General features: G+C 39.2%; 1 pseudogene; it reads left to right on the forward strand.

The window, feature by feature from the left end:
* Positions 1-36,191: 36,191 nt before the first annotated feature.
* Positions 36,192-47,096, forward strand: LOC138441617 (eukaryotic translation initiation factor 3 subunit E-like; annotated as a pseudogene).
* Positions 47,097-72,089: the final 24,993 nt, after the last annotated feature.

Here is a 72,089-nt window from a genome sequence, read left to right on the forward strand (position 1 = left end):
GCTGCTTGTATATCTTGGGAATTAATTCTTTGTCACTTGTTTTGTTTGCTACTACTTTCTCCTATTCTGAGGGCTGTCTTTACACTTTGCTTATAGCTTCCTTATTGTGTAAAAACTTTCAAGTTTAATTGGGTCCCATTTGTTTATTTTTGTTTTTATTTCCATTACTCTGGGAGGTGGGTCATAGAATATCTTGTTGTGATTTATGTCAGAGAGTGTTCTGCCTATGTTTTCCTCTAAGAGTTTTATAGTTTCTGGTGTTACATTTATGTCTTTAATCCATTTTGAATTTATTTTTTGTGTGTGGTGTTAGAAAGTGTTCTAGTTTCATTCTTTTACATGTAGTTGATCAGTTTTCCCAGCACCACTTGTTGAAGAGACTGTCTTCTCCATTGTACATTTTTGCCTCTTTTGTCAAAGATGTGGTGTCCATAGGTGCATAGATTTATCTCTGGACTTTCTATTTTGTTCCATTGATCAGTATTTCTGGTTTTTATGCCAGTACCAGACTGTCTTGATGATTGTACCTTTGTAGTATAGTCTGAAGTTGGGAAGGTTGATTCCTCCAGTTCCATTCTTCTTTCTCAAGATTACTTTGGCTATTCAGGATCATATAAATTGTGATGTTATTTTTTCCTGGTTCTGTGAAAAAATACCATTGGTAGTTTGATAGGGATTGCATTGAATCTATAGATTGCTTTGGGTAGCATACTCATTTTCACTATATTGATTCTTCCAATCCAAGAATATGGTATATTTCTCTATCTGTCATCTTTGATTTCTTTCATCAGTGTTTTATATTTTTCTGTATACAGGTCTTCTGTTTCTTTAGGTAAATTTATTCCTAAGTATTTTTGTTGTTGTTGTTGCAATGGTGAATGGGATTGTTTCCCTAATTTCTCTCTCTGACTTTTATTGTTAGTGTGTGGGAATGCAAGGGATTTCTGTATTAATTTTATATCCTGCAATTTTACCATATTTATTGATTCAGTTCAGTTCAGTTGCTCAGTCACGTCCGACTCTTTGCGACCCCATGAACCGCAGCACACCAGGCCTCCCTGTCCATCACCAACTCCTGGAGAGCACCCAAACTCATGTCCATTGAGTCAGTGATGCCATCCAACCATCTCATCCTCTGTCATCCCCTTCTCCTCCTGCCCTCAATCTTTCCCAGCATCAGGGTCATTTCAAATGAGTCAGCTCTTTGCATCACGTGGCCAAAGTATTGGAGTTTCAGCTTCAGCATCAGTCCTTCCAATGAATACTCCAGACTGATTTCCTTTAGGATTGACTGGTTTGATCTCCTTGCAGTCCAAGGGACTCTCAGAGTCTTCTCCAACACCACAATTCAAAAGCATCGATTCTTCTGTGCTCAGCTTTCTTTGTAGTCTGACTCTCACATCCATACATGACCACTGGAAAAACTATAGCCTCGACTAGACACACCTTTGTTGACAAGTTGTCTAGGTTTGTCATAACTTGCCTTCCAAGGAGTAAGAGTCTTTTAATTTCATGACTGCAATCACCATCTGCAGTGATTTTGGAGCTCAAAATATAAAGTCAGCCACTGTTTCTACTGTTTCCCCATCTATTTCCCATGAAGTGATGGGACCAGATGCCATGATCTCCGTTTTCTGAATGTTGAGCTTTAAGCCAACTTTTTCACTCTCCTCTTTCACTTTCATCAAGAGGCTCTTTAGTTCTTCTTCACTGTCTGCCATAAGGGTGGTGTCATCTGCATATCTGAGGTTTTGATATTTCTCCCGGCAATCTTGATTCCAGCTTGTGCTTCCTCCAGCTCAGCATTTCTCATGATGTACTCTGCATATAAGTTAAATAAGCAGGGTGACAATATACAGCCTTGATGTACTCTTTTTCTAGTAATTTTCTGATGGCATCTTTAGGGTTTTCTATGTAGAGAATCAAGTCATATGCAAACAGTGAGAGTTTTACTTCTTCCTTTTCAGTCTGGATTCTTGTTACTTCGTTTTCTTCTCTGATCACTGTGGCTAGGACCTCCAGTCTTGTTCCTGATTTTAGAGAAATACTTTCAATTTTTCTCCATTGAGGACACTGTTTTCTGTGGGCTTTTTATGTATGGCTTTTATTATGTTCAGGTATGTTCCTTCTATGCCTACTTTCTGGAGAGTTTTTATTATAAATGTGTGTTGAATTTTGTCAAAAGCTTTTTCTGCATCTATTGAAATAATCATATGGTTTTTATCTTTTAATTTGTTAATGTAGTGGATCACATTGATTTGTGAATATTGAATCCTTGCATCCCTGGAATAAAGCCCACTTGATCATGATGTATAATTTTTAATATGTTGTTGGATTCTATTTGCTAGACTTTTGTTAAGGATTTTTGCATCTATGTTCATCAATGATATTAGCCCATAGTTTTCTTCTTTTGTGGCATCTTTGTCTGGTTTTGGTATCAGGGTGATTGTGGCCTTGTAGAACGAGTTTGGGAGTTTTCCTCCATCATCATAGTTTTTAAAAGCATCCTTTGATCTAGCAACTCAGTTTTTGGAAATCTTTTACAAAGAAATGAAAACATCAGTGCATATGTATAAGGATGGTTATTGCAACATTCTATAAGAGCTGAAAAAATAAAATATGAATGCCCATCAAAAGAGATATTATAATGTCTTAAATTCTGAGCTATCAGGTGGCTTTTAAAAGGTTTTTATCTATGTCTCTAAAGTAAATACAATGACATATTGTTAAATGAGAAGGGCAAGCTGCAGGGTACTGGACACACACCCTTCTCCCTCTATGTTTGTATGTATATTTGGATGGCCAGGAGAATGGAGTCAACTATTGGTTGTTGGAAGAGCTGATTGGGGATAATGGTGTTTGAGTGGGAGATGGTTACCTTTTTTTTAAAATTTTTTAATATACTGAATGTCATTTAGGCTTAATGGTTATTTGTTCTTTGACAAATCTGTTCAGAAAGCAGTATAAAGAGCACTACATTTTTGCTGGAATTCAAGAGGTGAGAAAAGCAAAGTCCTTGGCTTCTCCATGAATACAGCCTAGTGGAGGAAAATGGATAATTTAATAAAATAATCACAGTGACATGTAATTGCAAACTACAAGAGTTTCAAAAGTAGAGGAGAGGAAACTATAGACCGGATTGTGGGTGATGGAGCTTAGGGAATCTCTGAGGAAGCAGTGCTTGAACTGGAATTATGAAAAGTGATAGTTTAGTAGGTGAAGTGCGATGAAGTTGAGAAGGATTTCCACTCTGAAACAACAGTATTAAAATATCCCTAGGGCAGAAAGGACCATAGCATGTTGGAAGAACAGATAAAGGGCTGGTAGGACTAAAGTGTGGGGAACAGGGAGGATGGTATTTTTTGGATAATAGCTAGGCAAAGGCTAGATTATGCATTACCTTCAGGGTGCCAATAGTAATCTTGATTTATTACTAAGAAATAGTGTCTAATAGCTTTGGGAATCCATTAGAAGGTTTTCATCAAAACTCAGATGTTCAGCATTTGGTTTCAAAAATGTCACTTCACATGCCCCAATGTGGAAAATCAACTGGGTTGAGGAGAGATAGAGTGGGAACATGCTCGTTAGGAGGCTACTTAGTATTAATAATGATCAGGCAAGTGATGATTGAGACTAAGGTGGCTGCATCAGATCAGTTAGGCAGCTATTTTAATAACTTAGGCAGAAGATGGGGGTGGTTTGGACTCAGAGCAGTGGTAGAGAAGATGGAGAGGGACACATGCATTCTCCATAGCTGTTGCGTTTCTTCAGTGTCGCATGGACCTCTATAAGCTATCCATGTAATTGATGCAATGAATTAATTGACAAATGCCAGCTGATATGAAATCTGCGGTATAACTATACGTTTAATGGATCCCCTTTTGGAGGTTTTGTTTTTGTTTTTTTTTGGTTGATACATTTTAAAATTAATTAACTGTTATTGCATTTCAGTAACTTTATTGAAAGGTATATCCCTTAGTACCAAAACATAATGGGGGTTGGTTAGGTTGTCTCTGGCAACTCAAAATTAACACTGATGTATTAAAAATATTGAAATTTATCAGTATTTTGGAAAAAACTGTGAAGTTACCCATAAACATAGTTTAGAAAAGTATAAGACACACTGTGTTTCTTTGGTTTATTTTCTAATGCGTGTATACACATAACATGTCAAAATTGGGTACAGCCATTCCTGGATGGATTCAGGCTACACATTGCCCTGAGTAAATCTCTGCAACACTTTAATCCATAGATCTCCAAACACTACACCTCAGCAACCTTGTAATTATGAAGTTGCCTAATCACCTTTCTTAATACTTCCTTTTGGCACAGTAGGGGCAATTAATGTCAGTATATGCTCTGCCTTTTAAGCAAAATTCTAAGTTAGAACGAACAAGTTTTATAAAAACAATCCTCAGTAAAAACTTATAGAGTGTTATATCAAAAAGTTTTCAGAGTGGTGCTAATTTGAGTTATTGTTAAGTAACTTCAGTTGTGTCCGACTCTGTGCGACCCCATAGATGGCAGCCCACCAGGCTCCCATCCCTGGGATTCTCCAGGCAAGAACACTGGAGTGGGTTGCCATTTCCTTCTCCAATGCATGAAAGTGGAAAGTGAAAGTGAAGTCGCTCAGTCGTATCCGACTCTTAGTGACCCCATGGACTGCAGCCTACCAGGCTCCTCCGTCCATAGGATTTTCCAGGCAAGAGTACTGGAGTGGGGTGCCATTGCCTTCTCCAATTTGAGTTACTAGTACAGTAAAAAATAATTTTCTTGATGGGACTAGACAGAGGCAGTAAATTTTATGTAAAACTTTTAAAATCATAGATATAAACATCACCTGGTTTCTAGAAAAATATTAAAGATAACTTCAGTTCACTTCATTTCAGTCACTCAGTCGTGTCTGACTCTTTGTGACCCAATGAACTGCAGTAAGCCAGGCCTCCCTGTCCATCACCAACTCCAGGAGTTTGCCCAAACTCATGTCCATTGAGTCGGTGATGCCATCCAACCATCTCATCCTCTGTCGTCCTCTTCTCCTCCTGCCCTCAATCTTTCCCAGCATCAGGGGCTTTTCCAGTGAGTCAGCTCTTCACATCACATGGCCAAAGTATTGGAGTTTCAGCTTCAACATCAGTCCTTCCAATGAACACTCAGGACTGATCTCCTTTAGGATGGACTGGTTGGATCTCCTTACTGTCCAAGGGACATTCAAGAGTCTTCTCCAACACCACAGTTCAAGAGCATCAATTCTTTGGTGCTCACCTTTCTTTATAGCCCAACTCTCACATCCATACATGACTACTGGAAAAAACATAGCCTTGACTAGATGGACCTTTGTTGACAAAGTAATGTCTCTGCTTTTTAATATGCTGTCTAGGTTGGTCATAACTTTTCTTCCAAGGAATAAGCATCTTTTAATTTCATGGCTACAGTCACCATCTGCAGTGAGTTTGGAGCCCCCCAAAATAAAGTCACCCACTGTTTCCATTGTTTCCCCATCTATTTGCCATGAAGTGATGGGTCCAGATGCCATGATCTTCATTTTCTGAATGTTGAACTTTAAGCCAACTTTTTCACTGTCCTCTTTCACTTTCATCAAGAGGCTCTTAAGCTCTTCTTCACTTTCTGCCATAAGGGTGGTGTCATCTGCATATCTGAGATTATTGATACTTCTGCTGGCAATCTTGATTCCAGCTTGTGCTTCATCCAGCCCAGTGTTTCTCATGATGTACTCTGCATATAAGTTAAATAAGCAGGATGACAATACACATGTCATAGCTATTGTAAACAATGCTGCAATGAATGTTGGTGGTACATGTGGCTTTTTCAATTTTGTTTTCCTCAGGGTATATACCTAGGAGTGGGATTGCTTGTTTTTTTCCTAGTTTTTAAAGGAATCTCCATACTGACTTCCACTAGTGGCTATATCAATTTACATTCCCACCAGTAGTGCAAGAGGGTTCCATTTCTCTACACCCTCTCCAGAATTTATTGCTCTTGGATTTTTTTGATGATGGCCATTCTGACTGGTGTGAGGTGGTATCTCATTGTAGTTTTGATTTGCATTTCTCTAATAATGAGTGATGTTGAGAATCTTTTCGTGTATTGACTAGATATTTTGCCCACTTTTGACTGGGTTGTTTGTTTTTCTGGTATTGGTTTTTATGAGTTGCTTGTATATTTTGGAAGTTAACCCTTAGTCAGTTGTTACATTTGCTATTATTTTCTCCCATTCGGAGGGTTGTCTTTTCACCTTGTTTGTAACTATAAACAAGGTGTGTGTGTCCTTTGCTGTGTGAAAGCTTTTATGTTTAATTAGGTCCTACTTGTTTATTTTTGTTTTTATTTCCATTACTCTAGGAGGTGGGTCATAGAGGATCTTGCTGTGATGTATCTCATCGAATTTCTGCCTGTTTTCCTCTAAGAGTTTTACAGTTTCTGGTCTTATATTTAGGTCTGTAATCCATTTGGAGTTTCTTTGCTGTATTGTGTTAGGAATTGTTCTAATTTCATTCTTTTACATGTAGTGGTCTGGTTTTCCCACCAGTGCTTACTGAAGAGACTGCCTTTGTCCCATTGCATATTCTTGACTCCTTTGTCAAAACTAAGGTACCCATAGGTGTGTGGGTTTATCTCTGGGCTTTCTATCTTGTTCCATTGGTCTCTATTTCCGTTTTTGTGCCAGTACCATACTGTCTTGATGACTGTAGCTTTCAAAGATCTCCATCTATGTTTGTATGTACATTTGGATGGACAGGAGAATGGAACCAACTATTGGTTCCTGGTAGGGTTATTTGGGGATAATCGTGTTTGAGTGGGAGATGGTTAACTTTTAAAATGTATACATTTTCCCCACTTTCCCCCTCATTTTTCCCTTTAGAGTGAGTGTATGCCACTTTAATCATTTTTGAAAAGGAAGTTTGAATAAAACATCTTCAAGTATCATATCCTTCAGAAAAATATCTTGGTCATATCCTTGAGCTAATCCATGGCAGAATTCACCATTTCTGCTATGGGCCCACACTGTACACAGTTGTATTGTAGTATGTATTATTTTGAATCAGGGATTATTGTTTTATTTCTGACACCTTAATTAATCTACAGTTTCCTCAAGTGTGGGCCATGCCTTATTTATCCTTGAATACCATTTGCCTACAACATAACTAGCAAACAGACAGTGATGAATAAATGTAATAAATGTTCAGTGAATACTCATTAGATGTGTAAATGGAAAATTAGAGCCAATGGCAGAGTGATTCGGGAACTCCAATAGAATGAGAACTAGAGCCCAAATGAAGAGTCCAAGTATAAACAAGGAAAGTTAGTTAAGAGTCTAGAGGCTTTGACTCTTCTAGCAGTTAGAGCTATGGTTGAGGATAGAGGCAACATTCCAAAAGAGGTACTTGATCATGCCTTTGCCATATGGGATGGAATGAAGGGGAGTTAACAAAAAATTAAGCATAAGGTAATCCCATGGAAATAATGAATTTCCCCCAAATTATGAAGGCTCTAGCTCTGAATTCACAGTATAAAATTTTCTATACCAGTCATATATAATTTGGGCTTCCTTGGTGGCTTGGCAGTTAAGAATCCACCTGCCAATGCAGGAGACACAGGTTTGATCCTGGGGTTAGGGAGATCCCTGGAGAAGGAAATGGCAACCGATTCCAGTATTTTTGCCTGGGAAATCCCATGGACAGGGCCTAGTAGGCTATAGTCCATGGGGTCACAAAACGTCGGACATGACTTGGCAACTAGACAACAACAACAATATATTTATTAAAGTATGAAACCCAAACTGTAAAAGTTTCCAATAGAAGAAACTCCAGGATAACTTCACTAGTAAATTCTATCAGGAAATAAATGATAGTGGATCTATAGAAGACTTATTCAGAATGCAGAAAACAGGACTTCTTGGTGGTCCTGTGGTTAAGACTCCATGCTCCCTATGCAGGGGTCCAGGTTTAATCACTGGTCAGGGAACAAAATCCCACATCACAATTAAGAGTTTGCATGCTGCAGCTAAAATCCCTTGCACCTCAATGAAGATTGAAGATCCTGCATGATGCAATTAAGACTCAGTGAAGCCAAATAGATAAATAAATAAATATAAATATTTTTAATGTAGAAGAGGAAACAGTTCTCCACTAATTGTTTCAAGAGCTTTATTGAGATCTAATTCACATACTATACACTTCAACCTTATAAAGTATGTGGTTCAATATCTTCTTAATGCATTCATAGAGCTGTCATAATCAGTTTTACCATTTTTTCATTTCCCTGCAAAGACACCTATACCCAGTAGTAGTCATTCCTCATTTCTCCCTAATCCGTCCCCCTCCAGCCATAGGCAATCATTAATCTGCTCTTGTTCTCTATAGATTTGCCTGTAGGAACACTTTATATAAATGTAATCATACAGTATGTGGCCTTTTGTACCTGGCTTCTTTCACTTAGCATAATGTGTTCAAGGTTCAATCAGTTTGTAGTATGTATTACACTTCATTAAGTTTTATTACCAAATAATGTTCTTCTATATGGATGTACTGACTTTTATTTATTCATTCATCAGTTGATAGAAATATGAGTTATTTCCACTATTTCCCTATTATGCATAATGCTGCTATGGATATTCTTATACAAGTGCTTAAATGGATGTATGCTTTTATTTCTCTTAAGTATACACATAGGTAGGAATAGAATTGCTGGGTTATATGGTAAAGAGTCAGAACGACTGAGTGACTGAACTGAACTGAACTGAACTGATGCTAACTCTGAGTTTAATCTTTTGAGGAACTGCCAGATACTTCCAAAACAGCTACACTATTTTACATTCTCATTAGCAGGGTATGAGGGCTTCAGTTTCTCCATGTCATAACCAACCCTTGTTGTTATGTCTCTTTTTATTCTAGCCATTCTAGTAGGTGTGAGTTCAGTTCAGATCAGTTCAGTTGCTCAGTCGTGTCCGACTGTTTGCAACCCCATGAATCGCAGCACGCCAGGCCTCTCTGTCCATCACCAACACGCAGAGTTCACCCAAACTCATGTCCATCAAGTCAGTGATGCCATCCAGCCATCTCATCCTCTGTCATCCCCTTCTCCTCCTGCCCCTAGTCCCTCCCAGCATCAGAGTCTTTTCAAATGAGTCAGCTCTTCGCATGAAGTGGCCAAAGTACTGGAGTTTCAGCTTCAGCATCATTCTAAGAACACCCAGACCTGACCTCCTTCAGAATGGACTGGTTGGATCTCCTTGCAGTCCAAGGGACTCTCAAGAGTCTTCTCTAACACCACAGTTCAAAAGGATCAATTCTTCATCACTCAGCCTTCTTCACAGTCCAACTCTCACATCCATACATGACCACTGGAAAACCCATAGCCTTGACTAGACAGACCTTTGTTGGCAAAGTAATGTCTCTGCTTTTTAATATGCTGTCTAGGTTGGTCATAACTTTCCTTCCAAGGAGTAAGCATCTTTGAATTTCATGGCTGTAGTCACCATCTGCAGTGATTTTGGAGCCCCCCAAAAAAAGTCTGACTCTGTTTCCACTGTTTCCCCATCTACTTGCCATGAAGTGATGGGACCAGATGCCATGATCTTCGTTTTCTGAATGTTGAGCTTTAAGCCAACTTTTTCACTCTCCTCTTTCACTTTCATCAAAGGCTTTTTAGTTCCTCTTCACTTTCTGTTAGGTGGTGTCATCTGCATATCTGAGGTTTTGATATTTCTTCTGGCAATCTTGATCCCAGCTTGTGTTTCTTCCAGTCCAGCATTTCTCATGATGTACTCTGCATAGAAGTTAAATAAGCAGGGTGACAATATACAGCCTTGACGAACTCTTTTTCCTATTTGTAATGAGTCTGTTGTCCCATGTCCAGTTCTAACTGTTGCTTCCTGACCTGCATATAGGTTTCTCAAGAGGAAGATCAGGTGCTCTGGTATGCCCATCTCTCTCAGGATTTTCCACAGTTTATTGTGATCCACACAGTCACAGGCTTTGGCATAGTCAATAAAGCAGAAATAGATGTTTTTCTGGAACTCTCTTGCTTTTTCCATGATCCATCAGATGTTGGCAATTTGATCTCTTGTTCCTCTGCCTTTTCTATGACCAGCTTGAACATCTGGTAGATCATGGTTCACGTATTGCTGAAGCCTGGCTTGGAGAATTTTGAGCATTACTTTACTAACATGTGAGATGAGTGCAATTGTGTGGTAGTTTGAGCATTCTTTGGCATTGCCTTTCTTTGGGATTGGAATGAAAACTGACCTTTTCCAGTCCTGTGGCCACTGCTGAGTTTTCCAAACTTGTTGGCATATTGAGTGCAGCATTTTCACAGCATCATCTTTCAGGATTTGAAATAGCTCCACTGGAATTCCATCACCTCCACTAGCTTTGTTTGTAGTGATGCTTTCTATGGCTCACTTGACTTCACATTCCAGGATGTCTGGCTCTAGGTGAGTGATCACATCATTGGGATTATCTGGGTTGTGAAGATCTTTTTTGTATAGTTCTTCTGTGTATTCTTGCCACCTCTTCTTAATATCTTCTGCTTCTGTTAGGTCCATACCATTTCTGTCCTTTATCAAGCCTATTTTTGCATGAAGTGTTCCCTTGGTATCTCTAATTTTCTTGAAGAGATCTCTAGTCTTTCCCATTCTGTTCTTTTCCTCTATTTCTTTGCACTGATCACTGAGGAAGGCTTTCTTATCTCTTCTTGCTACTCTTTGAAACTCTGCATTCAGATGCTTATATCTTCCCTTTTCTCCTTTGCTTTTTCCTTCTCTTCTTTTCACAGCTATTTGTAAGGCCTCCCCAGACAGCCATTTTGCTTTTTTGCATTTCTTTTTCATGGGGATGGTCTTGATCCCTGTCTCCTGTACAATGTCACAAACCTCTGTCCATAGTTCATCAGGCACTCTATCAGATCTAGGCCCTTAAATCTATTTCTCACTTCCACTGTATAATCATAAGAGATTTGATTTAGGTCATACCTAAATGGTTTAGTGGTTTTCCCTACTTTCTTCAATTTAAGTCTGAATTTGGTAATAAGGAATTCATGATCTGAGCCACAGTCAGCTCCTGGTCTTGTTTTTGTTGACTGTATAGCGCTTCTCCATCTTTGGCTGCAAAGAATATAATCAATCTGATTTTGGTGTTGACCATCTGGTGAAATCTATGTGTAGAGTCTTCTTGTGTTGTTGGAAGAGGGTGTTTGCTATGACCAGTGCATTTTCTTGGCAAAACTCTATTAGTTTTTGCCCTGCTTCATTTCGTATTCCTAGGCCAGATTTGCCTGTTACTCCAGGTGTTTCTTGACTTCCTACTTTTACATTCCAGTCCCCTATAATGAAAAGGACATCTTTTTTGGGTGTTAGTTCTAAAAGGTCTTGTAGGTCTTCATAGAACCATTCAACTTCAGCTTCTTCAGCATTACTGGTTGGGGCATAGACTTGGATTACTGTGATATTGAATGGTTTGCCTTGGAAACGAACAGAGATCATTCTGTCATTTTTGAGATTGCATCCAAGTACTGCATTTCGGACTCTCTTGTTGACCATGATGGCTATTCCATTTCTTCTGAGGGATTCCTGCCCGCAGTAGTAGATATAATGGTCATCTGAGTTAAATTCACCCATTCCAGTCCATTTTAGTTTGCTGATTCCTAGAATGTCAACGTTCATTCTTGCCATCTCCTGTTTGACCACTTCCAATTTGCCTTGTTTCATGGACCTGACATTCCAGGTTACTATGCAATATTGTTCTTTTCAGCATTGGACCTTGCTTCTATCACCAGTCACATCCACAGCTGGGTATTGTTTTTGCTTTGGCTCCATCCCTTTATTCTTTCTGGAGTTATTTCTCCACTGATCTCCAGTAGCATATTGGGCACCTACTGACCTGGGGAGTTCCCCTTTCAGTATCCTATCATTTTGACTTTTCATACTGTTCATGAGGTTCTCAAGGCAAGAATACTGAAGTGGTTTGCCATTCCCTTCTCCAGTGTACCACATTCTTTCAGACCTCTCCACCATGACCCGCCCACCTTGGGTGGCCCCACAGGGCATGGCTTAGTTTCATTGAGTTAGACAAGGCTGTGGTCATAGTGTGATTAGATTGACTAGTTTTCTGTTATTATGGTTTCAGTGTGTTTGCCCTCTGATGCCCTCTTGCAACACCTACCATCTTACTTGGGTTTCTCTTACCTTGGATGTGGGTTATCTCTTCATGGCTGCTCCAGCAAAGTGCAGCCACTGCTCCTTACCTTTAATGAGGGGTATCTCTTCCCTGCTGCCCCTCCTAATTTTGATTTTGAATTTCCTTTATAACTAATAATAATGAACTAATGAGCATTTTTTGTTGTGCTTGTCGGCCCTCTCATTTTACGAGGCCAACATTACCCTGCTACCAAAATCAGAAAAAGAAATTACAGGATGTAGAAAATTTTCTCATCCTGTAGTTTTTTTTTTCTGATCCAAAGAGTTGACTCATTGGAAAAGACTTTGATGCTGGGAGGGACTTAGGGCAGGAGGAGAAGGGGATGACAGAGGATGAGATGGCTGGATGGCATCACCAAGTCATTGGACATGAGTTTGAGTGAACTCTGGGAGTTAGTGATGGACAGGGAGGCCTGGCGTGCTGTGACTCATGGGGTCACAAAGAGTCAGACATGACTGAGCAACTGAACTGAACTGATCCCTCATAAGCATGAACACAACATCCCTCCCCAAGAAAGTACTATGAGATCAAGTAAATAAGGCTTATAACTAGAATGAAACTAAAAATCAATAAATGAAATTTATCATATGACTGAGGAAAAATCATGTAATCATATTAATTGATACAGATATAATCTAACAAAATTCCATATTTATTCATTATTTATTTATTTTTGGCCATTTAGCATGCAGGATCTTAGTTCCCTGACCAGGAATCCAACTCGTACCCCATGCAGTGGAAGCACAGTGTTCTAACCACTGGACTGCCAGGAAAGTCCCTCCATACTTATATGTATATACCTCAGCAAACCAGGAATAGAAGGGAAATTCCTCAATTGATAAAAGGTATCTATAAAATATCCACAGCTAACTTCTTGCTTAATGTTGAAAGACGAATGGTTTCCCTCTTAGATCAGAAACAAAATACAGATATCCTCTGCAATTACATTTTTTTGATATTGCGCTGGAGGTCCTTACCAGTGTAGTACAGCAAGCAAAAGAATTAAAAGGCATACTGATGGAAAAGAAGATATACAACTGTTTCTATTCATAGAAGACATGACTGTCTATGTAGAAAATCCTAAACAATCTACCAAAGTGCTGTTAGAACTGATAAGTGCATTTAACAAGGTTGCAGAATGCAAACTAAGACAAAAATCAATTGCATGTGTCTGTGCTTGCAAAGAACAAGTAGAAATTGAGTTAAATATATATCATTTGTAATAGCACCAGCAAAAAATAAAATATATGCATCTAATGGACGTAGGTTTCGGTGAACTCTGGGAGTTGGTGATGGACAGGGAGGCCTGGCATGCTGCAATTCATGGGGTCACAAAGAATTGGACATGACTGAGCGACTGAACTAAACTGAACTTACTGAACAAAGCATATGTATATTATGCATGCTGGTAACTATACAATTTGGTTAAAAGACATTTTTAAATGACCAAAATAAATTAAGACACTTACTATGTTCTTATATTGGAATACTGAATTTTTATTGCTAAAATGTCAATTCTTCCTAAAGTGATTTTGTATAGAAACTGACAAAGTGATTTTCAAATTTATATGTTAGGGCAAAGAACTGAATAACCAAAAGAATTTTGGGGAAAAAAAAATGAGCAAAATCTGTGGAGTCACTGCTCCATAAGTAATTAGAGAGAATATTTTATTGGAGTAATTAGCAGAATATTTTATTGGAGAAAGGATAGGCATATCAATTGAACAGAATAGTGTTGAGAAATACGCGCACACTTGTATGGTCAACTGATTTCAACTAAGATGCAAAGATCATCCAGTATAGAAATGATAGTATTTTCAATGTTTGATGCTAAAACAATTGAACATCAGTATAGAAAAAAATAGGAAGAGAAATAATAAATTTTCACCAAAACTGTACAATATGAAAATTAATTAAAAATGTGTCCTAGACCTACATGTAAAAAACTTAAACTCCAAAATTTCTAGAAAAAAATATAGAGGAAAATACTTTTGTCCTTTGGTGAGAGAAAGATTCCTTAGATATAGCACTAAAAACCTGATCCATACGCACACAAAGACACTATTAAGAAAAAAACAAAATGTGCTTCTGGTGGGAATGTAAAATGAGAAAGCAATTCTTATAAAACAATATAGGTACTTAACCATATGACCCAACAATCCGACTCCTAGGTATATGCAAGTGAAATAAATACTTGTGTCCACACAAAAAATATACATGGATATTTATAGTGGTTTTATTGATAAAAGTCCCAAACTGGACAGAATGATCTGCTGATACGCGCAACAGTATACTGTATAATTCTAGCTTCATTTATATAATGTTTTCTAAGTGGCAAAACTGTAAAAACAAGAAACAGAACTCTGATTGCCAAGCGTTGATCAGGGAGAGAAGGGCTTATTATAAGTGGATATAAGGGAATTTTCAGGGTGATGGAAATTTTCTGTTATGAGTATGGTTGTAGTTAGAAAGATTTTTCTTTGGTACAACAGAACATCATGTTAAAAAGATCAATTTCAACTGTGCAACTTAAAACTTAATATTTTACTGTAGGTAAATTATATCCAAATAAAGGAAAAGAAAACATTATTAGCCTTGTTTATGGTGGTGGTAGACAATTGGGCACAACTGAGCGACTAAGCCCCGCACTGCATGGTGGTGGTAGTCACGGTGATTAGGATATATAGTGGGGTGATAGCTTACATCTGTATTCCAGCTATGCACCTTACTTTTCCCCTTTCTGGACTCGTTTCCCATTTTTCCCAGTGGAAAAGATTGAATCGATAGTATAATAGATAGAATAAAATGTCTTCTAGTTGTGGCATTCTATGACACCTGAAAAGCCGATTCCTCTGTGTGTGTTAGTCACTTAATCGTGTCCTACTCTTTGTGGCCCCATAGACTGTAGCCTGCCACGCTCCTCTGTCCATGGGATTTCCCAGGAAAGAATACTGGAGTGGGTTGCCATTTCCTTCTCCAGGGGATCTTCCCAACCCACGGATCGAACCTGAGTCTCCTGCATTTCAGGCAGATTCCTTACCATCTAAGCCACAAGGGAAGCCCTTGATTTCTCTAGTTGCTTTGTATTACTTCAGTCTTTGAGACCAGTCACTTTGGTTGAGGTTTGGGCTGGGCTCACTGTTCAGAGTCATTACCATACATTACAGGTAAGTATGTGTTGTGGATGTCTAGTGCTGCATTTAATCTGGCCTCCACCCTTTATCCTTTGTATGCGTCCTTTACCGCGCTGTTTATGCCTGAGCTGTGAACAGCTACCATCAATAGTTACCCAGAGCTTTGGGATAAACAAAACAAAGCAAAACATCTGTTTTGCACCCTGCTTGGCATCCTGTTTTCTGTCTCTCTTGATACAGTAGTTCAGTATAGTTTAGTAAGACTAATTCCTATTCCTAAGGCCCTCTTCCTTGTGAGAACTCATGCATTCCTCACAATTACCCTACCTGAAATCTAGGTCAAGATGGGTATAATTATCCTCATTTTGTAAATTATTAAAAAAAGCAACAATGACAGTGTAACACAAACTAAGGTGTAGGCCTTCTAATTCACTAATCTCACGTCATGCTACTTATATATAAAGGGAGAGCTTAGATGTGAACTCAGTTCTATCTGATAAAAAACCAGTGAAAAGAATGTGTTTTACTTGTTTCTAGTCTGAAATATGGGAACCTGGTTACTTCTCATAAACTTATGTATTGATTCCTGCATTTGCTCACTTATCAACCAGTCCTCTCTGACCTTACTCATGAGGTAGGAATTCACATAAGATACAGATTTTGGAGTTATCACTAAAAAATAAAGCCATGGGAATAGCTGAGTTTCTTCAAGGATTGTGGATAGAATTAGAAGTGTACTTACACAGACACTTGAGAAATATTATCATGTAAGGACCCCACAAAGCAAGAAGGCTCTGAAGGAGAAATTTAGAAAAAAGATCTCAGAAAGAAAGAAGTAGAAAAGAGGCTATTTAGATGCTACAGAAACTAAGGGAAGAGAGCCTTAATGGAAGGAGACACTGTTCTGTTCTGTTGGATGTGGCTCCAGGATTCAGGGAGGTAAGTATTATGATATGTTATAAATCCAGCAGCAAGGAAGCCTTTGATCATTTGCAGGAGTGCCAGTCGAGTGGTGGTGATAATTCTCAGTACATGCTGTGAGAGAATCCAGGAAATAAATAGATTCCATGAGAACAAGCATCGCTAAGAGCTGGTTTCCTTCTCCATGAAACACAGGTGTCAGCAGCCCCACTCCTTTTCAGAAGTATGTGAAATGTAAAGAACATTAATATAAAACAGAATATGATGAAGTCATAATCTTGGCATAGAAGAGAGAAAAGTCATATTCTGCTCTTGCTAATTCTGCTTTCATCTTAAATGTCCTGTTGAACTCATCATTGCATATTATACAACTGTTTAAAATTATAAGTTTCATGTGATTGGGAAGGCTAAAATCAGAATTGGGGTTACTCTCAAAGGCCATATGCAGCTCATCAGCTGTTTAGAGCCTCATTCTGTTGTTCCCCCAGGAGTGCATCTAGACTCTGCTTGTACACGTCTAGAGACGAGCCGTTCACTGCTTCTTCAGACAACATAGTGGCTGCTCCATGGCATAGGCTTGTCTCTCAACTCAGGTCCGGCTGCTAGAAGCTCAAAAATCAATACTTGAGTGGCAAATATTAGCAGAAATGGAAAATGTTGCTTTTAATTAGAAAGCCAGAAAATCTAGGTTGAAGGCAGACTCATTGTATCCAAAAACCAACTTCCAAGAGTCTGCTCAAACATGAAAGGTTTTAAAGGGAAAGAGAGAAGTAATCTCAGTTAATTATTGAGATAGGGAATCAGAACTGTCGCCAATCTCCCATCCCGCTCTGCATGCACGCTCATCATCTTCTCGTGGTCCTTCTTTAGATGCTATCTCAGTCCCATGGTTTGTTCTTGAGATTACTGAAGGGAAAGCTAGGGAGGAGATCTGGTCAACTGTTAATTACTTTTTCTTCATTTCTATTTCTTGGATCTGTAAAAGAACCAACAGGTTAGGCAAGGTATTGTGTGATCAAAAGATTTGGAAGGTGTGCTGGGGCCAGAGATGAGTAGAGGATGAGGGTACCTGGCTTACGGTTAGTTACAATATAGTTCTGCTAAAGTGACAAGAGAAAAGGGGCCTCCTGCAGAGAATCCCTTCCTGCCAGAAGCTGCTTACAAATCCCGACTGTTATAACATTATTTCATGTTTGTGAGGTTAGGAACAAAGGTCCATTTTCTGTAACTTCTTCATGCTAACACACGGGGCCAAATTCTGAGCATGAAAGACATTGACAGGGTCTGTCACATCTGTTTGCTGACAGTTGTAGGTGCCCGCTTACATATACAGGCAAAGCAACCTAGTTTTTTGGGTGCCACAAAGATACAGATTGTGAGCAATAGTGTCAATCCCATTTTCTTGAGGCCAATTGGAATTGTGCTAGCTCTGAAAATGGAGGAGCTTATGTCATAGCTACAGTCTAGTCATCATGCAGTTAGCTTTTTTGCTCTGGTGGCAGCTGTCGTATCGGTGAAATGACCCAGAAATGTGCATCAGATACTGCATCTATGAGTCTAATCATTAACTGCTTGAGCTTGCTCTTTTGTGACTTAGGGAGGCCTGGGAGAGTTCAGTTTTTCTATAAACAAGAGGCAGAGGACATGGAGAAACCTTGGAACTTGGGGGTTGGGGAGGCTGCAGAGTTCTGCTCTAATCCAGGCTCTGAGGTCAGACAGGAATAGGTTTGCATGCTGCTCTACCAGTGATATCTTGGGCAAGTTATTTAAGCTCTCTAAACCTCAGTTGTCCTATCTGTAAAGTGGAAATTATAATATTGATACTTAACTCTCAGACTTCTTAAGAGACTCAAGCGTGTTTACGCTTGGAAAGCAAACGGCACAGCTGCTGGCACAAAAATATATTAAAGAAATGATAGGTTTTATTCCATTGTTTTATTTTTGACAACTTTGACTTGTGGGATATTTCTTAATTGTTTAGGCCTACAATGTTTTCATCTAGCTTCTGAACGTTGGCTCTAATTTTTGCTCTTGGGTCTGAGCAGCTGCAGAGTTTAATCTACTTTCTTACAATAGTCCTTCATCATTAAATATTTTCTCCTTTGTGGTAAGCATCCTGATTTATTCAACTTTCCCTCAAAAGCCATGTGTTTTAAAGCCCCTCTCCATCTTTGTTGCTGTTTTTCTCAGTTTACTCCAAAGTGTTCCTATTCCTTCAGAGTGGAGATAGTGGCATTTGACCTGAGACTTGGAAGATTATTAATAGTAAAAGGCATCATTTAGACGTGTGGTTGGGAGAAGGGGGAGCAGGTGAGAAAGGGGCATTGCTGGCTGAGGAACCAGCAAGCAGAGTACCAGTTGGAAAGTTCCGGGGTATGTTCAGAGATGGTGAAGAATTAAGGTGCAGTGAAGCTCTGGGATGAGAAGTATTTGAAATTAAGCTTGAGGATATAGGTTAGGGGGTCAGGTCAGGGAGAGGCTAAATGCCATTCTAAGGAGTTAATTCTATTCAATTGATGACAGAGATCCTTCAGTGTTTCCTCAGTGAGTGGGGTCACACCGTCATTTTGGCTCATTACTTTGAACCTGGTATGAGATGCAGCACAAGTGGTCCTGAGAGTTTATAGTGATAGACACATATGTTTAAAAAGAGAGAGATCTGAATAAACACCCTAACTTTAACCTCGAGGAACCAGGAAAAAAAGAACAAATTAAGACCAAAGTTAGCAAAAAGAAAAAATAAAGCAAGGGCTTCCCTGGTGGCTCACTGGTTAAGAATCCACTTGCCAATGCAGGAGATGAGGATTCAACCCCTGGTTCAGGAAGATCTCACATGTCACAGAGCAACTAAGCCTGTGCATCACAACTGCTGAGCCTGGGCTCTGGAGCCCAGGAGCCGCAACTATGGAGCCCATGTGCCACAATTGTTGGAGCTGGAATGCTCTAGAGCTCATGCTCTGCAACAAGAGGAAGCCAAGGCAAAGAGAAGCCCTCACACCACAATTAAAGAGTAGCCCCCACTCGTCATAGTTAGAGAAAAGCCTGCATAGCAATGAAGACCCAGCACAGCCAAAAATAAATAAATAACAATTAAAAATATGAAAAAAAGAAAAAAATGTAGAAATATAAAATAAAAATCAGCAAACTAAGAATTCTTTTTTTTTTTAAGAAAAAAAAATGGACAAAACTTAACCTAGACTAAAAAAAAAGAGAAGACTCAGGTAAGTAAAATCAAGAATGAAAGAAGAGACATTATAACGGATGGTTCAGAAATAAAAAGGATCATAAGAGACTATAAGACAACAGGCTGGATAACCTAGAAGAAGTGGATAAATTCCTAGAAACATTCAATGTATCAAATTCAATCAAGAAGAAATAGAAAGATCAAACAGACCAACAGCATGATTTTATCAGTAATCTAAAACATTCCAACAACAACAACAACAAAAAAGCCCAGGACAAAATGGCTTCATGGGTGAATTCTACCAAACATTCAAAGAGAATTAATATCAATCCTTCTTAAGTTCCTTTTAAGAAATTTAAGAAGAGGGACTACTTCCAAACTAATTGTATGAGACCATCATCACCCTTATACCAAAACCAGACAATGACATTTGAAGGAAAAAATATCCTTAATGAACATAGGCAGAGAATAAAATGGCAATTGCCAGGGGCTATTGGTAAGGGGAAATGGAGAGACACTGGCCCAAGTATACAAAGGTTCATCTGTGCAAGATAAGTCCTGGAGCTCTGATGTACAACACTGTGCCCATAGTTAATAATACTTTATTGTACACTTGACATTTGCTGACAGGACTGGTCTAAAATGTTCTCACCACACACAAAGACAGTGGCAATTATGTGACATGATGGAGATGTTATTTAGGTTGATTGTGTTGATTACTTCACAATGTGTCTGGTTATCAAATCATTAAGTTGTACACCTTATATATACATGACCTTGAATTGTCAATTATACCTCAATAAAGACCATGCTTGCACTAAAAGCAATAACTTCAAAGTTTCAAGGAGAGATTGATGAGGAATTTAACATCACACACACACACACACACACACACACACCCACACACACACACACCCTCTCATGTCTGTGTATTTATATGTTTAGTTGCTAAGTCATGTCTGACTCTTTTGCAACCCCATGGACTGTAGCCCACGAGGCTTCTTTGTCCATGGGAATTTTCAGGCAAGAATACTGGAGTGGGTTGCCATTTCCTTCTCCAGGAGATCTTCCTGATCCAGGGATCGAACCTGTGTCTCTTGCATTGCAGGTAGATTCTTTACTGCTGAGCCACTGGGGCTTCTTCCCATGTCTGTATATATGTGTGTGTATATATATATACATATATATATGTCCATGTATGTGTATATATATTGTCATACAAAGAATGTGAAATCCATGTGCTATGTTGCTGAATAGAATTTTTATTTTTTACTTCTACTTTCCAAATGTACTCATGTGACAAAACAATTAAACACTGGTAAACAAAAAAACAACAACTCTTCCCCCCAAAAGCAAACAAAAGCCTAACAGCTTTCAATCTAGAGATCTCTGGGTCAATTTTTAAAATAATCAACTTTCTATTCAAAAGAAAAATCTGATGCGTTTTCATGTTACAGTAAATTTTGTTATTAAAGAAATGTTTAAAACATTATGAAAAATGTACCATATTAAACTGTGTAAAATAAGCCATGTTTTAGCTGATGGCTAGTAACGACTATCAGCTTCCCAGTTGGCTCAGATGGTAAAGTATCTGCTTGCAATGCAGGAGACTTGGGTTCAATCCCTGGGTCAGGAAGATCCCCTGGAGAAGGGAATGGCTACCCACTCCAGTATTCTTGCCTGGAGAATCCCGTAGATGGAGGATCCTGGTAAGCTACAGTCCATGGGGTTGTCCATGGAGTCAGACACAACTGAGCAACTTCACTCACTCAATGACTAACAAGTAAAAGATAATGAGAAAAATTAAGATTCTGAATAAATTTTCAGGGAATTTGACAAGGAGATCAGTGAAAAACTTTCTCCACACATAACAGCAGATTAATAAAACTTTTTTTATTTAAAAAACTTTATTGGAGGGTAGCTGATTTACAATGTATTAGTTTCTACTCTAAAGCAAAGTGAATCAATTATATCCACCATTTTTTGGATTCTTTTCCCATATAGGCCATCACAGAGAATTGAGTAGAGTTCCCTACACAGTAGGTTCTCATTAGTTACCTATTTTATACATGTCAGTATATAGGCCATCACAGAGTATTGAGTAGAGTTCCCTACACAGTAGGTTCTCATTAGTTACCTATTTTATACATGTGAGTATATAGGCCATCACAGAGTATTGAGAAGAGTTCCCTATATAGTAGTTCCTCGTTAGTTATCCATTTTATACACAGTAGTGTAGGTATAGCTGTCAGTTCCAATCTCCTAACGCGTCCCACCCCACCATCCTCCCTTGGTAACCACGTTTGTTCTCTGTGACTCTATTTCTGTTCTGCACATAATTTTATTAGAACCACTTTCTGGATTCCACATATAAGCAATATTCTACAGTGTTTGTTTTCCTCTTTCCGACTTACTTCACTTGTATGACAGTCTCTAGATCCATCCACATCTCTGCAAATGACACCATTTCATTCCGTGTTGTGATTGAGGAATATTCCGCTGTATATATGCACCACGTCTTCTTTATCTGCTCCTCTGCTGATGGACGTTTTGGTTGCTTCCTTGTCTTGGTGATTGTAAATAGTGCTGTAGTGAACGTTGGGGTGCATGTATCCTTTCAAACTTGGTTTTCTCTGGATATATGCCCAGGAGAGAGATCGCTGGATCATCAGTTCAATTCAGTTCAGTTCAGTCGCTCAGCCATGTCTGACTCTTTGAGACCCCCATGAATTGCAGCACACCAGGCCTCCCTGTCCATCACCAACTCCTGGAGTTCACTCAAACTCATGTCCATCGAGTTGGTGATGCTATCCAGCCATCTCATCCTCTGTCGTCCCTATCTCCTCCTGCCCCCAATCCCTCCCATCATCAGAATCTTTTCCAATGAGTCAGCTCTTCACATGAGGTGGCCAAAGTACTGGAGTTTCAGCTTTAGCATCATTCCTTCCAAAGAACATCCAGGACTGATCTTCTTTAGAACAGTCTGGTTGCTGGATCATACGGTAGCTCTATTTTTAGTTTTTTAAGGAACCTCCATACTGTTCTCCATAGTGGCTGCACTAGTTTACATTCCCACCAACAATGTGGGAGGTTTTCCTTTCCTGCACTCCCTCTCCAGCATTTATTGTTTGTAGATTTTTTAATGATGGCCCTTCTGACCTATGTGAGGTGATACCTGTTTGTAGTTTTGATTTGTATTTCTCCAATAATTAGTGATGTTGAGTATGCTTTCATATGTTTTTCAAAGCATCTGTATGTCTTTTTGAAGAAATGTTTGTTTAGATTTTTCACTCATTTTTTATTGGATTTTTTAAATATTGAGTTGTACAAGCAGTTTGCATATTTTAGAGATGAATCTTTTGTTGGTTGCTTTGTTTGCAAATATTTTCTCTCACTCTGTGTGTTGTCTTTTTGTTGATGGCTTCCTTTGCTGTACAAAAGCTTTTAAGTTTAATTAGGTCCCATTTGTTTGTTCTTGTTTTTATTTTCATTATTCTAGGAGGTAGAGCGAAAAAGAACTTGCTGCTCTTTATGTTAGAGTGTTCTGCCTATGTTTTCCTCTAAGAGTTTTATAGTATCTGATCTTAACATTTATGTCTTTAATCCATTTTGAGTTTATTTTTGTGTATGGTGTTAGAGTTTATTCTGATGTAATTCTTTTACATAAAGCTATCCAGTTTCCCAGCATCACTTACTGAAGAGACTTTTTCCCATTGTATATTCTTGTCTCCTTTGTCATAGATTAAGTGACCATAAGTGTATGGGTTTATTTCTAGACTTTCTGTCCTGCTTCATTGATCTGTATTTCTGTTTTTATGTTAGTACCATACTCTTTTGGATTACTATAGGTAAAGTTTATTTTGAATAATGACAATGTGAAAATAGTAAAATATATTCTTCCTATTAAATGTAACATGTTATTTACTTTTGGTAGAAATAAATGTAATGACCATTTCTTTGCCCTAGAGGGTGTGGTTTTTACAATGATGTAGCCATCTTTCCCTTACTTTCAGTTCAGTTCAGTTGCTCGCATCTGACTCTTTGCGACCCCATGGACTGCAGCATGCCAGGCCTCCCTGTCCATCATCAACTCCCGGAGCTTACTCAAACTCATGTCCTTTGGGTCGGTGATGCCATCCTACCACCTCATCCTCTGTCGTCCCCTTCTCCTCCCGCCTTCTATCTTTTCCAGCATCAGGGTCTTTTCCAATGAGTCAGCTCTTCGCATCAGGTGGCCAAAGTATTGGAGCTTCAGCTTCAATATCAGTCCTTCCAATGAATATTCAGGACTGATTTCCTTTAGGATGGACTGGTTGGATCTCCTTGCAATCCCAGGGACTCTCAAGAGTCTTCTCTAGCACCACAGTTCAAAAGCATCAGTTCTTTGGCTCTCAGCTTTCTTATTTAATCCTTCATATTTTCTCTTTCCCTTAAAAACCTTCTTTGTTTCCTCCTCTGTCCTTGTCAACATAGTCATCACAATTTGCTTCTTGAAATTCTTCTTTCTTTGAATATGAGGTCTATTTCCCCTGCTCCCTTTCCCAATCCTGAACTCGATTCATCTGCCCTCATTCTCCTCTTTCTTTTTCTCTTCCTTCTCTTCCTCATGTTCTTTGGGTGGTCCAGCTCCATCCTCCACATTATCTTTATTATCTTGTTTTCATCCTCATCCTCTTCCCCTTCAGACCTGATGTTGTTTTTCTTTCCTGCCAACTCCCTGTAAGAATGTTTTACTGCAGCACTTAAAAAATACTTTAACTTTTAGGATTGCAATCGCATAGCTAAATAAGTCATGATTTTTCTATTTTTTAATGTTTCATGGATCATCATGCCTCTTTCTTTTAAATGCATACCACAAGGACTTAAGTCGTTTCAACTTTCTGAACATTGCGGATGGGATTTGAAGAATATTGGATTATATATTAGCACATCCTGAAATGTGCTTCATAGAACACCAAAATTTGTGTGCTTCTCCATGGAGAAAATAAAAAAGATAGGTGTAACAAATTAAGTTGGCACACTTATTTCTCTATCGAGAGAGCATGGTACACTTTTACTATATTAAAGCCTTCAAGAAGTTTGAAGTAAAACAGTTCTTCAATTTGGAATAATCTGGCGTTTCTGTCACTTATTGACAAAGCCTTCTTTCTTTCCTCCTTCCTTCTCTCCTCCCTTCCTTTCCTTCCTGCCCCCATCTCTCTCTTTCTTTCCTTCCTTCTTCATTCTCTCTCTCTTTCTGTCACAACAATTTGGAGAGATGTCAGACTGGTTCTTTAAGGCCATTTGTATATATTAAAGTTTGTGAGTCTATCTTAGAAAAGTCAGGCAGGAAGGAGGATTTTTCTACGAGTTCCCCTCAGTTGCTGGTCAGGACAACTCCCAGTGGGTATCAGGTTTCCCAAATGGAGGCATCAAAATTTAATAAAAGAGCATGGGATCTAGGCGCACCATTGGTGGGAGTCATCTGACACTGAGCAAGTCTTTGGCCTCAGTTTCTGCCTCTGTCAGAAGGTGTGGGGTCAGCCTGGTGACTCTGTCATGATCTGAATACTAGGATTATATCTGAGCTGTGTAGGAAATGTCCACTTGCCTGTGGGGGAGGAGAGGACCATGTGTTCATGCCATGAAGTTCAGAGGTGAACTCCAGTGCTTTTCTTGTTGACTTAGAAGTGGTGTTTTCCCCAGTGAAGGGTGGGCTTCCTCTCCCAGTGTAAGGATCGGGGGAGTCCTACATTTGGCTTGAAGAGGGCCTACTGACATAGATTAAGTGCCCAAACCTGTCCCACTTGCTTGACTCTGGGTTTCAAAAATATGGCCACAATCCAGAACAAAGGCCAAAGCTGTGTCAACAGATATTTTGAGATTATCCACCCTCCTACACCCTCCTGTGTAAAGTTCCCAAGCCTTTAATGTGAAGAAAAGGAGGATTCTTTATCAAGTTCCTAAAGTTTCCTTTCCTGTAAACTGGTCAGTAGAAACTGTAAAAGCCAGTGGATCCTGGTTCAGTGCAGTGAAAAGGAAAGTAGATAGTAATGCACCAGCAATTCTGACAGGAGATTCAGCAATGATAGATAGCGGGCGTGGAAAAAAAGGTCCTGAGGTCATGGACAAGGAAATTATGGTCACATTCAAAGAAATTCTTCTACATGTCCAGATTCGAAACAGAGGCTCGGGTCTAAGAACCAGGCTAAAGTCCTGCTTATATAGGCGGTGCTTTGTAGTTTTTAAGAATACAGATTCAGAGGAAGGCAAACCCAGAGCCAAACCTGGGGGAAGAGGTCATCCAGATGACACGATTGCTGGTTGACCTGAGGGGTGGACCCAGGCAACTGGAGGCTCCTCACCTTCTCCCCTGCCCTTGGAATATCTGTTTTCCCCACCAGTCCCGTAGCAGGAGCCATTTGCAAGCCACAGCCTCAAAAGTGTAATAAGTTCTTAAGACCGTTGGGACTAGATGCATGACTGAACCCTCTTCAAGGCTTCAATATAAACATTTAAGATGCTGGCAGGCAGGTGCAGAGATCTACCTATCTTGTGGTATGCAAGACAAGCCTTGAACCTTAAAATTCCCTTAGTAAGGCTGCGACCTATGAATTTAGAGTGGTCTATCTCTTTCATAATTACTCACATATTTTGATAATTCAGCAAGAGAGATTGAACCTATATTGTATCATGATAAAGGAACCTGTCAGATGTCTCTGTTCAAATCCTGATCCTGCTACCAGTTTGGGAAAGTTACTTTAACCTCTCTGAAACCTTGGAAGGTTATGAAGATTAACTGGATAATAAATCCATGAACCTGTTATTAGGGTCTGCCTTCTATAAGCATTTAGTGAAAATAGCTATTTTCATCACTAACGTAGAATATTGGAGTTCTAAAGTACAACTGAATGAAGAAGTTCATAAACATAGGCCTAGAGCGGAAAAATGACTTCTCCAAAGTTATAGAAATGTAGGGACTGGAGCCAAGTTCTCCAAGCTCGAAGCCAAGTGTTTTTGCCTCTGAATACTCAGTGGTCTCCATTACATAGTATTTGAAGCATGTTTGAACAGTGGAGAAGCATGGTGTATGGTGACAAGTCCCATGGAACTCTGTAGACTGACTGAGGTCCTTTAACGTACTGGAACCTGGTGGTCCAGAGTCGATGATAAGAAAGAGAGAGAGAAAGAGGCTGATATTCCTTGGTTTACGCAGAAAACCAATAATGCCCTTGACACAGGGCTTGCGTAGCTCACGAAGGCACTGTGTGCACTTTTGAGGGGGTAAAGGCACAGTGCGCCTTCTTGAGAGGGTCTTAGAAGCCCAGGCGGGAGAGTGAGCACAATGGGTTTCTACGCTCCAGAGAATTAGCTGGGGAGAGAGAGAGAGAAAGAAAGAAAGAAAGACATGTGGACCCAAGCTCTGATGGAACAAGGGTGTTTTATTCAACATAGTGTGGGTATGTATACTGTCTTACAAGGTAGCTTAGTTCAGCAAAGATAAAGATCAAAAGGCCAGACTTACAAATTATCAAGGAAACATAAGGCAATCCATATCAAAGAGAGAGGGTTGTAAATAATCAGTTTTACCGTATGGTTCATAAAAAGGAAGAGGGTTGTAAATAGTTACTTATCACCATATGGAAAAACTAACATAGGAAATGCATGCATTCCTCAGCCCTGGGAGCGGTTTGCCATTCCTCTTAATTTCTGAATATTCAGGAATTAATAAAGAACAAAGGATTCATGACAGATCCAAAACAGCACACAGGAAGCCTCCTGTTAAATACTTCCTGACAGTATTCAGAGATCAAAATTAAAACTCAGTTTTGCTGCGCGTGGATGATGTGACCTTGTGAAAGCCATGCAACTTCTATGACCCCCCTTTCCTTTGTTTTGTAAAACAGTGGTCATGACCCTTGCTTGCTTTCCAGGAATGTTATGAAATTCAAATGAGATGAAAAAAGAAGCTGTGGAGAGCAGCATGTGTATAAGAGGTTTCTGTTTTTATTACATAAAAGTGGCCAGGGAGCATAATTTGCTTCATCCCAGTTTATCAGTGTTTTGAAAATGATTTCTACGACCAGTTCTGTTTTGGGGCAGAGAGTAGCAAATGGGATTAGAATTGTGCATTCCAGCAAGATGGGTGCATGTGGGCGACTCTGACAAGTTTTGCTCTAGCCAGAATAAACCTGAGGACTCCAGCAGGCTGAAGTTTTCCATGCATTTGTCTTCAAACTACTTGAATCTCTTGGCAAACATCAACAGGGCTGTAATTCATACTCAGTCTCCCTATAGACCTGCCCTGTCCCTGTTCTACCCAGTCTTCAACTCTCTCACATGCTGCCGGCACTTCAATCCTCCATGAAGCTCGTTGTGATTAAAAATGCAAAACAAAACTAAGCTTTAGTAACCTTTTGTTTTTCTTCTTTAATCTTATCCTTTAGCCTTTATATTTTATGCTCTTAATTGAGTGAACATTTGCCTTTCTCTCTCTTCACTTCTCCATTCGTCTCTCTTTTCATTTGCCAATGCTATGTCAAAAAATGATTCAGAAGCAGAACTGGGGCATGCTGAATATCTCTTTTGAAGTTGGGGAGTGATTGAAGTGTAGTGAAAAAACCAGAATAATGTGGAATTTTCTTAATGCAATAGGGAAGGGTAAAAGATAATGAACACATGAATTAATACATCCATAGTTTGAATTTATTATACTTTGTTTTGATCTCTCCAAGGGAATGACTGAATTAACAGTGCAGATATGGAGATGTGAAATTTGTGGTAGAACAGACATAGGGTAGTTAGCTGCAAGAGGTTGCTTATTTTCTGGTTATCACTCTTGAAAGCTTTTGCTTCATATTTTCTTCAAGCATATAAGTGCCTCTCTTGTGCCCTAAATTTGTATTACTGACCAAACCACCTATCTAATCTTATTTTTTAATTTTACTTTTTTCTTTTAGTAAATTTCAAATATACAATACAATATTATTGTTTATAGTCACCTTATACATTGCATCCCCATGACTTGTTGCCCTTTAAAACTTATGGAGAGTCTTGCACTTGGAGGAAAATTGCCTTTGAAAATACTAACTTCCCACCATTGGGTCTCGTTTTGAATTGCCTGTCCTTTCCTTGAGAGAGCATAGCCAAAGAAGCCATGGTGTATTGCTGAGCATTACCTTATGGATAAATAATGAGCTTTGCTAGTATAGCTGGTGTTCCGGGCCAACACTCTTGGATTCAAGGTCTTACTCTGCCTTGTATCAATATCAACTGGGCGACCTGGGCAAGCTACTTAACCTTTGTGTCAGTTTACTCTGTAAAAGCAGATATTCTACCAATCCTGTGGTACCTGGTAATCACACAACTACAAAAAGGATGTCTTGTATATCACAATTTAAAGACATTATCAAATAAAGCTAGACTGCCAGATAAGAGCATTCAGAATAGCAAGTATTAATAATATTATTAATAAGATAATAATAGCATTTACTGAATGCCTACTTGTGGCAGATGCTGAACTGTTTCATTTACTCTTCACAACAACCCTTTGTATTGAATACTGTTTTTATGCTCATTTCACAGATGAGGGAACTGGGACTCTGAGTAACTGATATGTCCAGAGTTACACATCAAGAAAGGCAGAGTTGAAATCAAATCCAAGTCTGATGTTACAACATATCATCTCAGCTGTTCTAAGATATTGTGATAGGGGTGGGGAAGGAAATAATACATACAGAGAGAAGACTCTCTGTGTGTGGGTGTGGGTGTGTGTTATATACAAAGGAAAGAAGAGGAAGGAGTAGGGTGAGGTATTGTCTCTGTCTTCAAATTGCTACATAGTTGTCATAAGAAAAGACTTTCCTTCTCTCTCTCTCTCTTTTTTTTAAATGATTCCAAATGTTATTTTATTTTGGGTGAACAAATTTCTGCCCATTTACACAGAATAATTTTCTAACAATCAAAGTTACCCAAATATGGGACAATCTTCCTTGGAGATAGTAAGTCTTCCTGAGTTGGCTTTCTTAAGCAGAGTCTTCTGATAACTGGAAGAGATAGTGCAGGGGGTGCGGCTTACTAAAAAGAACCATTAAGGTATTTTCAAATCTTAAGAGTCAGCATTTCTACAGTAAATTTCAAAATGAAGTAATTTGTCTGGTTCACAGTAGGCTTCATGGCAAAAGTAATCCTTCAGCTGAATTTGTGCATTAGATAGGACACTTTTGATTACAAGTGGTAGAATAAAAACTCTGAAGAAAAAAAAAAGTTAATCATATGGGTCAGAAGATGTCTCAAGAAGTCCACAGGCAGAAGAAAGAACTGAAACTAGGGTCTGAAATATCATCTGTCTTCTCTCTCCATCCTGAATTTATACTCCTGCTTATAGATTATACTTCTTCACTTCTCTCGAGAAGAGGTTTTTCTCAGTTCCTCTGTCTACTTGGCAGGAAGTAGGTATCCATCTGATTGTTTCTGGGCTGACATGTTACAGATGCTACAATATTGAGAAAAAGAAGGAATTTTTCTTTTGGTTTCAATTCCAACATTTTGGTGGTTCATTTTTTATTTTTACTATTATTTTTTACTGTGGTAAAGTTCATGTAATATAAAGTTAACCATTTAAAACTGTACAGTTTAATGTCACTTAGTACTTATAGAGTGAAACCATCACCTCTATTTATTTCCAAAGTATTTTCATCACCCCCAAAGAAACTTTTTATCCATTAAGTGGTCACTCTTCAACTCCATGATTCCTGGACCTGGCAGTCACTAATACGCTGTTTGTCTCTATGGATGGACCCACTCTGAATATTTCAAATAAGTGGAATAATACAATAGTGACCTTTTGTATCTATCTACTTTCACGTAGCAAAGGTTTTTGAGATTCACCCATGCTGTAGCATGGATCAGCGTACCATTCCAGTATATGGCTGAATAATTTCTGTATAGATATCTCACTTTGGTTTCTCCACTTATCTATGGATGGGCATTTGGGTTGTTTCCCCGTTTTGGCTATTTTGAATAGTGCTGTAGCTTTTGTCTGAATGCTTGTTTTTAATTCTCTTGCAACTCTGCTAGAAGTGGAATTGCTGGGCCACACGGTAATTCTATGTTTAATGTTTTAGGAAACTGTCAAATGTTTTCCGCAGTGACTGCACCATTTTATACTCCTGTCAACAATGTGTGAAGATTCCAATTTTCTACATCCTTGCCGAAACTTATTACCTTTCTTCTTTAAAAAAAATTATAGCCACTCTAATTGGTATAAAAAGGTACCTCCTTAAAGTTGTGATTCTTATTTCCCTATAACTAATGATGTGGATCTCATTTTTAATGTTTTTGTTGTCCATTTGTATATCTTCTTTGGAGAAATGTGTTTTAAGTCTGTAACCTTATATTAAAAATTGTGTTTACTTTTTTCTTGTTGAGTTATAAAAGTTCTTAATATATTCTGATAATAGTCCCTTATCAGTTGATTCCCAGCTCTGCAGTTTATCTCAGGCAAGTCACTAAACTCTTATGAACTTTGTTTTCTCTTTCTAAAAATATAGAGAAAGGATACACATACATCAAATATACGTGTGTGTGTAGGGAAGGGATCGCTTCTCTCTGTTTATGTCTCTTCTTGCTACATGAAACTTGTGTGTGTATATATATGTGTGTGTATATATATATATATATGTCTCCATCTTAAACTCTATCCATCTATCTGTCTGTACCTAGGAGCAATATTTCATTTTTGCTAATTCATTGTTTGTAGTGACTTTTAGGGGCTTCCCTGATAGCTCATTTGGTAAAGAATCTGCCTGAAATGCAGGAGACCCTGGTTTGATTCCTGGGTCAGGAAGAAGGGATAGGCTATCCGCCTCAGTATTCTTGGGCTTCCTTTGTGGCTCAGCTGGTAAAATATTCCACCTGCACTGTGGGAGATCTGGGTTTGATCCCTGGGTTGGGAAGATCCCCTAGAGAAGGAAAAGCTACCCACTCCAATATTCTGGCCTGGAGAACTCCAGGCAGAATTCTATGCAGTCCATGAGATTCCAAAGAGTTGGACACAACCGAGTGACTTTTACACTTCACTAGTGACTTTTAGAATGTAAGCATCACAATAACACGAATAGACTGTATGATTTGCAAATATTTTCTCTCATTTGGTATGTGTCTTTTCACTTTCTTAATAGTATCCTTTGTTGACCTAAAATAAATAGACCTATTTCTCCAGCAAAAATGGGTTTATTTGGGATCAGAAAGACTTGAAATTTAGAGCTTGTAGCCAGAGCCACTGCAAGTCCTTGAAGAGAAAGGGAAAAAGAATTCTCTTAAAGAAAGAAGTTGGGAGGCCTATTCTAAACAAAAAAGCCCATGGCTTTTCATTGGCTCAGTCCTTGCCAGGAAAAAGGCCCTTCCTATTGTATTCTTTTTAAGGGCATGGGAGCTCCCCTTCTGGTCTTCTACTTAATTGATATTTTTGTTTATTAAGTTTTTTTCTTACCTTTTCTCCTTTTGATCAAGATCATCACTGATCAACTCAGCTTTTCCACTTTCAGTTGCTTTTTCTCTCTCATGCCTAGAAGGACCTTTCTGAGGCATGGTGTCTCATGTTGGTATACAGGTTGGAAACCTGTTGAGTTCACGTTCAAGTGACAAGGAGGGGTAGGAGGAAGAACTCTCGGGGACTTGCTATCTCAAGTCCATAAGTTATCAAGTCATAGATATTGGAGATCATCTGAAGCATTATGCCATCATCAGAGGTTTGGTAACAAACTTCCAATGGTTCTCTTCTGAATAACCTGGGAAAGTGGTCTCATCAAATATGGTCTGCTTTAATTCAAGGACATCTTTACTTTCAGGTCACCAGATGACATGCAAGTCTGGTCAGGCTTCAGTGCTTTCATAAGGTGTGAATTCAAGAGTCTATTCTTTTGAATTTGGAGGCATGAGGGTTGTTAGCAGGACCTGCCAAAGAGAGTCTTTCTGGAAGTATCTTCTCCAATAGATGAAATCTCCAGGTTGCAAGGTGTGATATTTAAGGTCTTTACCTCCCGAGAGTACCTTGTGAAAAGACTGTTCCACCAGATCATGATTATTTCTAATAGAAGCAATTAGACCTTAGTAATAGTAGAGTATCTTTCCTTTTATCACCGTGGGCCACAAAAGGCAGGGACAATTGTCTTGCATGTCCTGTGACTGTCTCCAAGGGTGAGAGTTCATGAGTTTCAAAACAGGTGGATCTAAGATTTAAAAGGACCAATGGCTATGATTTAGGTCAAGTTATTTGAAGGGTCTTTACAAATTTTACCAACTGAGTCTTAATAATGACATTAGTGTGTTCAACTAAGCCAAAGGATTTGAGGGTATTAAGCATAGTGGAAGTGTAAAACCAGTCAAATGATGTAGACTTGTTGAATGCCTGATCTGTAAAATGGGTTCTTTGAACACTATAAAGTTGAAGAGGATTTCATCAGGTAGAGGTAATCTTTCCTAAGGGGATATTAACCACAGACGAGGCAGTAATCTATTTGCAAGGGAAGGCTTCAGTTCAGTGTGAAAGCATACAGACCATGACTAAAACATACCTATATCCGTGAGATGGGGGAAGGCGTATGAAATCCATTTGCCAGACCATGAAAGGTCCATTAGGCAGGTTAGCATGACAACAAGTAGCACCAACACGCTTCCTTGGGCTGTATTTTGGACAAGTGGAACAAGTGAGGAAGGCACTTTCACAGCTTTGTTCAGTTTCCCTACCAATGCTGATTCACAAATGCTATTATATTGTCAGTAGACCAATGGTTTAATGCATGTAGAGTGGGGAGAAGTGGTAATTTCAGTCTCCAGCAGGACTGAATCGTCATTAGGTCCAAACCAGAGCTTTTTCTTTTTATCAAACCAAAAGTTGTTGACTTTCAGTCTTGGTTATTTCTTTCCTGAGGTCAACTTTTGGGCTTCTCTAACCATTTTTTCTAAGTTATCATCTAGGGAAAATAGTGTTTGTACCAAGCAGAGGTTTGGCTGCTGTTGGTCCCTTTAAGGGCAGCATTCTTTGCAGAAACATCAAGTAGGTGATTTCCTTTAGCTTCCAGAGACTCAAGTTTAGAACACCTTGGAATCTTCATAATGGCAAAAGCAGCAGGTTAAAATATTGTGTCTAATAATTCTTGAACATCAAGGCCATTTAAAATTTTATTTCTGTTGAAAATTAGGAAGATATAGTGTTTCCACAATATTCAAAAACCATGAGCTGCTCCAAAAGCATATGTACTATCTAAAATATTGATAGTTTTGCCCTTAATTACAGTGAAAGCCTATGTTGTTTCTTAGTTGCTAAATTGTGTCTGACTCTTTCACAACTCCAGGGACTGTAGCTTGCCAAGCTACAGTCCTCTGTCCATGGGATTTCCCAGGCAAGAATACTGGAAGCAGTTGCCTTTTCCTTCTTCAGGGAATCTTCCGAACTAAGAACATATAATTCAACCTGCTGGGCTGAAGTAGCCATAGGTAAAAATGCTGAAATTAAAGATTAAGAATTGTATCTGTACTGATAAATGCATAAAATGTGGTATGTGTGTGTGTATATATTCTTATATAATATATATATGGGTACTACTCAGCCATAAAAAATAATGAGACAATGCCATTTGCAGCAACAAGGATGAACTTAGAGATTATCATATTATGTGAAGTCAGAGAAAGGGGAGTACCATATGGTATCACTTATCCATATTATGATAAGTGGAATCCAAATTATGATACTAACGACTTATTACAAAACAGGAGCAGACCCGCAGACATAGAGAACAAATTTACAATTACCAAAGGGGAAACGAGGTGGATAAATTAGGAGTTTGGAATTAACAGATATAAACTACACTATATAAAATAGATAAACAAAGTCCAACTGTTTAGAATGGGGAACTATGTTTAATATTTTCTAATAACCTATAGTAAAAAAGTATTTATGTATAACCTAATAACTTTACACAAGAAACTGACACAATCTTATAAACGAGCTATATTTCAGTTTAAAAAACCCTTTAAAAAAGAGAGAATTTTAGCTGTCTTCTTTTGAGGTGACTCATTCTCCATACGAGAGAGCTGATTTGCAGATTCATTAAATCTGGAATGAATATAATTTCTCATTCAATCCTGGTTGTTTTTCCCAGCAGGGTAAGGTCCTGGTTCATCCCATAATAATCCATTTTAACACAATGTTAAAAGCTACCTAGCTAGGTGGAATCGACATCTGAAGGAACACCAAATTTTTTCTTTAAAAATAATCTGAAGTTGATTGTAATAGTCACAACAAGATGAATCAGACTTTTACGTGCAACATCAACTTTGTTTCAATCAATAGACTTTTGGAAAAACCCTAAAAGTTACTGGGTAAAATCACCCAGTTATTGCCTGAGCCTAATCTTATAATAAGCTACTGGTCTGGTCTCCCAGCTGTCATCTTAGAGACCTTTCAGAATGTTCCCAGTTTCATCCAGTGCTGTGCTGGCCTTCATTGACAAGCATATGAACTAGCTGACATAAGGCAGAAATACCAGGTTGATAGGTTTGAATGATTGTGCAAATTCCTGTGCAAATCTGGGAGAATCTTCAGTTACTTTGGGAAAATCTTTGACTGTGGCTCATAGTTTAGATTCAGTCTAGGGCACGACCGAAGTGACTTAGCAGCAGCAGCAGGGAATATGAGAAATGAAGGGTTAGCCTCTGGATTCTCAGAAAGTTTAATTTTTTAAAAACTTTTTAATTTTGTATTGGGCTATAGTCAATTAACAATGCTGTGGTAGTTTCAGGTGAACAGTGAGGAAACTCAGTCATACATATACATGTATCCATCCTCTCACAAATTCCTCTCCCATCCAGGTTGCCACATAACATTGAGCTGAGTTCCATGTGCAATACAACAGGTCATTGTTGGTTATCTATTTTAAATATGACAGTGTATACATGACCTTCCCAAAGTCCCTAACTATCCCTTCCTCCCAGAACCATAAGTTTCTTTTCTAACTTTGTGAGTCTCTTTCTGTTTTGTAAGTTCATTTGTATCATTTCTTTTCAGATTGCACATATGAGGGATGTCATTTGATATTTCTCCTTCTCTGTCTGACTTACTTCACTCAGTGTGACACTGTCTAGGTCCATCCACGTTACTACAAATGGCATTATTTCATTCTTTTTAATGGCTGAGTAGTATTTCATTATTTATATGTAACATATCTTCTTTATCCATCTGTTGATGGACACTTAGGTTGCTTCCATCTCTTGGCTATTCTAACAGTGCTGCAGTGAACATGGGGTGCATGTATCCTTTTAGATCATGGTTTTCTCCAGATATATGTCCAGGGATGGGATTGCGGGATCACATGGTAGCTCTATTTTTCTTTTTTAAGAAACCTCCATGCTGTTCTCCATGGTGGCTATTCCAATTTACATTCTCATGAACAGTACAGGGGTATTCCCTTCTCTCCACACCTTCTCCAGCATTTGTTTGTGGATTTTTTGACGATAGCCATTCTGACCAGTGTGAGGTGATATCTCATTGTACCTTTGTATACTTCTCTAATAACTAGTGATGCTCAACATCTTTTCATGTGCCTATTGGCCATCTGTGTGTCTTCTTTGGGGAAAGGTCTATTCAGATCTCTCAGAAAGCTTAATTTTAAAGCAATATATTCTGACAAGTTTAATGGAAAAGGGAGTGAGGCATGTTGCTGAGAAATAGGGAAGTTTAGTGAGAGAATTAGTATGGGGGAACTGACGGTATATAGGTGTAGGCGGTGTAGAAGGAAAGGAGGAGGATGGGACACACCCTCAGAAAGCAGGCAGGGCTCGGCACAAGGGGTGGAGGCGGACAGAGCCGATGGCACTGGAGGTGGAACCAGGGGTGAAGGAGCCGAGGAGGAAGTGCCGGTAGCTTTTGGCTCCATTTTCCCTTTCTTTAATCCTTTCTTTGCATCAGTTAATTTTAAAATCTTTTGCAGAGAGAGGCAATTTTAGGCTCCTGATAATGTTGGAATCCTCAAAATATACACATCGAAATAGACATTCTATTTAGTTTGAGAATTTTTAGAGCTTTGGTAGTCCAATTTAGTTTTAAGAAAATTAAGTTTGGGAGTTTCCCTAGTGGTCCAGTGGCTAACACTCTGCACCCTCAGTGTAAGGGATCTGGGTTCTGATCCCTGGTCAGGGCACTGGATCCCACATGCCACATGAAGATTGAAAATTCTGTGTGCTATAAATAAGACCAAGCACAGCCAAATAAATATACTGAAAAAAAAAAAAAGAAAAGTAAGTTTGGGTATTTTAAAAGTTCCTCTTAATGGTCATTGATATTCTAAATTGCCTTTGGTTAGGTTGATCCATTTAGTTAGAAACATGTATGAGGAAAGACTATGGTTTTTAAACATAAAATCAGCTCAAATCCCTGAAGGGAGAGTGCCTTCAAAATACTTAGACAACTGGGGTCTGATTCTCAGAAGTTTTTCTCTAGGGCAACAGAATAATTTTCAAAACATCTAAACAGCTTAGAGCTCAAACAGTTCAAATATCTCTCACAACATGTAGGCCGAATACTAACCTTTTCTGAGTAACAGTCTGGTCCTAGAGGGACCTAGCTCAAGGCTTCTCAGCTCAGTCCCCATAGAATAGCCCTTGTTCCAAAAAAAAAACAAAACAAAAAAATGGCTCAAAGGCCAAACCAGTCCAACTGGAACAATCTGGTTTCAAATCAGATCAAAACGCCATGACCACTAGAAGAGGTCTATAGAAGAGGGCCTTACCTAGAAGAGATAAAACCTGAAAATGGACCTGAAAGAACCTCAGCTCAGCTCAGTCGCTCAGTCCTGTCTGACTCCTTGCGACCCCATGAATTGCAGCACGCCAGGCCTCCCTGTCCATCACCAACTCCCGGAGTTCACTCAAACTCACGTCCATCGAGTCAGGGATGCCATCCAGCCATCTCATCCTCTGTCGTCCCCTTCTCCTCCTGCCCCCAATCCTTCCCAATATCAGGGTCTTTCCCAGTGAGTCAGCTCTTCGCATGAGGTGGCCAAAGTACTGGAGTTTCAGCTTCAGCATCATTCCTTCCAAAGAAATCCCAGGGCTGATCTCCTTCAGAATGGACCGGTTGGATCTCCTTGCAATCCAAGGGACTCTCAAGAGTCTTCTCCAACAACACAGTTCAAAAGCATCAATTCTTCGGTGCTCAGCTTTCTTAACAGTCCAACTCACATCCATACACGACCACAGGAAAAACCATAGCCTTGGCTAGATGGACCTTTGTTGGCAAAGCAATGTCTCTGCTTTTGAATATGCTGTCTAGGTTGGTCATAACTTTTCTTCCAAGGAGTAAGCGTCTTTTAATTTCATGGCTGCAGTCCTAGAGAACTTCAAAATGCAAAAAGCAGGGGGAAGCTTTGATCTAAGGAGACATCCTCTAAACTCTGGGATCAGGGAGAAAAGCCACGAGTAATGGTAGGCTCAGTATGGGAACTGTACTTGTTTCTCACCAGCCCTGGAGTTACTGGAGGTCTTGTCTAAATTCCTGTACGTGCCACCAAAATGTTGACCTAAAATAGATTGCTAGCTATTTCTCCAGCAAAAAAATGGGTTTATGGGGGATGAGAACTGCAATCTGGGGTCTGCATCCGTGACCAGCAAGCCACATGCAAGTCCCCAGACAGCAAGGAGAGGGGAATTCTTTCATAGAGGGGGAAAGGAGGTTGGGAGGGGTGTAGTAAACAGAGTCCATGGATTTTCATTGACTGAGTTGTCGCTGGGAAAGAAGAGGAATCTTTCGTCTCTGTTAGGCTCTGCTATTATTGCAGGGCATGAGAGCTCCACCTTCTGGTCTCCCAGGTCAGTTCATTCCAGTCCAGTCCAGTCGCTGTCATGTCCAACTCTTTGTAATCCCATGGACTGCAGCCCGCCAGGCTTCCCTGTCCATTACCAACTCCCAGCGTTTGCTCAAACTCATGCCCATCAAGTCGGTGATGCCATCCAACCATCTCATCCTCTGTCGTCCCCTTCTCCTGCCTTCAATCTTTCCCAGCATCAGGGTTTTTTCCAATGAGTCAGTTATTCTCATCAAGTGGCCAAAATATTGGAACTTCAGCTTTAGCATCAATCCTTCCAATGAATATTCAGGACTGATTTCCTTTAGGATTGACTGGTTTGATTTCCTTGCAGGCCAAGGGACTCTCAAGAGTCTTCTCCAATACCACAGTTCAAAAGCATCGATTCTTTGGTGCTCAGCTTTCTTTATGGCCCAACTCTCACATCCATACATGACTACTGGAAAAACCATACTCCATTTAATTGAGGTTTTGAAAGTGAAAGTGAAACTCACTCAGTCATGTCAACTCTTTGTGACCTCATGGACTGTACAGCAAATGGAATTATCCAGGCCAGAATACTGGAGTGGGTAGCCTTTCCCTTCTCTAGGGGATCTTTCCAACCCAGGGATTGAACCCAGGTCTCCTGCATTACAAGCGGATTCTTTACCAGCTGAGCCACCAGAGAAACCCAAGAATACTGGAGTGGGTAGCCTACCTCTTCTCCAGTAGCTCTTCCCAATCCAGGAATCAAACCGGAGTCTCCTGCATTTTAAGCAGATTCTTTACCAGTTGGGCTACCAGGGAAGCCCAATTGAGGTGTTAGTTTATTAATTTTTTACATTTTTGATACATAAAAGTTGTGTACCTTAGGCTGATGCCTTAGACTTTGTTAGATAGCCCTAATAATTAACAGGGGCTTCCCTGGGGGCTCACCAGTAAAGAATCCACTTGCTAATGCAGGAGATACAGATTTGATCCCTGGGTAAGGAAGATCCCCTGGAAAAGGAAATGGCAACCCACTCCAGTATTCTTGCCTGGAGAATCCCATGGATGGAGGAGCCTGGTGGGCTACAGTCCATGGGATTGAGACTGAGGACTGAATAGCAACAATACTTAGCGGGTTTGCTGTTATCACTAATAATAGACACAAGAGGGCGCTAAAGGACCTTGCTTCTGGTTCTTTAGGCCCAAGTGTAGAACAGTCATGGTCTCTTTCCTTTAATGCAATTTCCATTTTCAGTAAAAGATTCTTAATAACAAAACAGGAAAATCTTAAGAGAAAGAATAAAAATACAGCATAATATCAAATGTTTAGATTTTATGGTTAACTGAGGTATAGTCCCAGTATTGCTGATGATTTAGTACCATTTTAGATGAATGTAATAGAATTTCATTTGCTTGAAAAACACATGATACTTTTCTTCCTTCCTACTTCCCTCCCCCTGCCCCCCAATTTCTTCCTTCCAGGGACACTTTGATAAGTGCAATCTTGTCCATTTTGAAAAAGTAAACAAAATATAAGCAGAACTGTTCTTGAAGTGGAGATAGGATGCTGTTTACTATTTGGTCCTTTATAGAAAAATGTTCACTAATTCCTATTCTAGATGCTAATAATGGCTCACTGGGACAAAGGAAAATATATTAAAAATTTGACTGCTATTTTAAAAGTCTAATTATTTAGAAACTTTTTGTGGTATGCTTTATACAATATGTAGTATATTCAGACTGAATATTCTTTGGGCTTCCTGGCTGGCTCAGCAGTAAAGAATACACCTGTTAATGCAGGAGATGTGGGTTGATTCCTGGGTTGGGAAGATCCCCTAGAGAAGGAAATGGCAACCCACTCCAGTATTCTTGCCTAGGAAATCCCATGGACAGAGGAGCCTGGTGAGCTGCAAAAAAGTCGGACACAATTTAGTGACTAAACAACAACAAAAGCAGGCTTTTTGTTGTTGTTCAGTTGCTCAGTCCTGTCTGACTCTGCAACTCCAGGGACTGCAGCATGCCAGGCTTCCCTGTCCTTCACTGTCTCCTGGAGCTTGCTCAGACTCATCGGTGATGCCATCCAGCCATCTCACCCTCTGTCATCCCCTTCTCCTGCTTTAATTCTTCCTCAGCATCAGGGTCTTTTCTAATGAGTCATCTCTTCATATCAGGTGGCCAAAGTATTGGAGCTTCAGCTTTATCATCAATCCTTACAATGAATATTCAGGGTTGATTTCCTTTAGGATTGACTAGTTTGATCTCCTTGCAGTCCAAGGGACTCTCAGAGTCTTATTCAACATCACAGTTCAGAAGCATCAATTCTTTGGTACTCAGCCTTCTTTATGGCCCAACTGTCATATCCATATACGACTAATGAAAAAACCATAGCTTTGACTATAAGACCTTTGTTGGCAAAGTAATGTCTTTGCTTTTTAACATGCTATCTAGGTTTGTCATAGCTTTTCTTCCAAGGAGCAAAAGCGTCTTTTAATTTTGTGGCTGCAGTCACCATCCGCAATGATTTTGGAGCCCAAGAAAATAAAGCTTTTCATGTTTGGGAATGCATGTAAGAATTAAAGATTTTAAAATTTAAAAAATAAAAAACTTAAAAAAGAAAAGAAAGCTTGTCACTGTTTCCATTGTTTATCCGTCTATATGCCATGAAGTAATGGGATCGGATGCCATGATCTTAGTCTTTTGAATGGTGAGTTTTAAGCTAGCTTTTTCACTCTCCTCTTTGACCTTCAAGAAGCTCTTTTGTTCCTCTTCGCTTTCTGCCTTAAGGGTGGTGTCATCGAGATTATTGATATTTGTCCCCACAATCTTGTGCCCAGCTTGTGTTTCATCTTGCCTGGCATTTCACATGATGTACTCTGCATATAAGTTAAATAGCAGAGTGACAATGTACAGCCTTGTGGTACTCCTTTCCCAGTCTGAAACCAGTTCATTGTTCCATGTCCAGTTCTAATTGTTGCTTCTTGACCTGCATACAGGTTTCTCAGGAGGCATGTAAGGTGGGCTTGTATTCCCATCTCTTTAAGAATTGTTCAGTTTGTTGTAATCCACACAGTCAAAGGCTTTAGTGTAGTCAAAGAAGCAGAAGTAGACGTTTTTCTGGAATTCTCTTGTTTTTTTTCTATGATCTAATGGATGTTGACAATTTGATCTCTGGTCCCTCTGCCTTTTCTAAATCCAGCTTGAACATCTGGAAGTTCTCAGTTCACTTACTGTTGAAGTCTGAAATAAAGTGAAAGTGAAAGTTGCTCAGTTATGTCCTACTCTTTGTGACCCCAAGGACTGCAGCCTGCCAGGCTTTTCTGTCCATGAAATTCTCCAGGCTAGAATACTAGAGTGGGTAGCCTTTCCCTTCTCCAGAGGATCTTCCCAGCTCAGGGATTGAACCCAGGTTTCCTACATTGCAGGCATATTCTTTACCAGCTGAGCTACTGTTGAAGCCTCTTGGTGAGTTTTGAGCATTACTTTGCTAGCCTGTGAGATGAATGCAATTGTGTGGTAGTTTGAATATTCTTTGGCATTGCCTTTCTTTGGGTTTGGAATGAACCCTTTTCTAGTCCTGTGGCCTTTGCTGAGTTTTCCAAATATGCTAGCATATTAAGTGTAGCACTTTAACAGAATCATCTCTTAGGATCTGAAATAGCTCAGCTGGAATTTTATCAGCTCCACTAGCTTTGTTCATAGTGATGTTTCCTAAGGCCCACGTGACTTCACACTCCAGGATATCTGGCTTAGGTGAGTGATCACACTGTTGTGGTTATCTGGGTCTTAAAGATCTTTTTTGTGTAGTTCTTCTGTGTATCCTTGCCACCTCTTCTTAATATCTTCTGCTTCTCTTAGGTCCATACCATTTCTGTCCTTTATTGTGTCCATCTGTGCATAAAATGTTTCCTTGGTATCTCTAATTTTCTTGAAGAGGTCTCTAGTCTTTCTCATTCTATTGTTTTCCTCTATTTCTTTGCATTGATTGCTGAGGAAGGCTTTCTTATCTCTCCTTGCTATTCTTTGGAACTCTGCATTCAGATGGGTATATCTTTCCTTTTCTCCTTTGCCTTTCACTTCTCTTCTTTTCACAGCTATTTGTAAGGCCTCCTCAAACAAGCATTTTGCCTTTTTGCATTACTTTTTCTTGGGGATGTTTTTCTATCACTGCTTCCTGTACAATGTTATGAACCTCCATCTAGGCAGTCTCTATCAGATATAATCTCTTGATTTTTTTTCCCCACTTTCACTGTATAACTGTAAGGGATTTGATTTAGGTCATACCTGAATGGCCCAGTGCTTTTTCTTACTTTGTTCAATCTAAATCTGAATTTGGCAATAAGGAGTCCATGATCTGAGCCACAGTCAGCTCCCAGTCTTGTTTTTGCTGACTGTATAGAGCTTCTCCATCTTTGGCTGCGAAGAATATAATCAGTCTGATTTTGGTGTTGACCATCTGGTGATGTCCATGTGTGGAGTCATCATTTGTGTTGTTGCAAGAGGGTGTTTACTGTGATCAGTGTGTTCTCTTCGCAAACTTTGCGAAGAAACTTTGGTAAACTTGGCCCTGCTTCATTATTTCACTCTAAGGCCAAACTTGCCTGTTACTCCACATGTCTCTTGACTTCCTACTTTTGCATCTGGTCCCTATGATGAAATGGACATTTTTATAAATAAATAAAATAGACATAATTTCACATGCATCTGCAGAAATGTTTTTCTGATTGAAGTGCATAATCACATATTTTTAGAAACCACTCTAGTTTACCTGTATTATTTTACATATGGGAAGAATAAAATTCAGAGTGTTAAATGATTGTTCAAGGTCCCAAAGAAAGTTATTGTCAGATCAGCTACAAACTCCTGCCCCTTTCACTGTATCATTTTGCAAACATGCCCACCCTATCTTTTGCTGTCCTCCAACTTGAGGTTTCTGAAGTAGGGGCTCCCCTGTGCTGACTTCACATTCTCTTTATCACTAAATCTACTGCTGTGTTATACATTCACAAGCCTTTTTCCTTGCCTTATCAACTTCTGCTTGCCCTGGTCATGTGAGTGCTCTTTGGGCTCTAGCAAGTTGCGGCACACCCTAAATTAATCCCAGATGTCTTCCCTGAGCTTGTAAATATCTGGCAGACAGATGAAGTAGAAATCTGCACACATACTGCAAGGTACACTTATCCTTTGGTTTAGGAATATGGTGTCATGAACAAGATCAGAAAAGTGTCTGTAGTTGACTTTGGACTCCCCTAGTTGTGATGACACAACTTATTTAGGAAAGTCACAAGTCAAGAGGGACACATGAAGAAATTGTACACATTCAAAAGTAGGTCCAGGACGACAAAAAATAAGAAACCCCATGTGTGTAAAGAAGAGTAGAAGGAACCTGGTGGTAACTTAGCTCAGCGATGACTCAGATGCCCAAGTAATTATCTTCAGGTATCTTAATGATTGTCCTGGGAAAGGAGGAACTTGTAACTGTCTTGTAAGCCCACATCTAGGACCTATGGGTAGAATTTGCTGGCATTTAGGCTTGAGTTCAATAGTTAGAGATGTCCAATGAATAACTAGATGTTAGACTTTGGCATTAGAGAGAGATGGGTAGAGTTCCTGGCTTCACCTCTTATTGCCTGCTTGACCCTGGGAATTATGGTTATGGAGAAGAATAGTATATTGAAACATTGTATATAGAGCCCTCTTTTTTTCCCCTCTTCTACATGCCTTTGAACCTCATACATCCACTGCCAGTTTATACTGTCAGGGTTTAGAAACTCAAGGCTGCAAGAGTACTTTGAGAAAAAGGATTTTGAATTTGGCTTTTAGAAGCAAAGGCCAGAATGTCTGGAAGAAAGTAGAATACAAAGTATATGCTGAAACAGTCGGTTTGGAAATAGAGTAGGAGTCACATAGCACTGCCTCCTAATATCAAATGAAAATCCCTGGGCTAGAAGGTAAGATGTGGCAGCAAGACAGTGTTGAGAGAGGAGACTGGTGAAGCCTAGCCTGTCTGGGGCTCACAGTACCCAAGGGAATGAGAGGGGGTGCTGTGGAATTGGCGCTAAGGCCCATCAACTCTCAATAGGGAGACATCTTCTATCACAAGATGCGAGTCAGATCATTAATGCACATCATGGGATCATGTTAGGCATTTGAACCACTGTCATAAGTCATTGATGCCATACGGTCCTCTTCACATTTTGTAAAGGCCGCCTAATGAAACGCTAGCAAAGTGCTAGTCAGTGTCCTCTGAGAATTACAGCTCTTTGGGACCAAAACTTTGCTCAGCTCTATTCTACTGTCCCTGTATGGAAACAACTTTTTTTTTTTTTTTTTTTACCAGATATATTCTAAGGTGTTTCTGAGATGACAGGAGGCCTTCTGAACACCTGTAGGAGGAGAGATGATATGGAAGGGAAGCCTTACATCGGTACCTTGGTTTGAGATCCTGTCTCCTCCTCCCCAGCTGCATCAAAAACAGCAATTCCAGTTACATGTTAACCATACTTTTACCCTTTCCATGTTGTTGCAGTTAACTTTCCTAGATCGTTTTTAGTGTTGGCTTCCCAGGTGGTGCTAGTGGTAAAGAACCCACCAGCCAACGCAGGAGAATCAAGAGACGAGGGTTCAATCCTGGGTTGGGAAGATCCCCTGGAGAAGGGCACGACAACCCATTCCAGTATTCTTGCTTGGAGAATCCTATGGACAGAGGAACCTGGTGGGCTACAGTCCATAGGGTCACAAAGAATCAGACACAACCCGAGCAACTTAGAATGCACAACTTATATCATCAGTACTTGTTTTAGAAGGTTGCTCTAAGATTAAATGAGATAATGCATAAAATATTAGCATATTGATTGTCTTAAGGATATCTTAAATAAATGGAAGCTGTATTATTCAAGAGGTGATGACATCATAATCCCTTTAAGTGTTTTTATGAAGCTGAGTGACCACTTGGTGTTTATGTGGTAAAGGACATTAACATTTATAAATGTGACAGTGGTCTCAGAGGCTGATCTGTCAGTTTAGATCCAGTGGTTTTCAACCTGCTGTGCATGGGCTAGTATAGACTGACTGTATAGCATAGCCTGAATAGTGTTAAAAATTAGATAAGTCTGGGCTCAAATTCAGATAATCTGATTTCGTAGATCTAGAGAAAGACTCAAGATTCTGTGTTATTAACAAGATGCTTCCCTCTGGAGGTTCTAGGAGAAAATGCATTTCTTTGCCTTTAGGTTGTAGAGAATACCCACGTTCTTTGGTTCACAGCCCTAGCTCACTCCAACTTCCCCTTCCATTGACATAGCCCCCTTTCTGACTCTGACACTCCTACCTCCTTGTTATAGGGACCCTTATAATTACATTGAATCCTCCAGGATATTCCACGGTTATCTTTCTGTCTTAAAATTCTAAACTCAATTACATCTACAAAGTCTCCTTTGCTATATAAAGCAACATATTCACAGATTACAGGGATTAGAATACAGGTATCACTGGGGATCATTATTCTGAAAATCATCGAGGGTAAACTATTTTTTGGACTGTCAGCTACAGGAGAAATCCCTGGAGACTTTCTTCATTCCCACCTGGAAAGTTCATGTATTGGGGGAGTTTTTCTTCTAAACTATCAACCCCTCTAAGTATCTATTTCTTTGGTATACAAGTGTCCAAGGAGGCTGATGTAGACTTGACAATTCTATATTTAGATCCACTGCTGGTATGCAAAGTTCCAGTATAAATGTGGAAATTACTCTGGAGCAGCAGAATACTTTTACTTCTTTAGAGTGTTGGTTCCCACAACGGATAGAAATGCTTTGAGACCACCCTGAGGAAAACCGGCCTCCGAAGTCTTCATGTGGAATTGGGATGCAGCCATGTAAGACCTTATGTGGCTAAAAGAGATCATAGATAATAAGTCTGTGAATTTGCCACTTCTGTCTCTTCAGTAGCAAACACGGCTCATTCGCTGGTCTCTGTTTTCTTCAATCACCCCCAAAGAGTATAATAGCATTGTTGATCTCTTCCTTCGTGAGCCACAGTATCTTAACGTGCTTTACGCAATGTGTCTACATAGTCTATGCTTTTTGACCATAGTGAAAGTGAAAGTCACTCAGTTGTGTCCGACTCTTTGCGACCCCCTGGACTGTATAGCCTATAGAATTCTCCAGGCCAGAATACTGGAGTGGGTAGCCTTTCCCTTTTCCAGAGGATCTTCCCAACCCAGGCATTGAACCCAGGTCTCCCGCGTTGCAGGTGGATTCTTCACCAGTAGTCATGCAAACAAAGACGTTCAAAAATGCTGGCAGGTACTATTCATAAAAGATCTGGTCAGAAGTATTTAACAGGAGTCCTACCCATATAAAAACCCAGTTACAGAGTTTGTATAATATTTATATGTTAACTTTGACTTTGGTAGGGCTCAGAAAAAGCTGAGGAAATATGAGTCAGTGCTAGTGAATGGTTTCTTCTTGGTGACTTGTCTTGACGATTTCATTGAAAATGCTGAACTCTATATTTCAAGTTTTTTTTCTCAAAATACACTGTATCCATCAGTGTACCACCATTAACATGCTGGCAGGTAAACTGAATGTAACTCCAGAAGAAACTGAAAGGTGGGTTGTAAATTTGGTTAGAAATGCAAAACTGGATGCTAAGACTGATTCTGAACTATGGGTAACAATGCAGTCTCACCCTATCAGGGATTCAAAAGACCAAAAGTATTTCACTTAGAAGACAGTGGTTGGCCATGGATATTGAGAAGAAATTTAAACAGGGGCTTCTAACTGAGCAATTCAGGACTCTGGCTGCTATTGAAGACTGTACAGAAAAAGTATAAAAGAAAACTATAAACGAAAAGTGAAACAATGTGACCATTTTATGAAAGTGAAGCAGGTTGAAAACAACATACTGAGTATAAATTTTGGAGAATTTGAATACAATTGTTTCATTTTAAAAAAATACTTGACAATTCTAGGATATGCTGGATGGGGATCGAACAAACTTATGGGCCAGGGTATCAGTGGCTTTCACTTGTGCTTGGTTATCAGTGTGCTAGATGCTAACTTCTGCCAAAGGAAGGACCTCATCATAGCTACTCAGTACTGGCAGCATGCAAGACTTCATGTCTGAAGGCTGTAACTTCTATTCCTGGGCCCTGGTTACATATGGTCCTGCTCAGATGGTCACTGGTCATTTTTGGATGTTGACTCAGTGGTATTCTTAAGGTCTCTCCAGCTATTTCTTCTCATTCTTTGTCCAACTGTCTTCCACGTCTCTTTTATCTTTTGTTTTCAGCCTTTGGAACCCATCTTTTGTCTTCAAGGTAAACTTTCTCTTATCATTTATATCATCACCATATCATATATTCTTTCAAAACCTCATGCATCTATAGCTGAGGCCTAATGTGTGGGTTGCTAAACTCCAAACCAGCAACCAACTCCCTTTGCTTTCTCGGTTTTCTTGTGTCACTTCATCTCCACGGCAGTGATGGAGAATGCTTAGCTGATTGAATGTAGGAAGAAATAAGGAATGAAGCAAAATTCTGGCAACAAATTCATATTAATTAACATTTCAAAATGTTTTCCATTTGCATGATTTTCAAAGTTTGTTCCAACACTGAAGTTCAAAGGTACAGTTTCCTAAGTTCAAGGCTAGTGCCTGTTTCTACTAAACCACACCCCATTGTATTTGCTGTCTTCATTTCAATAGCTTTTTCAACAACTTCAAGACCTTGGATTTCCAAACTGGCATATTTCCCCTTCACCAGGACACCTCCTACTCTTTCTAAATATCCACTCTCACTGTGGTGCGAGCATCCTGCTCCCCAGCTCCTGGGAAAGGCTAAGTAACAAGAAACCTGCACCACCCTCTGTTAAGCTGCCTGTCTACCTTTTCACAATCTCAGTCGACTGTGTCTGACTCAGCTCTCTATCTGCCAGGAAAAGACTTGTAGTAAACATTTGCTACTGCTTCTCTTCTCCCAAGGAGTACAGGATTAGCATGCAGTACACCTGAGCACAGGGCAGCTCCTTTTCAGTTTGTTTGTCTGGTATTAAAGGGGATGGGAACTAGCTTAAGGTCTGAAATGAGTTCCTTCCCACAGATACCTGCCCACCCTCTAATACCCAGGTACACAGCAAGAATGTGGACTCTGCTGGCCGCTCAACTGGTCCAGCTTCCTTAATGCAAGTGGCTGCTTGTCTGAGTCTGTCTCATCATTCCAGCTCTTTCCTTTCAATTTTATAATGAAGTAGTACAGAGAGGCAGCCAAGATTAGTGTGCAGGTTACTCTTGAGTTTGTATCAAAAAAAAAAAAAGTGAATTGAGCTGCTCCTTACTAATTAGGTGATGTTGGGCAAGTTGTTTAAGTTCCTCAAGCTTCTATCTGCTCCTCTGTAAAATGATACTGAAGACACCTACATCATGGATTGCTAAAAGGATAAAAATAAACTAGGTAAAACACTTACATGCCTGGTACATGTTATTCCATAAATGGAAGTTATGGCTATATTATGTGTTATTTAATAAGGAGATCCAACCAGTCCATCCTAAAGGGGGTCAGTCCTGGGTGTTCATTGGAAGGACTGATGCTAAAGCTGAAACTCCAATACTTTGGCCACCTCATGCGAAGATTTGACTCATTGGAAAAGACCCTGATGCTGGGAGGGATTGAGGGCAGGAGGAGAAGGGGATGACAGAGGATGAGATGGCTGGAAGGCATCACCGACTCGATGGACATGAGTTTGAGTAGACTCTGGGAGTTGGTGATGGACAGGGAGACCTGGAGTGCTGTGATTCACCGGGTCACAAAGAGTCAGACGCGACTGAGCTGAACTGAGTCCTTATTATGAAATATACCATGCTTGATGCTATGGAATCAGGGAGAGAAGGAGACATGGTCCCTGCAGAGGACTTTACAGACTGTTGGAAGAGAGAAGATATCAAAGTAAGCTAAGGACGTGGGTGAAGGAGGAATAAGTTATGGGGAGAGAACCGAATGGAGATGAAGTTGGACCTATGCAGCAGGGAGGAGGGTCCAGAGGGAAAACTTCATTGCAAAAGTATGGGAAAGGCCACCTTGACATTAAATTCCATTCTGTGGGCAGCAGATTTTTCTCATGTTTCTGACATTCTACTATTCAGTAGCGGTGTATAATGACCATAAGATGTATACCTCTATTATTCTGTACTTTTTGGATAACTGTGGGTATCACAGCTTCCCACTAATCATCTGGGTGGCTTAGACAGTGAAGAATCTGCAATGCAGGAGGCCTCGGTTCAACCTGTGAGTCAGGAAGATCCCCTGCCTGGAGAAGGGAATGGCTACCCACTTCAGTATTCTTGCCTAGAGAATTCCATGGACAGAGGAACCCCAGCAGGCTACAGTCCATGGAGTCACAAAGAGTTGGACATGACTGAGTGAGTACCAGTTACAGGTTAGTTAGGGGTCTCTAGGAAAAGGAACAAAGAAGCATTTCTTCCTTCTTCATCCACCCCTCTTTCCCTTATACTACTGTCATCTTCTGGGTCATCTTTAGAAAGCTTAGATTTTTTTTTTCTGACTATATGACAGTTCAATCACAGATAATTTTCTGGGCAGATTTTAGCCATGTCTAAAATTTAGAATGAAAAGTAACTGAAGTGTATATACACCAACCCGAATGCATGTACACCTTCTAAACACTCGATAAAGCAAACAGGTTGTCTGAATGGCTGACCAGATAGTCATCACATACGTGGGCTGAATAGTACTTGGGGAATTGGCTGGGTCATTCTTCAGTTGACTAGCACATGTTACAAAATTCTCCTATTCCCCAACATCATAAGGAGTATTATAATGAGAATCAGGGCACCTGTGTTCTAGTCTAAGCCAGCAGTGATGATTGCGTGTAAAATCAGGCAAATTTTCTCGATTGATTTCTCAATAAGCAAAATAGGTGAAATAACCCCTGCCAATAGCTCTGTGCAGCACAGCTGTAATTTTCTTTGCAGAATCTGGTGCTTCTTCTTTATAAGATGGTAAGAAATGATAATTTCTCCTTGAACCACTTTACCTGATTGTCATGGAAGTCAGACTATAGAAAGGAAAATATTGTACATACACGCCACATCTTCTTTGTCTATTCGTCTGTCAGTGGACAGCTACGTTGTTTCCATGTCTTGACTACCGTGAATGGTGCTGCTTTGAACATAGGAATTAGAGTTTCTTTTGGATGTATACCAGGAGTGGGATTGCTGGGTCATATGGTAATTCTTTTTTAAAAAAATTTATTATTTTTAAAATTTATTTTTAATTGGAGGATAGTTGCTTTACGGGTAATTCTATTTTTAGTTTTCTGAGGAACCACTGTATTGTTTTCTATAGTGGCTGCACCAATTTGCATTCCCACCAACAGTGTAGGAGGGTTCTCTTTTCTTCACACCCTCTCTAACATTTGTTGTTTGTAGACTTTTTAATGATGGCCATCATTTGCTGTATAGTAATGATGAACACAACATTGTAAATCAACATAGTTTAAAAAAGAAAGGAAAACATTTGGCAGCTTTGTCTCCAAGGCTGGTTTTTAAGTGTCTAAGAAGATTATGTTCCCATTAAGATTTCTATAGGTTGGTCATTTCCTGTTTTTCCAACCTTGCAAGACAGGTTTTCTGGGTGTCTGGTTTCCCACCTGTTTTGATCCCAGACTCTAGGCTGGTGAATTTGTTAGCATTACCAGGTAAACATCTATCAGATCGTTCATCAGCCTCAGGTTTTGCAGTTTTGGTCGACAGACGATAGAAAACAGTGTCTTCTGAGTTTCTTGGAACCAGGCGTTTGTAAATATGATCATCACATTTCAGTGTTCTTAAATCATCCAATGACTTCTCCTCACACTTGGCATAAAACCCAGGTCTGTTATCAGAGACTGCCCACGCTCACATGCTGCCGCACTGGCCTACTTTGGACAACACCGACTGTGATGTAGGGGCCTTCTCTCTCCCTTCGTACATGCCAAATCCATTCCTGCCCCAGGGCTTTGGCTCCCACTCTTTCCTCTCTCTTCAGTGCTCTTCCCCGTGATCTCTGCATGGGTGGCTCTCACTCCTTCTTCCCTATTCCTGTCTCAAAAAAATCTCACTTCCGCAAGGAGGCCTTTCCTTATCTCGCTATCTGAGGTCCACCCCTGCTTCACCCCAACTACCATCTCATTTCTTTAGAGCTCTTATCACAATCTGCTATTGATTCATGCATTGTTTCATTCACTGTTTTCTCTGTATCTTCTCAGTGGAATGGAACCTCTTTTCCAAGAGTGATATTCCAAGTGTTTAACAACCAGTGTCACATGGCACTAATCAGTCAGGATTGACATTGGCCGAAGTCTTGAAACAGGGTCCGGGGCCTCCTTGACCTTTAAGCTGTTGAGGAGGCTCAGGAGTCCAGAGGGAGGGGTTGGAGTAAATAAGCAGGGCAGCTTAATTACGGGACTCAAGAAAATGTCTATGTACCCACTGTTGTGGAAATATTTCAGTATCTTAGTGATCAGTATGACCATTAGCTTGTACCAGTTGAATATCCACCCTACTTGTCTTCTATATTCAACACTGTATCCCAGGCCTGGAACAGTGACTAGAATCTAGCAACCCTCACATGGTGACTTACTTGACCAGCAAGCGTGGTCTACAACACTAAGTTGATGTTTTCTAGAAGAGCTATAAAGTAGTCTGGGTTCAAAGGTCACTCATAGGATTAAATAATGGTGTATTTAGGCCATGCAGCCTAATTTCTTTCTTTTAATGGCCACACTGTGTGGTGTCTGGGATCTTCGTTCCCTGACCAAGATCAAACCTGTGTCCCCGGCAGTGGAAGCATGGATGGCTTCCACTGGACCACTGGGGAAGTCCATATGGTCTGCTTGAGCGATAACTGATGTGTTGGACTCTATTGTTTACACAATTTGCACGTCAGTTGTCTCATTTTGTCCTCTCAACCGTGCCGAGAGGCTGACATGACAAGACATTATATTCATTTCTCGACTGGATAAACTCAGGCTCCTATAAATGTAGCAGGTGGGCAGAGCTGTGAAACAGTCCATGTCTTCTGGGCTGGGACCATGTTCTTTCCAGCAAGCTGCGTTCTGTCCCCAGACCTGGTTCCATCTGAATCTGAGTACAGAAGCACCTACTGGGTTATATGTGTAAAGATTCTGGGTTTTACAACTAGGGTTGTATATAGCCTTATATAATAATGACTGTGGTTACTTTTACAGTATAGGGTAATTTAAGCAAGAGTGACCAGCCTAAGGGGGTCTAGAGGACTCTAGAAACTCTAAGAGTTTGAGGAACAGGAAATGACCAGCCTTGAGAAGACTTCAGGGAGATAGGGTCTTCTCAGACACTTGAAAACCAGTCTTAAAGACAGGATTGCCAAGACTTTTTCTCTGTAGGCTCGCAGGGCAGAGTTAATACCAATAGTGAGAAATAATTGCAAAAATTGAGTTTTTTATTCAAAATGTTTTAAAATGAGAAATAATATAGCTCTGAGCAATGTTTTCCAAAATACAGTATATACAAAATGGTGCTAAGAAAGATTTTTTTTTATCTAGGATATGATTTAACATTTTGAAAAATTTTGTTAGTTATGTTTACTACATACTAGGGAAATATATAACTAGTAGACAATTTTGTGATTCCAGATATATAAGAAGTGGTTAAAGTAGATGTTTGACTTTTCAAAAAAATTGAAACAAAAGCATTTAAAGAGAAATTTTTGGTGTATAACAGTAAAGGTGATTCTCAGACATGTTACAGTTGAAATGATTGATGAGTGATTGAAGTTTGTGAAAATCATATTCTTTGAAGCTAGCTCTATCACTTTTCATGGCCTTGGACATATTCCTCACATCATGATGTTTAATTTCCTCATCTGTTTAATAAGTCTGTGTGGCAAGGACTAATGGTTTAATGAATGGAAAGTATTCAGCTTAGTTTGACACATAGTGAGAACCGACTAAATGTCTGCTGTTGTTTTTATTTTTATTAATAACAATGAGAACTATTGAACCACAGATGGGTACCTTGTGAAGCAGAAAGCTCCTCATCGTGGAAGGTGTATAAATAGAACTAGGTGGGCGTTTGTTAGGGGTGCTGAAAGGGAGAGCCTATGTGGTGTGAACTCAGCTAGAACTCTGAGTTGGTTTCAGACGGGATGTTTCTGTGAGTCTGCCTTTAGAGAAGTCAAGAGAGACTTGAAGCTAGAGTTTCCTCCTACAACTTGGGAGGACACCTCAAGTATGCTTGACAGGACTCAAAGAGCCATCGCTCTCTGAGCACTATTGTTGGCCTTTATGTAACCCATGTCACAGTCAAGGAGAGCTGTCTGAGAACCACACGGCTATTGTCCCATAGATCTTGCCCAACCAGGAAAAATACCCATTCTATCCTCACAGCCTTCCTCACAACCGTGGGAAAGGCTGTGAGGGTTCCCATGGGTACAGGGAGGACCCGTCCTGTCTAACCCTCAGCTGGAATCTGGCCTTCACCCACTAGTGGCTGCTGACAGGCAACCAGGTCCACCTTGCGAGCTCTGGCTATGGGAAACACTTCTTTAAGCAAGCTGAAATATGTTTCTCTGTAGCTTTCACCCACATGTCCTAATTTCATCTTCTTTAACCACAAAGAACTAGTCTACCATTGCCTCCCATGAGAATCTTTCAGAAGGCTGCAGACTGATGGAGTGATTGCCCTGTGGTTACTGATTTGCATGCCATTCTGCATTGTTCCCACAGTTACATTGTTTCAGTCATAGTTTCCAGGCCTTCTTAGTCACTGACAACACGTTCTAATATTTGTCTTTGCCCTTTTTTGAAGGCAAAGGATAGTGGAATCTGGGCCCCTTTTCCATTATAAACAGATGCTTTCATTAGCAGTTCAGTTACACAGGATCCAGTGACTGCACTTATGTGACACCATTAATGACAGATTACAGAGTGGCTGGTGCTCTTTAGAGCTCGGCCCCTCCCCACCCCTTTTAACTCTGCAAATGATCCTAGAAGATGTCCTCCAGGTCTACTACCCTAGTTTGCATCCACAGACTGAGGATTCTAATGTCTAATTCAAATGCTCTCCTGAATTTCATGATTATGTATAGCAATCATGTGAATATCTATGGATGAGTGTCTTACAGCTGTTTTATCTTACAAAGTTCAAATAGAACCCACCCACTTTCTCTCTATGCTCCATCTCTGCACTGAGGATAGTAATAGTATTTACTTCACGGAGTTGTTCTAAAGTTGAGGACAGCAATAGTTCTAAGAAGTAAATGAGTGAATGTGCATAAAGCACTTTGGATTGTAACTGATGAATTTACTTATATATTGCTATTATCAGAGGATATAGAAAACAAATAAGGTATAAAGTTTAAAGAGGGAACGGTTATATGGAAAAAATGAAACAAGACAGTTTGAGAAGTGTTGGTAGAAACAGGATGATGCTACAGGGCAGTTTTGAAAAAAAATGACTATATGTTCCTCAGTGCTCTTCTTTGGTAAATAAATGTCTGAAAAAATTCTTAGTGTATTCTTAAACACTGGTCATTCTGAGCCTTTTTCGTTATTAAAATGCTCAGTATGAGGAACCTTCTTTCCTATGGCTGAAGTCACTACTAGGTCCAGGATTTCTCTGAACTCATCAAAGGAAGTGAGTTCATGATGAAGTTAATTTCTGAAGAACAAGGATTGCATTTGGAGATGGCAACAGCCTGCTTTGTAAGGGTTTATGCAGGTCAAATGTCAACTTGCTACCGAGAAGGATCTTGTGGATCTGGAAGGTGACTGGTTAGGCATGACATTAGATCATTGCTACTCAAAGTGCAGTCTGCAGACCAGTGCTGGTCCTCAATCTGTTGCTGTTCTGAATGTGATAATTATGGGATTGAGAACAAGCATTTAAACAGATGTGTATCAGTCTTACAGAGTGCCTTTGTGCCTGTTAAACCAGTATGTTATGCCTTTATACCAGTAGAGAAATGAGGACTCATATTTGGCACATGTGTGACAAAGGACTTGAGTATCTGTGGATTTTAGTATTCATGAGGAGTTCTAGAATCAATCCCCCATTAAAATGGAGGGCTGGTGGTGTATGTTTCATTTAATTTAAGGCATTGGTTTGTGAGGAATAGAAAACAAACAAGAAAAAAAGAAAAGGAAAGAAAGAAAAGAGAAGCTGGTTTTTTATGACAGATTGTTTGAAAGCACTGGGCAGTGTGGAGTCATGGGTTCCAGTCCTGGCTCTGACACCAACTCATATTATTTCCTCATCCTAAGCTATCTCTTCACATTGCAGTTGCTGGTATTGATTATCTTGTGGAGTCAAATATCTTGGCACCTCATTCTTCTTTGGACATTACTGTCTTCATTCATGGATGAAAGATCTTAGAATAACTGATTTTTAGTTTCCATTTCAGTTCCACAGGTGCCATAATCCCAAGAGTCTTCAGAAAAAAGTCTAAATAAAAATTGAGGGAAGCTCCATTGCTCTATTTCAAGCTAAATAATCCTGGTTTTTGGTAAAAGCCTAAGTATAGCATAGATTCTGAATGCTTTATTTCAGATCCCCATAAGAAGCATGGTTTTCCTTTTGGTGGTTATCTCTCTGTTGTTTTTTTTATTAAAAAGATCTCTCTTTCTTGCTGCTCTCAGGTTTTCCCCATGAATTGCAACATTTTATAGGGAAAAATTTCTCTGCTGGGTATTCATAGACTGACTGACGATCATCTTGAATTTTCCAGGAGTCTCTCTGAGAATGTTCTCTGAATAAAATCTAACTAGCATTATAAGGAGTTTAGATATTACTCTACGACTAAAGAGAAATCATAAGATGGTGCTAAGAAGGAGACTGACAACATACTTTATTTCATCAAATAACATATTGGGTGATCTTTGATTAGATTGTAAGGGTACAAGACTATAAATACAGAACCTTTCAAAGGTTATTGCAGTAGTATAGGAAGGCTATAATGGTGATTTGGCCTATGGGATATAAAGAAAAGGTTATGCAATCTAGTTTATTTATCAGCCTTGGCAGTAAGATGCTGTGGAATTACTTATAATTCCACATTTATAATTTATAGTTCCACTTATAAAATTTTTCTGAGCTGGATTGGGATCATAGGGTTTTTTAAATGGGGTTATAGTTAGTAGTTTGTATTGGAATTAACATTAGCTCACAAAAAGTCCTACCTTAGATTATTACTGAATGTCCTGTTCATATGAGTGATGGAATCAGAAAACGTGCAGGTATTGAATAACTATAGATACAGGATTTCAGATGATAGAGGGCTTCTATCTTTCTATCTCATGCACTTAGAAAACAGAGTTCACAAATAAAAGTGCTAGTGTAGAAGTCAGAAGCCATCCCAGACAAAGTGCTGGTTTGTTGGGTTCTTAGCCCTGGAGATAGATAGCCCAGAAGATAAAAGACCTGCCTTTGGAGACAAAACTGTCTTCAGTCACGCAGACCCCACTTTAGCTGACTCAGCATCACAGAGCATGAAGCCATCCAACTCATTTTACTTTGGACTGTATCCAGGCATTTCACTGGGAAGTAAAAGACTGAGAGGAAGAAATAAGGACTCCACCCAGGTAAAAGCTTTCTGGTGTAGTAATGATACAAGTGATTGGAGATTTCCATCTGGGGAAATATTGGATTCCACAAGATGACCAATACCAGCAACTACAGCATGAAGAGATAGCATAGGATGAGGAAGTAATTCATGAAGCACGTGATGCAAAGAACCTAGGCTTTAGGGCTTGACTGAGATTAAACTCCCCATTCTTTCCCCTGCTAGCCGCTAATTTCAGGTCATTGTCTAATTATCAGAAACTGTACCACCTTCTGCAAAATGAGATAATCGCACATTTTATGATTGATATGAACCCCAAGTGAGAACTAGATAAAATGTTTATAAACTACAAAATGCCTCAGACAATTTTGTTATAATAGTAAGGCTTCCACTGAGTTGCATCAGAATACCAATACTATTTGCAGAATTCGTATGACTTGCTAGGTCACAATGCTGCTAAGTGAAACTTGAAAGACACTGTGAGAAAATACCTGTAGGTGTGGAATTGCATAATACATAAATATGATGATCCTTGTGTATGCATGTGTGAACTTGTTTGCACTACATCGGTGCTATATTTATGCTCAAACATGAACTACATTTTGATGGGATGGGATCAGATGTAATATGGGGCAAGGGTTCAGGGCAAGGGCTTTGGAATCAGAAAAACCAGTGTTCATCCTCCAGCTTACGGGCTTCATGACAAAATTACTTAATTTGCACAAACTTAGTTTTATCAGTTGCAAAATGGTGATAGTAATACCTACTTCAGGATGTGTGGCAATGAGAATGAAATGGTATAAAGAATAAGGAACATTTAGCAAGTACTGAGAAATCAAAGACTCTAATAAATACTAATTGTTGTCATTGTTCTTGTTAAAAATAAAACTCACTTGGTGTTTATGTGTGGAAGGATGGAGACTCTTGCCTGGAATGGGACAAATGAGCAGAGATGACCACTTGTATGAGGAGGGAACATCATTTCTGGAGTGTGCAACTCCCTGGTCTGTGGAGGAAGTTTCCAGAATCAGAGTCAGGATTTGATTCTCTATCCCGTTCCTCTCTAGCTTCTAGAAATGGAAAAAGCTTGTGGGTGCTGGGAATTATGGATGAGGAAAAACAAAAGAATTAAATTTTGTCGATAGCCTCTTCCAAAAACATTCAGCAAATTAAGCTATATGAATAGAGAAGCAAGGAAGGTGATGGTCCTTGATCCAGTAAAGAGGGTAGAGAAGAAATGACACATGGGTAGAGCTGGGACATTTGGTCAAACTCTCTTTAGGGTCAAGGAGTTTTAGAGTCAGTAAAACATTGTGGTTACAAGAGGTGGCTTTAATGTTAGGCAAAGCAGTGTTCAAATTTCAGTTCTATCACTAAATGTGTGTAGTTGGGCAGATTACTTAAATTCTCTGTAAAGTACACACTGAAAGTAAAAAACAACACACTTCTTACTCTGATGAGGTAATATAGTTAAAATGTTTAGCAGACTGGTAATTTGGGGGCTACTTTTAATAGCTAAGAACCTGAAGCTTCTCATTTAGAAACTTGCTATGCACTAAAAATAATTGCCTTATTTTTCTATTTGGCTCAGATTGATAAAGATGTTCATTTCAAAAATGAACAGCCAGCTTGTGACCTATGGCAAGCAGTATAACGTTTATATGCCTCAATTTCTGCACCTGTAAGATGAAGTTATAATAATATTAATAACTGTTAACAGGAGTGGTTGGAAGGATTAGATTAAGCCATCACTGTGACATTACTAGCACGAAGCCTGGAACATTGTAAGCCCTCACTAAGTATAAGCAGTTATTATTATTAAATCATTCTGTATTATTCTTGAGACAAAAGAGAATATTTTATTTGTTATAAGATTTGTTCTAAAGGGCTTTATTGGTTGTCCAGTGGTTAAGGCTTCGCCTTCTAAATGCAGGAGATGAGGGTTCAATCCTTGATCTTGGACTTAAAATCCCACATGCCTCTCAGGCAGAAAACCAAACCATAAAACAGAAACAACATTGTAACAAATTCAGTAAAGACTTTAAAAATGGTCCACATCAAAAAATCTTAAAAGATTTATTTCAACATACATACCAGTTTCTTGAAACTTGGACTAAAATCTGCTCAGAAGACACAACAGATCTTATAAAATAAGACTTGAATCTCAGTTTTTCTTTGCATAAAGCGAATGTAATTTTGTTGCCACTACATGTTATATTCTGAACCCACAAAACGTAATGATACTTCATTGCATGATGCCAGTGAAAAAGGGAACAGTACCATCATGCTAATTTAAATTCAGCCAGTGGTCTACTCTCTTCTCCATTATTTGGGTCAAGCGGTGATTCTTCCAAGCCTAATACGGTCTTTCTCTTGAATTTGTTTCTGGTAAATATTGTAACCAGTTTTCTCTTTTAAATACATTTAACTAGCATATTTTGAATGTCTAAGACATTCAATAAAATTATTTTAAGATTTATAATTGTTTGTGGAGATACCAGCTAATATTGTTGCATCAGTGCTGTACTTTATAGTTAACCAAGTGGTAGAGCATTACGTTTAAGAGGTTTTTTATTTGTTGAAGTATAGTTGACACACAACATTATGTCAAGTTCAGGTGCACAACACAGTGATTTGACATGTAGATACATTATGAAATAATCCCCACAGTAAGCCTAGTAACCATCTGTGTCCATACTGAATCATGGCTTTGGCAGTTAGAGCTGCTTTGCTGGATTATTCCAGGGATCGCCATATATATATATATATATATACATATATATATAGATAGATAGATATAGATATAGATATATAGATTACAGCATCAATGGCGCCAACTAGAGTTTTACACTACGACAGCTTTCACTGGCATGCTGTTTCATCTTTTGTGTCTTGGTTTCTTATTTATTTATTCATCTTTGAAATCTATCAATATTACCTGATTTCTGTACAGTTTATTTAGGTTATGTAGATAAAATATTTAACACAATGCTTGTCTCTCTCATGTGTGCTCAGTCATGTCTAACTCTTTGGGACCCACAGCCTGTAAGCCTGCCAGGCTCCTCTGTCCATGGGATTTCCCAGGCAAGAATACTTGGGTGGGGTTGCCATTTCCTTCTCCAGAGGATCTTCCCAACCCAGGGATTGAACTCACATCTCTAACACAGTATTTGCCACAATGTAGACAATAAATGGGAGCTATAGTTCTTGCTTTCATGATTACTATCTCCCTTAAACCATAAGGCAATTCTTTGAACTCGATGGCCATTATTATATCCATTTAGCAAATGAGGAAACTGAAGTACAAAAAAATGCATATTCTTTTCCCCAAAGCACGGACAAAGGCTGAGCGATTTTGCCTTAAAATTGAATAGTATAATATCGTTTTTATATAATTATATATTTAATTTTTTTTAATTGTGATTTTTTTTTGTTAATTAAATCGGGTTCTTTGCTGTTGTGTGAACATATGTGAAAAATAGTGTTTAAAGCCTGAGCATGAAAGACAGAAAACAAAGTAGAACAGAGAAAGAGCCTAAGTGTGAAAGAGTGAGAGACTGGTTTAATGCTTTGGCCGTGGAAGTCTGGGTAGGAGTATGCTACCACCTTTACGTTCCTGAAGACTGAGAATTCTTAGGCAGGTTGACTCCCAGACCCGTCACATTGAATGTAGCTCTAGTCTGATGACACCAAATGTAACAATATGAGCACGGACTATTACAGTTTTCACCTCTTACAGAGTAATGTGAAAGTACTCATGGGGAAACTATTTCCTTAGTCATTAGGTTTGTTAATGTCAGGTATTAGTACTTTATGGGTTAAATGAAGCATTTATTGCTGAGTGATGTTCTGAAAGTTTCTGTATAATGACACTGCAGGAATTTGTGATATGTAGTCACAGGGCTGGGGGGGAGGGAACAGAATGACTCATGAGTGAGGGATGTTAAGAGTCAAGAAAAAAAAACAACCAGAAATTTGTAAAATCCTGGTTAGGTCAACTTAGTATTATTAATAAAATGATTTCTTCACATAGTTTCAATTTTTTCATTTTCCGTTAAACAAGAAGGCTGTTTCCTAATTTTGTATATTATTTCATCAAGTTGAATAATCTTTTAATAGTTATTTTTTGGAAAAGATTTGTCAAGCACCAACTACATGGGGTGTATTTGTCTAGGAGTTGGGAATCCATTACAGGATGAAACAGAACTAATTCTTGACCTGAATCTCAAGGAGGGAAGACAGATAATAAAATGAATTACTTTAGATAAAGAGTACAGAGGGATCATGTCACAGGGAGCACTTATCTTGTCTAATCAGTCATGGAGGACATTGCCTGAAGAAGTCATATGCAGGTTGATATCTAAAAAATGAACCAAAATTAGCTGCACCCTAAGGCAGGTCTGGTTCTGTACATTTATTCATTCATTCATCCATTTTTAAGACTAATGTTTGTTGTTTTCCTACAATGAGACATGACCTATTCTAGGTTCCAAGAACCCAGGAATGAATAAACACTCCCTTTCTAAAACAGGGGAATAGATAAGCAGATATATAAGATAATTTTAGGTACTGATAAAGACTAAAAATAAGAAGGAGGAGGGGGGAGGAGAAGATAATTATTATATAGATAAATGTTAGGGGAAGATACCTGGGAACCTGTTGCTCTGGGGAAATGGCCCTTAAATAAAGAAGAGCCAACCATGCAAAGAGCCTTTTAACGTTATCTTCAGTATTTTACCTTCCTTTTGTTATTCACAAAGCCTCAGTAAATTCCAGTCAAAAAGTAGAACCTTTGTTCAGGGACGTTTTGAGTAGCAAAGACACAACCAGTTTAGGGAAACTGCCTTCTTCAGTTGATAACAGAAGAGACTAGTAATGCTGATCTCCGCTGGACAACAGCGTAACCAAAAAATAATGAATTCCAAGGGTCACCAGCAACAGAAACTTTAGAATGGTGGCTTGATAAAGAACGGAGGGCAGGTGCACTAGAAGATCTATTTCCCAACCACATAAATAGCAAGAATGGCGGGGGAAAAATCTCAGAAGTATTTGAGGAAACTTTGAGATTGGATGATTTTTGAACAGAGGATCATTAATCCCATCATAAATTGGTTATGAAAAGGAAGTATGCCCTCATTTTATTGTCACATCCTGTTTAAGCCTGGCATATGTACATTAAAACAATTTTTTATTGGAGTATAATTGATAATGTGTTACTTCCTGCTCTACAGCAAAATGAATCAGTTATATATCTTCTATACATATACATCAGTTAGACATATACATATATCTACTCTTTTTTGAGATTGTTTACCCCTGTAGGTCATTATAGGATATTGAGTAGAGTTCCCTGTACTATACAGGAGGTAATTACTAGTTTTCTATTTTATAGTGTTTAAAGCATACATATATAGTAGTGTATGTATGTCAATCCCAACAGCTGTAGACATTTTATTCAACATCTGCTCAAATACTACTTATGCTATAATAATTGCTACATTACTTTGCCAACAAATGTCCATCTGGTCAAGGCTGTGGTTTTTTCAGTGGTCATGTATGGATGTGAGAATTGGATTGCAAAGAAAGCTGAGAGCCGAAGAATTGATGCTTTTGAATTGTGGTGTTGGAGAAGACTCTTGAGAGTCCCTTGGACTGCAAGGAGATCCAACCAGTCCATTCTGAAGGAGATCAGTCCTGGGTGTTCTTTGGAAGGAATGATGCTAAAGCTGAAACTCCAGTACTTTGGCCACCTCATGCGAAGTGTTGACTCACTGGAAAAGACCCTGATATTGGGAAGGATTGTGGGCAGGAGGAGAAGGGGACGACAGAGGATGAGATGGCTGGATGGCATCCCTGACTCGATGGACGTGAGTTTGAGTGAACTCCGGGAGATGGTGATGGACAGGGAGGCCTGGCGTGCGCGATTCATGGGGTCACAAAGAGTCGGACACGACTGAGCGACTGAACTGAACACTCTTGACATTATGAAGTATGTGTGTCGCTCTCCCGTCTAAGTGCTGACATGTGAGCTTATGTGACACTCGTAACACTTCTAGGAGGGAGCTGCTACCACTGTCATTTTTTTCTGGTTTGTATTTTATATCTGAGACGCAGAGGACTTAACAGAATTTGGCTAAGTTCACAGTACTTGTTCAGGAGTCCAGCGCAAGCAGTGCAGATCCAGGGCTCTTAATCATTTTGCAAGCCTGTTTCTTATATTCCAGGTCTGTGGTTTTTTTCCCCTCAGCAGCTGCTAGGTAAGTATTACCTGGCAGTGTGTGGTGTTCTTTATATGATGAAGAGCGAATTGTGGGAAAAAGAGATGGAGAAAGAGAAGGAGGGAGGGAGAGAGAAAGGAGGAGAAAGAATGTGGATAGAATTACTCTGTTTAAAAAAAAATTCTGTAGAAAAAGAAAAGTGCAATTTTCCAGATATTATTCCAGATGCAGGTGTTACTTCTCTTACATCTCAAAGCAAACAAAGAAACAAGGTGTTTTTAACCCTGTTTTACAGATGAGGAAATTAAGCTCAGAGTTCAGCAGCTAGGCTCTGCCTCTTGTGCCAAGTTTCTGCTCCTTATGATTTTGTTCCCTAGGGATGTTTATAAAAAAGAAAAGCAAAAATAAAGCAGTATCTAACCTGTCTTCCAGCCCTAGATCTATGATACTGAATTAGGCTTTCACACATAAAGGAAAATGAAGGAAGCTTAAAAAAAATTTTTAATTGAAATAAGTTGACTTACAATGTTGTGTTAGCTCCAGGTGTACAGCAAAATGATCCAGTTACACACACACACGTATATACACACACATATAAGTTATAATTTCTTTAACATTCACTTACATGATAACTTATTACAAGATATTGAATAGAATTCCCTGTGCTATATAGTTGGTTCTTGTTGATTATCTATTTTACATATATTGTGTGATTATGTTGTGGATTATCTATTTTACATATAGTGTGTATATTTTAATCCCAAACTCCTAATTTATCCACCCCACATCCCGTTTGGTAATCATAAGTTTGTTTTCTAGATCTATGAGTCTATTTCTATTTTGTGAATAAGTTCATTTGAATTTTTTTTTTTTTTTTTAAATTTCACATGTATGCCTGACCCAGGGATCAGACCCGGGTCTCCCACACTGTAGGCAGATGCTTCACCGTCTGAGCCACCAGGGAAGTACATCATTCACATGTAAGCAATATCATGTAATATTTGTCTTTTTCTGTCTTACTTCACTAAGTATGATCATTTCTAGGTCCATCCATGTTGCTATATTAGCATTATTTCATTCTTTTTTATGATTAATATTCCATTGTACATATATACGTCACTTCTTTATACAGTCACCTGTGGATGGACACTTAGCTTGCTTGAAGAAAGCTTTTTTATGGCTGCATAAAGGACAGAAGAGCCTGATGGGCTATAGTCCATAGTGTCACAAAGAGTCAGATACTGCCGGGGTCCAGTCCCTGCAGGATCCAGGGGAACCTGAAGGAAAAACGGTGTCAGCGGATGATTTAGAGAGGTAAGGAAAGAATATTGTAGATAAGAAAACAGAGGAGAGAAAGAGGCTGATATTCCTTGGTTTACATAGAAAGCCAATAAAACTCTGAGACAAGGAGTTTGCCCTATTCACGGAGGCCACAGGTGCCCTCCCGGACTCCCAAGGGAGTGAAGACGCAGAACGTCTTCCCGTTCAGGTCTTAGAAACCTGGGCAGATAAGTGAAAGCAGGGAGCCTCTATGCTCCAAGGGATCAGCCTGAAAAAGAAAGTAAGAGAGAAAGAGAGAAAAAAGAAAAACATGGGATGACCAAGCTTCTTCAGGGAGCGAGGCCCATTTTTTTTAATTTTCAAAAGGGTCTTTTATACCTTGTCTTATACATAGAGGGAAATGAAAGATGCAAAGTCATACAGAGTCAGCCCAAACATTACATCTGTTTTGTCTGTATCAAAACCAGGATTTTTTCTGCAAACCTTTCCCATAGACAATGTTGTGTACATTATCTCTGGCCTTGGAGGTCTGTGGACATTTTATGACCCTCTTTGGATAAAGGCTGCTCAACCAGAAAACTTATTTTCCCTTGAAATGTTTTTTCTTTACATTTCTAATCTATGTCAGCCTCAGAAAGTATTAAACAAGTTACATTTCTCATGGAGCAAAGGTGCAGTGAGTTACAAGAAAGAACCAATTAGCTCAAATGTCTGATGTGGTTAATTTCAAGGCTACACTTGTTTTTCTTACATTCCAACTATGTTAACTAATGCACTCCCAGGTGCGCAGTGGATAAGAGATATGGGAATTTAGCAACAAGCATTGGACCAATAATGAAATCCTACACCAGCACTACTCTAATAACTTTTAACTCTTTAAAAGGCTCTATGTTTTAGGCTTCCTGTGCCTCTCACAGTTGGGGGGCTGTAAACAATCATATGTGTAGTTGTAAAAGTCTGGGTATACCTGCCAAGCAAGCTAGAATGCTAACAGAGGAGGTTTGATTTGAAATATTCCTCTCATGTCCAGGAGACTTATTAGCTATAGCACTAAGTTGATTTTCTCCAGAGAAAGGTGGTCGGGGATAGCCCCCTGTATGTCAGAGGAGTTGGTGAAAGTCATGAAATAGTAAAACAGACAGATTCTGGTTTTGGGGTAGATGCTTGAGAAAGCCTAGGGAGCCCCTTGAGTCCTGAAGCCTTGCTTAACAGTTCTCTTCCAAAAAAAAAAAAAATAAAGAAGAAACTATGGGTTAAAAAAATTAATAAATAAATAAAAAAAATGAAAACCTTGATTACTATTAAAAACAAAAAACAAAAAACAAAAAAAAACAGTTCTCTTCCACATGAGCTTGTCGTGGGTGGGATCTCCCATGGTTGCTCCCGGCAAGATATGACTGAACAACTGAACACGCACACACACAACATATATTTGATCTTAGAAAAGCCTATGTGATCCACTACCCAAATACATTTCACGGGAGAAGTGAGGACACTCCAGCATTCTCAGTGCAGTGCTGGAAGCTTTTCTAGTATCACACTGAGGATGCTGGAGTGTCCTTATTTGGGTGCCAGGTATACACACATACACTGGAGGGAATAATGAAAATTCTTGTGGTACATATACACAATGGAGTATTACTCAGCCATTAAAAAGAATACATTTGTATCCGTTCTAATGAGGTGGAGAAACTGGAGCCTATTAAAACAGAGTGAAGTAAGCCAAAAGGAAAAACACCAATACAGTACACTAACGCATATATATGGAATTTAGAAAGATGGTAATGATAACTCTGTATGCGAGACAGCAAAAGAGACACAGATGTATAGAACAGTCTTTTGGACTCTGTGGGAGAGGGAGAGGGTGGAATGATTTGGGAGAATGGCATTGAAACATGTATAATCTCATATATGAAATGAATTGCTAGTCCAGGTTCAATGCAGGATACAGGATGCTCAGGGCTGGTGCACTGGGATGACCCAGAGGGATGGTATGGGGAGAGAGGTGGGAAGGGAGTTCAGGATGGGGAACACATGTACACCTGTGGTGGATTCATGTTGATGTATGGCAAAACCAATACAAAATTGTAACGTAACTAGCCTCCAATTAAAATAAATAAATTTATATTTAAAAAAAAGAAAATTCTTTTGTAGTATGCACACCAAGAAATGTACATATTAGGAACAGTTTTAAGAAAAGTATAAAACATGTAAGAGGCTTAACACAAAAAGACCCTTTCATTAATTTAGGAAGGTCTCTAAGTATGACTACTGTCTCTATCATAAAACAAAAAAAGAAAAGATAATCACCTTGATTGTTATATTTCTTGTGTTATTATTATTATTAGGCATGTTCAGCTTTCTTTTTGCATTGCTTTTGCAATGGATGCTTTTGGATATTTTGATATAAAGCCATCCATGCTGATGGCACTATATTAAAAACCCATACTCCTTTAAATGACCAGTTTACTAATGTATACTCCCTTCCATAGGACAAAGTTTGTGTTCAGTTGTGTCCAACTCTTGTGACCCAATAGATATAGCCTGCCAGGCTCCTCTGTCCATGGGATTCTCCAGGCAGGAATACTGGAGTGGGTTGCCATTTCCTTCTCCAGGGGATCTTCCTGACCCAGGAATCAAACCCAGGTCTCCTGCATTGCAGGCAGACTCTTTACTGACTGAGCTAAGAGGGAAGCCCAGTACAAAGTTTATGCATTGCTCTTTTCTTAACTGACTTCCATGATTTGGTTTTCTTCTTCTCCTTCTTCTTCTTTTTTTTTTTATTTTGTCGATAGTGCTCTTAGGGGCTTCCCTGGTAGCTCAGCTGGCAAAGAATCCACCTGCAATGCGGGAGACCCTAGTTCGATTCCTGGGTCAGGAAGATCCGCTGGAGAAGGGATAGCCTACCCACTCCAGCATTCTTGGGTTTCTCTGGTGGCTCAGCTGGTAAAGAATCCGCCTGCAATGCGGGAGACCTGGGTCTGATCCCTGGGTTGGGAAGATCCCCTGGAGAAGGGAAAGGCTACCCACTCCAGTATTCTGGCCTGGAGAATCCATACATGGGGTCGTGGCTGAGTGCCTTTCACTTTCATAGTGCTATTAATTTTTAAGGAGTTGGTCATGATTAATTTAAATGTGCTTCTAATTTATTTGATGTAAAAACATTTCAGGTTAGTTCAATCACTCAGTCATGTTTGACTCTTTTCAACCCCATGGACTGCAGCACCTCAGACTTTCCTAACCATCCATCACCAACTCCTAGAGCTTGCTCAAACTCATGTTCATTTGTAGTCTAAGGCCTCTTTGTAGTCCAAGGGACTCTCAAGAGTCTTCTCCAACACCACAGTTCAAAAGCGTCAATTCTTTGGCACTCAGCTTTCTTTATAGTTCAATTCTCACATCCATACAAGACTACTAGAAAAACCATAGCTTTGATTAGATGGACCTTTGTTGGCAAAGTAACATCTCTGCTTTTTAATATGCTATCTAGGTTGGTCATAGCTTTTCTTCCAAGGGGCAAGTGTCTTAATTTCATGGCTGCAATCACCATCTGCAGTGAGTTTGGAGCCCAAAGATAGTCTCTCACTGTTTCTATTGTTTCTCCATCTATTTGCCATTAAGTGATGGGACCAGATACCATGATCTTAGTTTTCTGAATGTTGAGTTTTAAGCCAACTTTTTCACTCTCTTCTTTCACTTTCATCAAGAGTCTTTTTAGTTCTTTGCTTTCTGCCATAAGGGTGATGTCATCTGCATATCTGAGGTTATTGATATTTCTCCTGTCAACCTTGATTCCACGTGTGCTTCATCCAGCCCAGCATGGACTCATGCCTATTGAGTCAATGATGCCATCCATCCATATCATATTAATTAAATAATTAGTTTGTAATTTTGTGTTAGAAATGTCTCTTAAAAGCAGTTGCTAAATTTCTTTTCAGTTACATGGAGACTCCTTACATTTGATCAAGAATATTTACCCTTTATATTTAATGACTTTTTCATAATTTGACATTTGTTACCTTTTTACTTCCTTGAATTTATTTATATTTATTGATTGTTTATCAATGCACCAATTATCTCTTTTTTTTATTGTATACTTAAAATTTCGTGTGAGGAGAGATTTTTTTTTCTATGCTATTAGTTATTTCCTAGTATTGCAAACATTGTTAACCACCAGATTATCTATTTATGCTCATATAAAAATATTTTAAGCTTAATTTTATAGGGGAATAGGCCATTCTTTTTGGAAACCTTTTTGTTTTGTTTAATCTGGAGAATGAGACTATCTTTAACTGCTTTTTGAAAAATTTGGTCAGTATGACTTAAATTTATTCAAAATATTACATTAATTTGGTTTATTTAGTAGGTCCAAATATCCTGTTTGCAGTTAATGCTTTATTTTATTTTATTTCTTTTGCTATTGTTGGTTTTTCAATTATTGCGTGTTTTTTTACCTTTGGCATTTAATGTATCAGTTTTCTTTCACTGAATAACAAATTATCACTAACTTACAGATTTAAATAACATAATTTTTTATCTCACAGTTTCTGTGTGTTAGGATTCCAGACATGGGTTAGTAGGTTCCTATGGTTAGGACCTCACCAGGATAAAATCAGGGTGTCAGTTGATGTTTAAATCTCATCTGTGGCTCTAGGTGTTACTCTCAAGTGATTGGTTGTTGATAGAATTTAGTTCCTTACAGCGTGGAACTGAGGCTCTCAGCTCCTAGAGACATAGCCCTCTTTAAAATACAGCAGTATTATCCTTCAGGATCTGCCGAATGTGTATTCTCCTGCTTTGAAATGTGCTGACCATTTATGTCTCTGACCTCTTGCTACACTGTCATTTAAGGGTTTACCTGATCAAGTCAGGCCTACTTAGGATTATCTGCTTTTAATTAATTTAGAATTAGTAGATCAAAGACCTTAATGACACCTGCAAAATTCCTTTACTTAGTCCTATAACATAGTGTAATCTTGGTGGTTGTTTGCTCTCATATTCACAGGACCTGCCACACTCAAGGACACTCACTGGGTATGTGCAACAGGGGGCAGGAATCTTGGGGGCCTTCTTAGAATTCTGCCTACTACAGTGTCTCCTTTAAATCATACAAATTCTGCATCATTTTTGAGAAATATTTGTAAAGACTTGCTAGAGGATTTCTTTCATATGAATATGTTCTATGATGTTTGAAAAGAAATTTTTGAGATATATCTGTAAACATTTTATAAAAGTACTGCTTTTATATACAAATGAATATATAGAAGAAAAATATATTGTGCAATATTGGTAAATTTGTAATGAAATGTGTATTTTAAAACATTAATTCTAATACCTATTGGCATCGTTATAAATTAGTATAACATTATACAAGATTAAGTTGCCTTAAGTTGTTTAAGCTTTCGGGGTCAATAATCTCACTCATAAAAATCCACAGTAAGAAAAGGATTAAAGACAAGGAAAAACTCTTATGTACAAAAATATTTAACAGTCTATCATAGTGAATGTTTCAACTAAGATCAAATTACAAAGCTGGGGAAATGTTAAGGAACTTCATGTGGATTCCCTGAATATATATTGTATGATCTTTAGGAATGCCAAAAGAATATGAAAGATATGTACAGCATATGTGAAATAAGGAGCACAAAATTATATGTGTACTATAATTACAGCTATGTAAAATATGTATATGGTTGCTGTAGGACCATAACAATGAATGAGAAAACAGTAGCAGTTGATAAAACAGGTTGGTATAATGTGTGCACATTTTTAAACAATTTATTTAATTGCCAGCAAAGGCTTTATACAAAGTACAAAGCTAAACTAGGTCAGTTTCCCACATGTCTGGAAAAGGGTAGGTGTGGACCTCCTTGATTTCTGATTCTCTTTCATCTGAAATCTGTTGAGCCTTTACTAATTGAAGGGTGAAATCTTCTATTGCCATTGATGAGAACTGAGTGAATTATATTGGGAGTAGACAGACCTGGCCCTTCCCTCAAGATGATGACTAATTGACAAACCCTTCGGATGGGGTGTGACCTAGGGCTGACCCTTGATGACTAGGGTTGAATTACACACAGAATTCTCAGTTTTCCCTGCCTTTTCTTTGAGGTTTCAAATGGGATGGGGGTATTGTGAGCAAGAAGGAATTACTAGATCCTCTTCATAAAGACATCAGTGCTAAGGGGTATAGAGATGACAGTTAAAAGTTCTTTCATCCAGGCTGAAAATCCCTGCCAGCGCATGTGTGAGGGGATCACCACCCTTCTTCTGCTTGTATAGCATATATTTGCTACCATTGAATGTAGCCTATGTCTTTGATAAGCAGCAAGCTTCTTTGACCACTTTTTCATGGAACACATCCTAGCTGCACTGTCCCCAGGTACATCATTTGAGAAAGACTGAATTACAAATAATCCTTTTATCTTTGTACAAAGATCCATGTCAAATAAAGAAACTTGGGATGTAAAAGAGGAATTATATTTATTTCTCAAGGGCCCAAGAAGGTTAAAACTTGACTGAAGATGTAAAATTATATGAGTTAGATAACTAGAAAAAGATGGTTTTGTTCCAAAAGTCAGGCTTCCCATTACTAGTAGTTCTCAAACGTGGATTTGATCATCATTTGCTGTGACTATCATGGGGAGGATGCAAGAATTAGGCCCGAAATTAGAATTTGGAAGATTTGTGATTTTCAGCCCTGAGCATCAGAATCTTCTGACTAATTTAACGAAGCAAAACAGGAAGGACGGACGGAAGGACAGAAGTACCTGGGCCCTATTTAAGGTCTACTGAATTGGAATATCTAGGTTTGGGGCAAAAAAATTTTGAATTTTTAATAAGCTGCCTGGGTGACTCTTCCATATTCAGTTCAAGGGACTAACCATTGAAAACCAATGGGCCACATGACTTTTGACAGATAAGGTCTGTTTCCATGATACCAAAAAGCAATATGGCAAAGTAGGTAACTGGGAATGCTGCAGAGGTGGCACTGCTTGTCTTCCAGGAATCATAAAATAGGAATTCAGTTTCTGATATTTCCAGTCCAGGCACGCTGGGACCAGTCTGTGCTACTGAATTTCTTATTCTAAGAAACAGAAGGGCAGGTGAGACCCAGGGAAGAAGGAAGTTGCCTGGGAAGGTAGTTTTGGAATCCCTTTTTGCACTCTACTGTGCAAACCTAAGATTTTGATTACTTGAATCTGTGCCTATGCTTCATGGAGTTTATTGAGGTTCATCCCTTTCAGAGAGGCTACAGGACTTCCCAGATGGTTGGCACAGGGAGTGGCTTCTTGGATCAGAGCAATTCACATAATCTCTCCTCTGTTGGCAAGGGTCTGGCAGGATGTGTCTGCACTGTTGGACTTCCTGTTCTAATAGTGCCAACTGGTTTTGCCCAAACCAAGGGAGGCACCTCACACAGGGTTTGCCACAAATTTCAGTTTTAGCTGGAACACACAGTTCTGCCTAGTGCTATATAGAGATCTAGGGAAAGAGGAAGCCACTTGTGGGGAAGTGCCTCTAGACACGGGGTCTGGACGTGCCTAGGAAACCTGAACACTCCTCCCAGACATCCCACACTCTCGACCCAGTCATGTGAGAGATCACTGCTCCTCAGAGACACCTAAAATCTGGGCAGCTGGAAGGTATTTGTCAAATCCATTTATTTATTCAATTATCTATATTTGTCCAGTGTCAACTGTGTGCCTTCACTATATATATACTATAGGTA

The sequence above is a fragment of the Ovis canadensis genome, chromosome 5 (assembly GCF_042477335.2).
Source record: "Ovis canadensis isolate MfBH-ARS-UI-01 breed Bighorn chromosome 5, ARS-UI_OviCan_v2, whole genome shotgun sequence".
Classification (NCBI taxonomy): Eukaryota; Metazoa; Chordata; class Mammalia; order Artiodactyla; family Bovidae; genus Ovis; species Ovis canadensis.